We start from the raw sequence: 72,089 nt of genomic DNA on the forward strand, positions 1-72,089 counted from the left end.
GTGACACCCTACATAGTGACACCTTATTCCCTACATAGTGACACTCTATTCCCTATATAGTGACACCCTATTCCCTACATAGTGACACCTTATTCCCTACATAGTGACACTCTATACCCTATATAGTGACACCCTATATAGTGACACTCTATTCCCTATATAGTGACACTCTATTCCCCATATAGTGACACTCTATTCCCTACATAGTGACACTTTATTCCCTACATAGTGACACCTTATTCCCTACATAGTGACACCCTATTCCCTACATAGTGACACCCTACATAGTGACACCTTATTCCCTACATAGTGACACCCTATTCCCTACATAGTAACACCCTATTCCCTATATAGTGACACCCTACATAGTGACACCTTATTCCCTATATAGTGACACTCTATTCCCTATATAGTGACACCCTATTCCCTACATAGTGACACTATATTCCCTACATAGTGACACCTTATTCCCTACATAGTGACACTCTATACCCTATATAGTGACACCCTATATAGTTACACTCTATTCCCTATATAGTGACACTCTATTCCCTATATAGTGACACTCTATTCCCTACATAGTGACACTTTATTCCCTACATAGTGACACCTTATTCCCTACATAGTGACACCCTATTCCCTACATAGTGACACCCTACATAGTGACACCTTATTCCCTACATAGTGACACCCTATTCCCTACATAGTAACACCCTATTCCCTATATAGTGACACCCTACATAGTGACACCTTATTCCCTACATAGTGACACTCTATTCCCTATATAGTGACACCCTACATAGTGACACCTTATTCCCTACATAGTGACACTCTATTCCCTACATAGTGACACCTTATTCCCTACATAGTGACACTCTATTCCCTATATAGTGAAACCCTATATAGTGACACTCTATTCCATATATAGTGACACTCTATTCCTTATATAGTGACACCCTATTTCCTACATAGTGACACTCTATTCCCTATATAGTGACACCCTATTCCCTACATAGTGACACTCTATTCCCTATATAGTGACACTCTATTCCCTACATAGTGACACTTTATTCCCTACATAGTGACACCCTACATAGTGACACCTTATTCCCTACATAGTGACACTCTATTCCCTACATAGTGACACTCTATTCCCTATATAGTGACACTCTATTCCCTATATAGTGACACCCTACATAGTGACACCTCATTCCCTACATAGTGACACTCTATTCCCTACATAGTGACACTCTATTCCCTACATAGTGACACTCTATTCCCTAAATAGTGACACTCTATTCCCTAAATAGTGACACTTTATTCCCTATATAGTGACACTCTATTCCCTACATAGTGACATCCTATTCCCTATACAGGGACACCCTTTTCGCTGTAGTGACACCTTATTCCCTATATAGTGACACCTTATTCCCTATATTGTGACACCTTATTCCCTATATAGTGACACCTTATTCCCTATACAGGGACACCCTATTCACTGTAGTGACACCTTATTCCCTATATAGTGACACCTTATTCTCTATATAGTGACACCTTATTCCCTATATAGTGACACCTTATTCCCTATATAGTGACACCTTATTCCCTATATAGTGACACCTTATTCCCTATACAGGGACACCCTAATCCCTACATAGTGACACCCTATTTCCTATACAGGGACACCCTATTCTCTGTAGTGGCACACTATTCACACTATTCCCTACGTACTACCATAGGGCCTGGTCAAAAGTAGTGCACTATGTAGAGATTAGGGTTCTATTTTGAACGCACTGTAAGAAAAAGGGTTCTGAAAGGGTTCTGTCCTCATTGGAGAACGCATATCTGTTCCAGGTAGAAACCTTATTGGTTTCAGGTAGAAAAAGGGTTCTACATGAAATAGGTTCTCTTATGGGGTACAACCCTTTAGGTTCTAGATAGCACTTTTTTTTCTAATAGTGTAAGGTGCCATTTTGGATACACATTTAGAGATTTTTAGAGTCTTTCACTCTCGTACTCTGGCATCTCAGAGTGCATGCTGGGTAGGGGGGTAAGGGGTACATTGGGAATGTAGTAGAGTGACTCCTGACTGACAGTAGGCGGCGTGTGGGATGGACTATTCACCCCTGAGTCTGAATCCTGAGCCACGGAACCTTCTGTCTGCAGCATCTCTTCTTCACTATATTTAACCTCTCTTGACTGCAGAGGAAGTGAGATCACAGGAATCACAGGAAGGGTCGTGGCCTCGGGATGGTCTTTCAGCTTCAGCTCCTCAAGCTCCTGGAAGTTCTTGAGGCGGACCACTTCCTTGTGGGCGGAGCCACCGTAACACGGCAACAGCACAAAGACTTCCTTACGGAACTTAGAACTCATTCCGAAGTAGATGAGGGGGTTGTAGAAGGAGGCGGATTTAGCGAAGAGACGGGTGAAGATTAAAGTCATGTTGGGGACGTGGTAACCACAGGCAGACCACATGGAGACCACAGCATAGGGAGACCATGCCATGATGAAGGCTGTGCAGATCACTATGGAGACCTGAAGGAGAAGTGACAGAGAAGAGAGATTAAAAAAGCTACAGGACTGTTTAGCTAGCTACAGGATTGGTTCGCTAGCTACATGACTGTTTAGCTAGCTACAGGACTGTTTGGCTAGCTACAGGGCTGTTTAGCTAGCTACAGGACTGTTTAGCTAGCTACAGGACTGTTTGGCTAGCTACAGGACTGTTTAGCTAGCTACAGGACTGTTTGGCTAGCTAAAGGACTGTTTGGCTAGCTACAGGACTGTTTGGCTCGCTACAGGACTGTTTGGCTAGCTACAGGACTGTTTGGCTAGCTACAGGACTGTTTGGCTAGCTAAAGGACTGTTTGGCTAGCTACAGGACTGTTTGGCTAGCTACAGGACTGTTTGGCTAGCTACAGAACTGTTTGGCTAGCTACAGGACTGTTTAGCTAGCTACAGGACTGTTTGGCTAGCTACAGGACTGTTTGGCTAGCACAGACTGGAATATGTTTTGGGATTCATCCGATAACATTGATGAGTTTACCACATCAGTCACCGGTGTCATTAATAAATGCATCGACGACAGTACATACATACATATCCCAACCAGAAGCCATGTATTAAGGGCAACATCCGTAATGAATTTAAGGATAGAGCTGTCGCTTTCAAGGAACGGAACACTAATCTGGAGAAATCCTGCTATGACCTCCATAGAGACATCAAACAGGCAAAGTGTCGATAAAGGACTAAGATCGAATCCTACAACACCGGCTCTGACGCTCGTTGGATGTGGCAGGGCTTGCAAACTATCACGGATTGCAAAGGGAATTGCAGCTGCTAGTTGCCCAGTGATGTAAGCCTACCAGAAGAGTGAAATGTCATCAATGCTCGCCTCAAGGCAAGCAACACTGAACAATGCATGAGAGCACCAGCCATTCCGGACGACTGTGTGATCTACATTTTTCATAGCCAATGTGAGTAAGACCTTTAAACAGGTTAACATTCACAAGGCCGCAATACCAGACGGAATACCAGGACACATAGGATGTGCTGACCAGCTGGCAAATGTCTTCACTAACCTTTTCAACCTCTCCCTGACTAAGTCTGTAATACCAACATGTTTCAAGCAGACCACCATCGTCCCTGTGCCCAAAAACGCCAAGCTAACCTGTCTAAATGACTATCGTCCGGTAGCACTCACATCTGTAGCCATGAAATGCTTTAACTTGACAGGGGGCAGTATTATCACGTCCGGATGAAATGCATGCCCAAATTCAACTGCCTGCTACTCATCCCCAGAAGATAATATATGCATATTATTAGTAGATTGGATAGAAAACACTCTGAAGATTCTAAAACTATTTGAATCATGTCTGTGAGTATAACAGAACTTATTTAGCAGGCGAAACCTCGAGGACAAACAAACCATTCAGATTTCTTTTTTAGGTCACTCTCTTTTCAATGGGTTTTCATTGGGAACCCAGATTTTCCGGACCTTCTTGCAGTTCCTACCGTTTCCACTGGATGTCACCAGTCTTTAGAAATTGGTTGAGGTTTTTCCTTTGTGTAATGAAGAAGTGGCCCTGTTCAAAACGAGGGTCACTTCAAGTGTACTGTTAGATAGAGGCGCGTGACCAGAAAGCTAGCTACAGTTTGTTTTCCTCCTGTATTGAACACAGATCATTCCATCTTCAATTTTATCGATTATTTACATAAAAAAATACCTAAAGTTGTATTACAAAAGTAGTTTTAAATGTTTTAGCAAAGTTTACAGGTAACTTTTGAGATATTTTATAGTCACGTTGCGCAAGTTGGAACCTGTGTTTTTCTGGATCAAACTCGCCAAAGAAATGGACATTTTGGATATATATCGACGGAATTAATTGAACAAAAGGACCAGTTGTGATGTTTATGGGACATATTGGAGTGCCAACAGAAGAAGGTCGTCAAAGGTAAGGCATGAATTATATTTTTATTTCTGCGTTTTGTGTCGCGCCTGCAGGGTTGAAATATGCTTCTCTCTCTTTGTTTACGAAGGTGCTACCCTCAGATAATAGCATCGTTTGCTTTCGCCGAAAAGCCTTTTTGAAATCTGACATGTTGACATGTTGACTTTAATTTGGTATCTTACATGCGTGATTTCATGAAAGTTAGATTTTTATAGTAATTTATTTGAATTTGGCGCTCTGCATTTTCACTGGCTTTTGGCCAGGTGGGACGCTAGCGTCCCACATATCCCAGAGAGGTTAAAAAGCTGTTCATGACTCACATCCACTCCATTATCCCAGAAACCCTAGACCCACTCCAATTTGCATACCGCCCCAACACATCAACAGATGACGCAATCTCTATTGCACTCAACACTGCTCTTTCCCACCTGGACAAAAGGAACACCCTATGTGAGAATGCTGTTCATTAGCTACAGCTCAGCGTTCAACAGCTTAGAGCCCTCATAGCTCATCACTAAGCTCAGGAACCTTTAACTGAACACCGCCCTCTGCAACTGGATTCTGGACATCCTGACGGGCCGCCCTCAGGCGGTGAGGATAGGCAACAACACATCCACCATGCTGACCCTCAAAACTGGGGCCCCTCAAGGGTGCATGCTGAGTCCACTCCTATACTCCCTGTTCACCCATGACTGTGTGGCTGAGCACGACTCCAACACCATCATTAAGTTTGCTGACGACACCACGGTGGTAGGCCTGATCACCGACGACGACGACACAGCCTATAGGGAGGAGGTCAGTGACCTGGCAATGTGGTGCCAGGACAACAACCTCTCCCTCAACGTCGATGTCCATATCACTAAGGAATTAGGGTGGTCCACATACACCAACACAATCCTTAAAAAGGCACGACAACGCCTCTTCCCCCTTGTGATGCTGAAAAGATTTGGCACGGGCCCTCAGCTCTTCAAAAAGTTCTACAGCTGCACCATTGAGAGCATCTTGACTGGCTGCATCACTGCTTGGTATGGCAACTGCTTGGCATCTGACCATAAGGCACTACAGAGGGTCGTGTGTACGGCCCAGTACATCACTATACCAGGCGGTGTCAAAGGAAGGCCTTAAAAATGGTCAAGAACTCCAGCCACCCAAGTCATAGACTGTTCTCTCTGCTACCTCACGGCAAGCGGTACCGATGCACCATGTCTGGAACCAACAGGACCCTGAACAGCTTCTACCCTCAAGCCATAAGGCTGCTAAATAGTTGACCAAATAGCTACCCGGACGATCTGCATTGACACCGTTTTGCACATCTCTTTTGACTCATCACATTCACTTCTGCTACTGCTTATTATCTATCATATTGCTTAGTCACTTTACCCTTGCCTTTATGTACATACGTATCTACCTTAATTACCTCGTACCCCTGCACATGGACTGGGTACTGGTACCCCGTGTATATAGCCAAGTTCTCATTACTCAGTACTGGTACCCCGTGTATATAGTCAAGTTCTCATTACTCAGTACTGGTACCCCGTGTATATAGACAGGTTATCATTACTCAGTACTGGTACCCTGTGTATATAACCTAGTTCTCATTACTCAGTACTGGTACCCCGTGTATATAGTCAAGTTATCATTACTCAGTACTGGTACCCCGTGTATATAGCAGAGTTCTCATTACTCAGTACTGGTACCCCGTGTATATAGCAGAGTTCTCATTACTCAGTACTGGTACCCCGTGTATATAGCAGAGTTCTCATTACTCAGTACTGGTACCCCGTGTATATAACCTAGTTATCATTACTCAGTACTGGTACCCCGTGTATATAGACAGGTTATCATTACTCAGTACTGGTACCCCGTGTATATAGCCAAGTTATCATTACTCAGTACTGGTACCCCGTGTATATAGCCAAGTTATCATTACTCAGTACTGGTACCCCGTGTATATAGCAGAGTTCTCATTACTCAGTACTGGTACCCCGTGTATATAGCAGAGTTATCATTACTCAGTACTGGTACCCCGTGTATATAGCCAAGTTATCATTACTCAGTACTGGTACCCCGTGTATATAGTCAAGTTATCATTACTCAGTACTGGTACCCCGTGTATATAGCCAAGTTATCATTACTCAGTACTGGTACCCCGTGTATCGAGCCAAGTTCTCATTACTCAGTACTGGTACCCCGTGTATATAGCCAAGTTATCATTACTCAGTACTGGTACCCCGTGTATATAGTCAAGTTATCATTACTCAGTACTGGTACCCCGTGTATATAGTCAAGTTATCATTACTCAGTACTGGTACCCCGTGTATCGAGCCAAGTTCTCATTACTCATTGTGTATTTATTCCTTGTGTTATTATTTTTCTATTTTCTTTCTCTCCGTGTAGTTGTGAAGGGCCCCGTAAGTCAGCATTTCACTGTTAGTCTACACGTGTAGTTGTGAAGGGCCCCGTAAGTCAGCATTTCACTGTTAGTCTACACGTGTAGTTGTGAGGGGCCCGTAAGTCAGCATTTCACTGTTAGTCTACACGTGTAGTTGTGAAGGGCCCCGTAAGTCAGCATTTCACTGTTAGTCTACACGTGTAGTTGTGAGGGGCCCGTAAGTCAGCATTTCACTGTTAGTCTACACGTGTAGTTGTGAGGGGCCCGTAAGTCAGCATTTCACTGTTAGTCTACACGTGTAGTTGTGAAGGGCCCCGTAAGTCAGCATTTCACTGTTAGTCTACACGTGTAGTTGTGAAGGGCCCGTAAGTCAGCATTTCACTGTTAGTCTACACGTGTAGTTGTGAAGGGCCCGTAAGTCAGCATTTCACTGTTAGTCTACACGTGTAGTTGTGAAGGGGCCCGTAAGTCAGCATTTCACTGTTAGTCTACACGTGTAGTGGTGAGGGGCCCGTAAGTCAGCATTTCACTGTTAGTCTACACGTGTAGTTGTGAAGGGCCCGTAAGTCAGCATTTCACTGTTAGTCTACACGTGTAGTTGTGAAGGGCCCCGTAAGTCAGCATTTCACTGTTAGTCTACACGTGTAGTTGTGAAGGGCCCCGTAAGTCAGCATTTCACTGTTAGTCTACACATGTCGTTATGAAGGGCCCGTAAGTCAGCATTTCACTGTTAGTCTACACGTGTAGTTGTGAAGGGCCCCGTAAGTCAGCATTTCACTGTTAGTCTACACGTGTAGTTGTGAAGGGCCCCGTAAGTCAGCATTTCACTGTTAGTCTACGCGTGTAGTTGTGAAGGGCCCGTAAGTCAGCATTTCACTGTTAGTCTACACGTGTAGTTGTGAAGGGCCCGTAAGTCAGCATTTCACTGTTAGTCTACACGTGTAGTTGGGAAGGGCCCGTAAGTCAGCATTTCACTGTTAGTCTACACGTGTAGTTGGGAAGGGCCCCGTAAGTCAGCATTTCACTGTTAGTCTACACGTGTAGTTGTGAAGGGCCCCGTAAGTCAGCATTTCACTGTTAGTCTACACGTGTAGTTGTGAAGGGCCCCGTAAGTCAGCATTTCACTGTTAGTCTACACGTGTAGTTGGGAAGGGCCCCGTAAGTCAGCATTTCACTGTTAGTCTACACGTGTTGTTGTGAAGGGCCCGTAAGTCAGCATTTCACTGTTAGTCTACACGTGTAGTTGTGAAGGGCCCCGTAAGTCAGCATTTCACTGTTAGTCTACACGTGTAGTTGGGAAGGGCCCCGTAAGTCAGCATCCATTTCTGTTTCTGTTCTGTTGATGTAAATAGGTCTTCTAACTAAATGTTATTGATTGAACTGATTGATTGATTGATTGATTGGTTGGTTGGTTGGTTAATTGTCTCACCCTCGTGACGTCTCGTTCCACCTTCCTCTGTCTGGCTGAGAGGTATCCATCAGCAGACATGGCATTGCTGCTCACCACTGTATGGATGATGGCTATATAGGAGAACACCATGACCATGACCGGGACGAAGAAGCAGGAGATAAGGATGGACATGATGTAGGACTTGTAGATGGTGGAGTAGTTAGCCTTGGACCAGTCCACCTCACAGGTCCCGTACCCGCAGTCTGGAGGTGGAGATATGGGGATGAATGGGTTAGAGTGGTGTTTGGAGAGGTGGTCGCATGAATGAATGGATGAACGGATGGATGGATGGATGGATATATAGAGGGATGGATGGGTGGGTGGATGGATGGGTGGGTGGATGGATGGATGGATGGATGAACGGCTGGATGGATGGATGGATGAATGGATGAATACATGGATATATAGAGGGATAAATGGATGGATGGATGGATATATAGAGGGATAAATGGATGGATATACAGAGGGATAAATGGTTGGATGGATGAACAGATGGATGGATATATAGAGGGATGGATGGATATATAGAGGGATGAATGGATGGATGAATGAATACATGGATATATAGATGGATGGATGGATGAACGGATGGATGAACGGATGGATGGATATATAGAGGGATAAATGGATATATAGAGGGATAAATGGATGGATGGATGGATGGATGGATGGATGGATGTATAGAGGGATAGATGGATATATAGAGGGATGGATGGATTGATGGATGGATGGATGGATATATAGAGGGATGGATGGATGGATGGATGGATGGATGGATGGATGGATGGATGGATGGATGGATGGATGGATGGATGGATGGATGTATGTATGGATGGATGGAGGGAGGGAGGGAGGAGACACTAACCTGTGTAGCTGCCCCAGCCCAGCAGTGGAGCGACAGACCAGAACAAAGCTCCAACCCAGATGAACATTAGAGAGATGCAGATGGTGCTTAAACTGATGCAGTAGGCTGAAATGGATGGATGAATGAACACACACACACACAGGCAATGAGTGGATGGATCAACGGATTGATGACATCGGTTGATGTAAAAAGGGCTTTATATATTAATGTGATTGATTGATATAACATGGTTTGAGGCACAGTGTGTAAAACACGATAATCAACATTTCCCTATAATCCTGCAGTCACCCTCAACATTTCCCTATAATCCTGCAGTCACCCTCAACATTTCCCTATAATCCTGCAGTCACCCTCAACATTTCCCTATAATCCTGCAGTCACCCTCAACATTTCCCTATAATCCTGCAGTCACCCTCAACATTTCCCTATAATCCTGCAGTCACCCTCAACATTTCCCTATAATCCTGCAGTCATCAACATTTCCCTATAATCCTAGAGTCATCAACATTTCCCTTTAATCCTGATGTCATCAACATTTCCTATAATCCTGCAGTCACCCTCAACATTTCCCTTTATCCCTGCAGTCACCCTCAACATTTCCCTATAATCCTGCAGTCACACTCAACATTTCCCTATAATCCTGCAGTCACCCTCAACATTTCCCTATAATCCTGCAGTCACCCTCAACATTTCCCTATAATCATGCAGTCACCCTCAACATCGCCTATAATCGTGCAGTCACCCTCAACATTTCCCTTTAATCCTGCGGTCACCCTCAACATTTCCCTATAATCCTGCAGTCACCCTCAACATTTCCCTTTAATCCTGCAGTCACCCTCAACATTTGCCTTTATCCCTGCAGTCACCCTCAACATTTCCCTATAATGTGCAGTCACCCTCAACATCGTCTATAATCGTTGATGTCACCCTTAGCATTTCCCTTTAATCCTGCAGTCACCCTCAACATTTCCCTTTATCCTTGCAGTCACCCTCAACATTTCCCTATAATCCTGCAGTCACCCTCAACATTCTATAATCCTGCAGTCACCCTCAACATTTCCCTATAATCCTGCAGTCACCCTCAACATTTCCCTTTAATCCTGCAGTCACCCTCAACATTTCCCTTTAATCCTGCAGTCACCCTCAACATTTCCCTTTAATCCTGCAGTCACCCTCAACATTTCCCTTTAATCCTGCAGTCACCCTCAACATTTCCCTTTAATCCTGCGGTCACCCTCAACATTTCCCTTTAATCCTGCAGTCACCCTCAACATTTCCCTTTATCCCTGCAGTCACCCTCAACATTTCCCTATAATCCTGCAGTCACCCTCAACATTTCCTTATAATCCTGCAGTCACCCTCAACATTTCCCTATAATCATGCAGTCACCCTCAACATTTCCCTTTAATCCTGCAGTCACCCTCAACATTTCCCTATATTCCTGCAGTCACCCTCAACATTTCCCTATAATCCTGCAGTCACCCTCAACATTTCCCTTTAATCCTGCAGTCACCCTCAACATTTGCCTTTATCCCTGCAGTCACCCTCAACATTTCCCTTTAATCCTGCAGTCACCCTCAACATTTCTATAATCTGCAGTCACCCTTAGCATTTCCCTTTAATCCTGCAGTCACCCTCAACATTTCCCTTTATCCTTGCAGTCACCCTCAACATTTCCCTATAATCCTGCAGTCACCCTCAACATCGTCTATAATCGTGCGGTCACCCTTAGCATTTCCCTTTAATCCTGCAGTCACCCTCAACATTTCCCTTTAATCCTGCAGTCACCCTCAACATTTCCCTTTAATCCTGCAGTCACCCTCAACATTTCCCTATAATCATGCAGTCACCCTCAACATCGCCTATAATCGTGCAGTCACCCTCAACATTTCCCTTTAATCCTGCGGTCACCCTCAACATTTCCCTATAATCCTGCAGTCACCCTCAACATTTCCCTATAATCCTGCAGTCACCCTCAACATTTCCCTTTAATCCTGCAGTCACCCTCAACATTTCCCTATAATCCTGCAGTCACCCTCAACATTTCCCTTTATCCCTGCAGTCACCCTCAACATTTCCCTATAATCCTGCAGTCACCCTCAACATTTCCCTATAATCCTGCAGTCACCCTCAACATTTCCCTATAATCCTGCAGTCACCCTCAACATTTCCCTATAATCATGCAGTCACCCTCAACATCGCCTATAATCGTGCAGTCACCCTCAACATTTCCCTTTAATCCTGCGGTCACCCTCAACATTTCCCTATAATCCTGCAGTCACCCTCAACATTTCCCTTTAATCCTGCAGTCACCCTCAACATTTGCCTTTATCCCTGCAGTCACCCTCAACATTTCCCTATAATCGTGCAGTCACCCTCAACATCGTCTATAATCGTGCAGTCACCCTTAGCATTTCCCTTTAATCCTGCAGTCACCCTCAACATTTCCCTTTATCCTTGCAGTCACCCTCAACATTTCCCTATAATCCTGCAGTCACCCTCAACATCGTCTATAATCGTGCGGTCACCCTTAGCATTTCCCTTTAATCCTGCAGTCACCCTCAACATTTCCCTTTAATCCTGCAGTCACCCTCAACATTTCCCTTTAATCCTGCAGTCACCCTCAACATTTCCCTTTAATCCTGCAGTCACCCTCAACATTTCCCTTTAATCCTGCAGTCACCCTCAACATTTCCCTTTAATCCTGCGGTCACCCTCAACATTTCCCTTTAATCCTGCAGTCACCCTCAACATTTCCCTTTATCCCTGCAGTCACCCTCAACATTTCCCTATAATCCTGCAGTCACCCTCAACATTTCCTTATAATCCTGCAGTCACCCTCAACATTTCCCTATAATCATGCAGTCACCCTCAACATTTCCCTTTAATCCTGCAGTCACCCTCAACATTTCCCTATATTCCTGCAGTCACCCTCAACATTTCCCTATAATCCTGCAGTCACCCTCAACATTTCCCTTTAATCCTGCAGTCACCCTCAACATTTCCCTTTATCCCTGCAGTCACCCTCAACATTTCCCTATAATCGTGCAGTCACCCTCAACATTGCCTATAATCGTGCAGTCACCCTTAGCATTTCCCTTTAATCCTGCAGTCACCCTCAACATTTCCCTTTAATCCTGCAGTCACCCTCAACATTTCCCTTTAATCCTGCAGTCACCCTCAACATTTCCCTTTAATCCTGCAGTCACCCTTAGCATTTCCCTTTAATCCTGCAGTCACCCTCAACATTTCCCTTTAATCCTGCAGTCACCCTCAACATTTCCCTTTAATCCTGCAGTCACCCTCAACATTTCCCTTTAATCCCTGCAGTCACCCTCAACATTTCCCTTATAATCCTGCAGTCACCCTCAACATTTCCCTTTAATCCTGCAGTCACCCTCAACATTTCCCTTTAATCCTGCAGTCACCCTCAACATTTCCCTTTAATCCTGCAGTCACCCTCAACATTTCCCTATAATCCTGCAGTCACCCTCAACATTTCCTTATAATCCTGCAGTCACCCTCAACATTTCCCTTTAATCCTGCAGTCACCCTCAACATTTCCCTTTAATCCTGCAGTCACCCTCAACATTTCCCTATAATCCTGCAGTCACCCTCAACATTTCCCTATAATCCTGCAGTCACCCTCAACATTTCCCTTTTAATCTGCAGTCACCCTCAACATTTCCCTTAATCCTGCAGTCACCCTCAACATTTGCCTATAATCCTGCAGTCACCCTCAACATTTCCCTTTAATCCTGCAGTCACCCTCAACATTTCCCTTTAATCCCTGCAGTCACCCTCAACATTTCCCTATAATCCTGCAGTCACCCTCAACATGTCCCTTAATCGTGCAGTCACCCTTAGCATTTCCCTTTAATCCTGCAGTCACCCTCAACATTTCCCTTTAATCCTGCAGTCACCCTCAACATTTCCCTTTAATCCTGCAGTCACCCTCAACATGTCCCTTTAATCCTGCAGTCACCCTCAACATTTCCCTTTAATCCTGCAGTCACCCTTAGCATTTCCCTTTAATCCTGCAGTCACCCTCAACATTTCCCTTTAATCCTGCAGTCACCCTCAACATTTCCCTTTAATCCTGCAGTCACCCTTAGCATTTCCCTTTAATCCTGCAGTCACCCTCAACATTTCCCTTTAGTCCTGCAGTCACCCTCAACATGTCCCTTTAATCCTGCAGTCACCCTCAACATTTCCCTTTAATCCTGCAGTCACCCTTAGCATTTCCCTTTAATCCTGCAGTCACCCTCAACATTTCCCTTTAATCCTGCAGTCACCCTCAACATGTCCCTTTAATCCTGCAGTCACCCTCAACATTTCCCTATAATCCTGCAGTCACCCTCAACATTTCCCTTTATCCCTGCAGTCACCCTCAACATTTCCCTTTATCCCTGCAGTCACCCTCAACATTTCCCTTTAATCCTGCAGTCACCCTCAACATTTCCCTATAATCCTGCAGTCACCCTCAACATTTCCCTATAATCCTGCAGTCACCCTCAACATTTCCCTTTAATCCTGCAGTCACCCTCAACATTTCCCTTTAATCCTGCAGTCACCCTCAACATTTCCCTCACTGCATAGCAATTTTGACGCATCCCGGAGCTCCGGCATCAAACATGACATCACTAGTTAACACACCTGATTCAACTTGTCAATTAACACACTATTAACACCTATGGAAGTTTTACAAAATAATATGGCTAACATTGAATTTCAAAAAAGCCTGTATTGTTCTTCAAAAGATTGTGTGTAGAACCTTTGCGATTGAGAACGTTTTTTTTATAGTATCATTCTCCATAAAGGTTCTATAAAGAACCATTAAAAAGGGTTCTAAATAGCCCAAAAAGGATTGTCAACATAGCGGAACACTTTTTGTTTTTGCTATATAGAACCTTTTTTAATAGTTCTTTAGAGGAACCTTAGGAAAGTTACATACAGGTTCCATTTAGAACCTCATGAGCATGATTCTTTATAGAACCTTCAAAAAAAAGGTTCTATACAGCAGCAAAAAGGTGATCTGCTATTGGTTACAAGCCAAACAACCCTTATCTGGTGCAATATAGAACCATTTGTTTTTCTGTGTAGTCCTTGATCCTAGATCAGTGTGTCACCCTCTCTAAAAGGGCTCTGATTTCCAAATGATATTCCTCTGCAAGCACGCGACAGGAAAAGTTGGAGGGAAGCTGGCACGTTAAAGTCCTGAATTCTTTCCACCCCAGTTATGAATGTCAGACTGTGACATTTTATGAACAATGAGTCTCTTTTTTCAGGCGCCACCCGGCAAGCACTTGTAAATTACTCCCACTGAAAATAACCTTTCTTGACAAAGTACATATAGGTTTGTATTCAGTGAGCGGAGAATGAATCGATTGTTGTGATTGGTGTGCTTCCAATGACCAACAAAATTAAATCAGTCACTTATATCTGATTACAGGACATGTTGTGTGAATCCTGTATGAGGTGATATGCTTTTTAGTGCCTCAGTAAATGATGTAACACAATAGTCTAATTGAGGCCAATCTGAACGATCAATTTCAAATCATTTCAATGTGATATGACTTATGAAAGACGTTTAGCACACAATCAAATAATGACACATACAGTACTATATCCAGTCAACTGATGAACTAAAAAAACAACCCAGAATGTATTAAATTGTATACAATTGATTGATGAATAGACTACTCTACCCAAGATGTCAGCCATGTTGTATTTCTTTCGGAATAATCTCAAAACATACTGTAAAACATCCCCTCCTGTAAAACCTCCCCTCCTGTAAAACCTCTCCTCATGTAAACCTCCCCTCCTGTAAAACCTCCCCTCCTGTAAAACCTCCCCCTGTAAAACCTCTCCTCCTGTAAAACCTCTCCTCCTGTAAAACCTCCCCTCCTGTAAAACCTCTCCTCATGTAAACTTCCCCTCCTGTAAAACCTCTCTTCATGTAAAACATCCCCTCCTGTAAAACCTCTCCTCCTGTAAACCTCCCCTCCTGTAAAACCTCTCCTCCTGTAAAACCTCTCCTCCTGTAAAACCTCCCCTCCTGTAAAACCTCTCCCCATGTAAACTTCCCCTCCTGTAAAACCTCTCCTCATGTAAACTTCCCCTCCTGTAAAACCTCCCCTCCTGTAAAACCTCTCCTCCTGTAAAACCTCTCCTCCTGTAAAAACCTCCCCTTCGGAGCAATCAACCCACCATAGAGTGATAACAACAGAAGTTAACAGAAGCAGTTATTCTATTATTACCTAGTTAAGACATTCCTCACCTCAACCTCACCTCAAATTAAGTTAATTGTCAGGTCTGGTGTAGAGAATGTACTATAATAGTTATCATTAATCAAACAGTAATCTCCTTCCATAATGACAGCCCATTAACAGCGAGAACAACATATATCACGCTCTTTCTTCTCTTGTCAGATAAGACCTACTGGAATGTGACTCCCCAATTGACACCATGTTCCCTATTTAGTGCACTACTTTTGACCAGGGCTGACACCATGTACCCTATTTAGTGCACTACGTTTGACCAGGCCCTATGGACCGCACCCTAACTTCTTTCCAGAGAGACATCAGGGATTGTAACATACTTTGTTTCACGGAAACATGTCTTTCTCTGGGATATACTGTTGGAGTCGGTCCAACTGGATTCTCAGTTCATCGCTCTGACAGGAATAAACATCTCTCCGGAAGAAGAAGAAGAAGAAGAAGAAGGGTGGGGGTGTACAGTTGAAGTCGGAAGTTTACATATACTTAAGTTGGAGCCATAAAACTCGTTTTTCAGCCACTCCACAAATTTCATGTTAACAAACTATAGTTTTGGCAAGTCTGTTAGGACATCTACTTTGTGCATGACACAAGTAATCTTTCCAACAATTGTTTAGGCTACCCGAAACGTTTCACCCAAGTTAAACAATTTAAAGGCAATGCTACCAAATACTAATTGAGTGTATGTAAACTTCTGACCCACTGGGAATGTGATGAAAGAAATAAAAGCTGAAATAAATCATTCTCTCTACTATTTTTCTGACATTTCACATTCTTAAAATAAAGTGGTGATCCTAACTGACCTGACAGGGAAATTTTACTGGGATGAAATGTCAGGAATTGTGAGAAACTGAGTTTAAATGTATTTGGCTAAGGCGTATGTAAACTTCCGACTTCAACTGTATGTTTCATGATTAACGACTCATGTGATAACACACAGGAACTCAAGTCCTTTGTTCCCCCGACCTATCAAATGCTGTATTATCTCCCAATAGATTTGACTTCGATTATGGTCAAGGCCGTGTACACCCCCCCTCAAGCCGATACCCAAACGGCCCTCAAGGAACTTCCCTGGACTTTATGCAAATCTTCTCCAGGTAAATATTTCTGTAGGCGATGGCCTTGTTATGGAAGGTTTGGGAACCGCTTTCTTTTAGTTGGTTGTATAATTTAACGGCTCTTTTTGGGGATTTTGATAATTACCGGGTACCGGCCTAATTCTGCTCTGTATTATTTGGTGTTTTACGTTGTACACAGAGGATGTTTTTTTGCAGTATTCTGCATGCAGAGTCTCTATTTGGTGATGGTCCCATTTTGTGAAATCTTGGTTGGTGAGCGGACCCCAGACATCACAACCACAAAGGGTAATGGGTAATGGGTTCTATAATTGATTAAAGTATTTTTGGCCAGTTCCAGAGCAATGGTGTCTAGATGGAATTTGTATTTGTGGTCCTAGCAACTGGACCTTTTTTGAAACACCATTATTTTTGTCTTACTTAGATTTACTGTCAGGGCCCAGGTCTGACAGAACCTGTGTAGAATATCTAGGTGCTGCTGTAGGCCCTCCTTGGTTGGTGACAGAAGCACCAGATCATCAGGAAACAGTAGACATTTGACTTCAGATTCTAGTAGGGTGTTGGGTGTTCACCAATTTATTGATATATATGTTGAAGACTGGGGTTCTGCATCCTGGTCTCAACGGCCCTGTATAAAGAAATGTTTGTATTTTTGGCCAATTTTGTTGTTTGTGTTCATGGATTTTATAATGTTGGATGTTTTTCCCCCAACACCATTTTCCATCAATTTGTATAGCAGACCCAAATGCCAAATGGAGTGAAGCTTTTTTTAGACTTTGGCTTTGTTTTGGTTTGTTTGTTTGTCAATTAGGGTGTGCAGGGTGAATACATGGTCTGTTGTATGGTAATTTGTTAAAGCCAATTGGACATTTGCTCAGTACATTGTTTTCACTGAGGAAATGTACAAGTATGCTGTTAACCTGTTGCTTCTACTCGGGACGCTTGCGTCCCAACTAGAGCTCTGGAAATGCAAATGCGCTACGCTAAATGCTAATAGTATTAGTTAAAACTCAAAAGTTCATTAAAATACACATGCAGGGTATCGAATTAAAGCTACACTCGTTGTGAATCCAGGCAACAAGTCAGATTTTTAAAATGCTTTTCGGCGAAAGCATGAGAAGCTATTATCTGATAGCATGTAACACCCCAAAAGACCCACAGGGGACGTAAACAAAATAATTAGCATTTCGGCGTTACACAAACCGCACAATAAAATAGAAAACATTCATTACCTTTCACCATCTTCTTTGTTGGCACTCCTAGATGTCCCATAAACACTATTTGGGTCTTTATTTCGATTAAAACGGTCCATATAAAGCCTAGATATCGTTATATGTAGACTGTGTGATAAACGAAAAAAACATAGTTTCAAAACGTAACGTCATTTTTTAAAATTCAAAAAGTCGACGATAAACTTTCACAAAACACTTCGAAATACGTTTGTAATGCAACTTTAGGTATTAGTAAACGTTAATAAGCGATAAAATTCATCAGGAGGCGATGTAAAGATCATTAGCTGTCCGTCTGGAAAAATGTCCGGCTAGAAACTCAACGAAAATATCCGGTCCTAGACCAAAGGAGATACGGTGCCCTGCATGTGTTTGACCAAGAAAAAACTCGAAGGGAAATGACAAGACTCTAGACACCGTGTGGAAGCTGTAGGTACTGCAACCTCAGTCAATTAATTGTGGTTCACCTTTATCAATGGGTTCAAGTAGCGCATGGATATATTTTCCCATTTTCAGTGATCAGTTTTTCCTGTGCTTTTCGATGTAAATGCCGTTCTGGTAAAGCCACAGCAGTGATTTAACCAGTTTTATAAACGTCTGAGTGTTTTCTATCCACACAGACTAAGCAAATGCATATACTATATTCCTGGCATGAGTAGCAGGGCGCTGAAATGTTGCGCGATTTTTAACAGAATTTTCAAAAAAGTAGAGGGTCGACTTAAGAGGTTAATGATAATGCAGAGGAATTTCCTAAGTTTGCTGTTGATAGTTATTGGGGGCGGCAGCAGGTAGCCTAGTGGTTAGAGCGTTGGGCCAGTAACTGACAGGTTGCTGGATCAAATCACCGAGCTGGCAAGGTAAAAATCTGTCATTCTGCCCCTAAACAAGGCAGTTATTTTATTGTGTTACTTTTTATAATTTTTTACTTTAGTTTATTTGGTAAATATTTTCTAAACTCTTCTTGAACTGCACTGTTGGTTAAGGGCTTGTAAGTCAGCATTTCACAGTAAGGTCTACACTGTTGGTTAAGGGCTTGTAAGTCAGCATTTCACAGTAAGGTCTACACTGTTGGTTAAGGGCTTGTAAGTCAGCATTTCACAGTAAGGTCTACACTGTTGGTTAAGGGCTTGTAAGTCAGCATTTCACAGTAAGGTCTACACTGTTGGTTAAGGGCTTGTAAGTCAGCATTTCACAGTAAGGTCTACACTGTTGGTTAAGGGCTTGTAAGTCAGCATTTCACAGTCTACACTTGTGTTTCGCGCATGTGACAAAGTTTGATTTGATTTTAATCATAAAACGGAATTTCTGGAAAACCTGGGAATTCAGAGGAAGTTACCAGCGTTTTGTCAACCTACTCGAGATGATAGTTTAGCTGTTATAATTTACATGTTATTCTGTTATTCTGACCTTTGTTAGGCTGGCATCCCTTGATGTATCTGGTGACACTGATGACAGTCAGGGTGTTGATGCTGGCCAGGCCAAACAACAAGGTGAAGAAGCCATCAACCTATAGGAGAGGAGATAGGGGGAGGGTCAGTAAGCTATTGGTTCACATCTGATAATGACTGGCTGTCTCTGCCTGTCACTCAGTGATGACTGACAGGTTACTGGAAGCATACTTTCCTTAGGGGAGGGACCATTTAGTTTGTTTTTGCTGTAGTCTATATCAGATAATATAACACGTTGCTCTGGTCTGTATCAGATAGTATAATACTTATATTTGGTTTGTATCAGAGAATGGCTTCAGGGCCTGTACGTACTACACCGGCTCCGACGCTTGTCGGATGTGGCAGGGCTTGCAAAATATTACAGACTACAAAGGGAAGCACAGCTGCGAGCTGCCCAGTGACACGAGCCTACTAGACGAGATAAATTACTTCTACGCTCGCTTCGAGGCAAGCAACACTGAAGCATGCATGAGAGCATCAGTTGTTCCGGATGACTGTGTGATCGCACTCTCCATAGCCGATGTGAGTAAGACCTTTAAGCAGGTTAACATTCACAAGGCCGCAGAGCCAGACAGATTACCAGGACGTGTACTCCGAGCATGCGCTGACCAACTGGCAAGTGTCTTCACTGACATTTTCAACCGGTCCCTAACTGAGTCTGTAATACCAACATGTTTCAAGCAGACCACCATAGTCCCTGTGTCCAAGAACACTAAAGTAACACTAAAGTAAGCTGCCTAAATGATTACTGACCCGTAGCACTCACGTCTGTAGCCATGAAGTGCTTTGAAAGGCTCTTCATGGCTCACATCCACACCATTATCCCAGAAACCCTAGACCCACTCAAATTTGCATACCGCCTCAACAGATCCACAGATTACACAATCTCTATTGCACTCCACACTGCTCTTTCCCACCTGGACAAAATTAACACCTATGTGAGTATGCTGTTCATTGACTACAGCTCAGTGTTCAACACCATAGTGCCAACAAAGCTCATCACTATGCTAAGGATCCTGGGACTAAACACCTCCCTCTGCAACTTGTTTATAGACTTCCTGACTGAAGTGCCAGGATAACAACCTCTCCCTCAACGTGATCAAGAAAAAGGAGATGATTGTGGACTACAGGAAAAGGAGGACCGAGCACGCCCCCATTTTCATCGACAGGGCTGTAGTGGAGCCGTGCTTCTACACCTGCATTGCTTGCTATTTGTGGTTTTAGGCTGGGTTTCTGTACAGCACTTTGAGATATCAGCTGATGTACGAAGGGCTATATAAATACATATTGATTTGATTTGATTTGAGAGCTTCAAGTTCCTTGGTGTCCACATCACCAACAAACTATCATGATCCAAACACACCGAGACAATAGTGAAGAAACCTATTCCACCTCAGGAGACTGAACAAATTTGGCATGGGTCCTCAGATCCTCACAAAGTTCTACAGCTGCACCATCGAGAGCGTTGGTTGCATTACTGCCTGATTGACAACTGCTCACCTCCGACCGCAAAGCACTAGAGGGTTGTGAAGACGGCCCAGTACATCACTGGGGCCAAGCTTCCTGCCATGCAAGACCTCTATACCAGGCGGTGTCAGAGGAAGGCCCTAAAAATGTTCAAAGACTCCAGCCACCCTAGTCATAGACTGTTCTCTCTGCTACCTCACGGCAAGCAGTACTGGAGGGCCAAGTCTAGGGCCTAAAGGCTCCTTAACAGCTTCTACCCCCCAAGCCATATGACTCCTGAACAGCTAATCAAATGTCTACCCAGACGATTGCATTGTCCCCCCCCCCCCCCCTTTTACACTGCTGCTACTCTCTGTTTAATATCCATACATAGTCACTTTAATAACTCTACCTACATGTATATACAGTTTTACCTCAACTACCTCGACTAACCTGTGCTCCAGCACATTGACTCTGTACCGGTGCCCCCAGCACATTGACTCTGTACCGGTGCCCCCAGCACATTGACTCTGTACCGGTGCCCCCAGCACATTGACTCTGTACCGGTGCCCCCAGCACATTGACTCTGTACCGGTGCCCCCAGCACATTGACTCTGTACCGGTGCCCCCAGCACATTGACTCTGTACCGGTGCCCCCAGCACATTGACTCTGTACCGGTGCCCCCAGCACATTGACTCTGTACCGGTGCTTGTTATTTAACTGCTGCTCTTCAATTAATTGTTATTTTTCAAATGTTATGTTTTTATATATTTTTTTTTTCTTTATTTTTTAATAATTTTTTTTTACCTATCACTTATTGATCTTAAAACTGATTTGTTGGTTAAGGGTTTGTAAAGTGCCTCCAGCATTGACTCACGGTGTTAGGTCTGCCTCCACACCTGTTGTATTCAGCATTTCGGTGCCTCCAGTGAGGTCTACTACACCTGTTGTATTCAGCACATTGATTTCACTGTGAGGTCTACTACCGGTGCCCCCACCTGTTGTATTCAGCATTTCACTGCCCCCAACATTGGTCTACTGACTCACCTGTTGTATGCCCCCAGCATTTCACTGCCCCAGCACATTGGTCTACTACACCTGACTCTGTATTCAGCTCTTTGCCCCAGCACTGACTCTGACCGGTCCCCACTGACTCACCTGACTCTGTATTCCAGCATTTCACTGTGAAGGTCTACTACACCTGTTGTATTCAGCATTGACTCACTGTAAGGTCTGACTCTACACCATTGACTCTGTACCGGTTCAGCATTTCACTGTCCAGCAATTGGTCTACATTGACACCTGTTGTATTCTGTACCGGTGCTTGTTATTTCACTGCTCTTCAATTAATTGTTATTTTTCAAATGTTATGTTTTTATATATTTTTTTCTACTACACCTGTTGTATTCAGCATTTCACTGTAAGGTCTACTACACCTGTTGTATTCAGCATTTCACTGTGAGGTCTACTACACCTGTTGTATTCAGCATTTCACTGTTGTAGGTCTAGGTCTACACCTGTTGTATTCAGCATTTCACTGTAAGGTCTACTACACCTGTTGTATTCAGCATTTCACTGTGAGGTCTACTACACCTGTTGTATTCAGCATTTCACTGTGATGTCTACTACACCTGTTGTATTCAGCATTTCACTGTAAGGTCTACTACACCTGTTGTATTCAGCATTTCACTGTAAGGTCTACTACACCTGTTGTATTCAGCATTTCACTGTACCGTCTACACCTGTTGTATTCAGCATTTCACTGTAAGGTCTACTACACCTGTTGTATTCAGCATTTCACTGTGAGGTCTACTACACCTGTTGTATTCAGCATTTCACTGTAAGGTCTACTACACCTGTTGTATTCAGCATTTCACTGTGAGGTCTACTACACCTGTTGTATTCAGCATTTCACTGTGAGGTCTACTACACCTGTTGTATTCAGCATTTCACTTAAGGTCTACACCTGTTGTATTCAGCATTTCACTAAGGTCTACTACACCTGTTGTATTCAGCATTTCACTGTAAGGTCTACTACACCTGTTGTATTCAGCATTTCACTGTGAGGTCTACTACACCTGTTGTATTCAGCATTTCACTGTACCGTCTACACCTGTTGTATTCAGCATTTCACTGTCAGGTCTACTACACCTGTTGTATTCGGCATTTCACTGTGAGGTCTACTACACCTGTTGTATTCAGCATTTCACTGTGAGGTCTACTACACCTGTTGTATTCAGCATTTCACTGTGAGGTCTACTACACCTGTTGTATTCAGCAATTCACAGTAAGGTCTACTACACCTGTTGTATTCAGCATTTCACTGGACGGTCTACTACACCTGTTGTATTCAGCATTTCACTGTAAGGTCTACTACACCTGTTGTATTCAGCATTTCACTGTGAGGTCTACTACACCTGTTGTATTCGGCATTTCACTGTGAGGTCTACTACACCTGTTGTATTCAGCATTTCACTGTCAGGTCTACTACACCTGTTGTATTCAGCATTTCACTGTCAGGTCTACTACACCTGTTGTATTCAGCATTTCACTGTCAGGTCTACTACACCTGTTGTATTCAGCATTTCACTGTAAGGTCTACCACACCTGTTGTATTCAGCATTTCACTGTGAGGTCTACTACACCTGTTGTATTCAGCATTTCACTGTACCGTCTACACCTGTTGTATTCAGCATTTCACTGTCAGGTCTACTACACCTGTTGTATTCGGCATTTCACTGTGAGGTCTACTACACCTGTTGTATTCAGCATTTCACTGTGAGGTCTACTACACCTGTTGTATTCGGCATTTCACTGTGAGGTCTACTACACCTGTTGTATTCAGCAATTCACAGTAAGGTCTACTACACCTGTTGTATTCAGCATTTCACTGGACGGTCTACTACACCTGTTGTATTCAGCATTTCACTGTAAGGTCTACTACACCTGTTGTATTCAGCATTTCACTGTGAGGTCTACTACACCTGTTGTATTCAGCATTTCACTGTAAGGTCTACTACACCTGTTGTATTCAGCATTTCACTGTAAGGTCTACTACACCTGTTGTATTTAGCATTTCACTGTAAGGTCTATCACACCTGTTGTATTCAGCATTTCACTGTCAGGTCTACTACACCTGTTGTATTCAGCATTTCACTGTGAGGTCTACTACACCTGTTGTATTCAGCATTTCACTGCAAGGTCTACTACACCTGTTGTATTCAGCATTTCACTGTCAGGTCTACTACACCTGTTGTATTCAGCATTTCACTGTGAGGTCTACTACACCTGTTGTATTCAGCATTTCACTCTAAGGTCTACTACACCTGTTGTATTCAGCATTTCACTGTGAGGTCTACTACACCTGTTGTATTCAGCATTTCACTGTAAGGTTGTATTCAGCACTACACCTGTTGTATTCAGCATTTCACAATAAGGTCTACTACACCTGTTGTATTCAGCATTTCACTGTACAGGTCTACTGTAAGGTCTACTACACCTGTTGTATTCAGCATTTCACTGTAAGGTCTACTACACCTGTTGTATTCAGCATTTTTAAGGTCTACTACACCTGTTGTATTCAGCATTTCATGTGATAAATATGATTTGATTTCAGCATTTCATCCTGTTACTGACACATAGAGGTAAATTAGAGAGGTTCCCATGCTGTTACTACACCTGTTGTATTACTTTGATCTGCTGCAAGAGCTTCTATAATATCAGCATTACTGTCAATCAGGTCTACTTTTCCCTAACCCTTTCTGCCTGGTCTAACACCTGTTGTATTAATAACCCTATAGGCTCAGACTCAATGTTGAAACTCTTATCTTAATAAGGTCTACTAGGCTCAGACTCAATTTCAGTAGGAAGGTCTTACACCTGTTTAACCCTATAGGCTGACTACACCTGTTGTACAACAGTAGGAAACTGTTGTCTTCCTTTAAGGTCTATAGGCTCAGACTCAACAATAGATTTGAAACTCTTCCTTTAACCCTATAGGCTCAGACACAACAGTAGGAAACTCTTCCTTTAACCCTATAGGCTCAGACACAACAGTAGGACACTCTTCCTTTAACCCTATAGGCTCAGACACAATAATAGGAAACTCTTATCTTAATAACCCTATAGGCTCAGACTCAATAATAGGAAACTCTTCCTTTAACCCTATAGGCTCAGACTCAACAATAGGAAACTCTTCCTTTAACCCTATAGGCTCAGACTCAACAATAGGAAACTCTTCCTTTAACCCTATAGGCTCAGACACAACAATAGGAAACCAGTTCCTTTAACCCTATAGGCTCAGACACAACAGTAGGAAACTCTTCCTTTAACCCTATAGGCTCAGACACAACAGTAGGAAACTCTTCCTTTAACCCTATAGGCTCAGACACAACAGTAGGAAACTCTTCCTTTAACCCTATAGGCTCAGACACAACAGTAGGAAACTCTTCCTTTAACCCTATAGGCTCAGACACAACAGTAGGAAACTCTTCCTTTAACCCTATAGGCTCAGACACAACAATAGGAAACTCTTCCTTTAACCCTATAGGCTCAGACACAACAGTAGGAAACTCTTCCTTTAACCCTATAGGCTCAGACACAACAGTAGGAAACTCTTCCCTTAACCCTATAGGCTCAGACTCAACAATAGGAAACTCTTCCTTTAACCCTATAGACTCAGACTCAACAATAGGAATACCCTTCCTTTAACCCTATAGGCTCAGACACAACAGTAGGAAACTCTTCCTTTAACCCTATAGGCTCAGACTCAACAATAGGAAACTCTTCCTTTAACCCTATAGGCTCAGACTTCCTTCCTTTAACCCTATAGGCTCAGACACAACAGTAGGAAACTCTTCCTTTAACCCTATAGGCTCAGACTCAACAGTAGGAAACTCTTCCCTTAACCCTATAGGCTCAGACTCAACAATAGGAAACTCTTCCTTTAACCCTATAGGCTCAGACTCAACAATAGGAAACTCTTCCTTTAACCCTATAGACTCAGACTCAACAATAGGAAACCCCTTCCTTTAACCCTATAGGCTCAGACACAACAGTAGGAAACTCTTCCTTTAACCCTATAGGCTCAGCCACAACAGTAGGAAACTCTTCCTTTAACCCTATAGGCTCAGACTCAACAATAGGAAACTCTTCCTTTAACCCTATAGGCTCAGACTCAACAATAGTGAGAGTACTTAGCACCTCCCGACAGAGTAACTGTAGTAATTTGCAAAAACGAGTGCAAACAGATTTTTTTTATGTTTGATTACAAGAACATGTTGTCAGTCAGACGTCTACAGCGGACGGTCCTTAACACACTGAATGATGGTCAGAGGAATCCTAGATCCACATTCGGTGTGATGTGTGCAAGCCTTAACCCAGCCTGCCTCCCTTAACCCAGCCTGAAATCACTCTGCCATTTCCTGGTAGCTAATATTCCAATAGTTTTGCCTATTTTCAGTTTTTATGTGACTAAACAAGCAGGTGTAGTGTAGAGAATCATTGTACCATCTAAATCGCTGTGAAATATATTTTCCATAAGCATAAATATTGTATTTTCAGCTGTTTGTAGCTGGTGTACAAAACCGAAAGTAAAAGACGCAAAAAACTAAACTTAAGAACGAGAAGCATAGAACTAGCTCACATAGATCAGATCTATGACTGGCTATCAATGAGAGTGACAGATCTCTAAACACACATTTCTATGTGAATTTGGTCAGGTCTCCCAAAAAGTTAAATATTGCAGCTGTAACCCTGTCTGCCTCTTTTAACCCTAAAATAATGTCCAGGCTTTTCCTCCACTTCTCTTCTAGGCTTTTCCTGCACCTCCCTTCTAGGCTTTACCTGCACTTCCTTTCTAGGCTTTTCCTGCACTTCCCTTCTAGGCTTTTCCTGCACTTCCCTTCCAGGCTTTTCCTGCACTTCCCTTCTAGGCTTTACCTGCACTTCCTTTCTAGGCTTTTCCTGCACCTCCCTTCTAGGCTTTACCTGCACTTCCCTTCTAGGCTTTTCCTGCACTTCCCTTCTAGGCTTTTCCTGCACTTCCCTTCTAGGCTTTTCCTGCCCTTCCTTTCTAGGCTTTTCCTCCACTTCCCTTCTAGGCTTTTCCTGCACTTCCCTTCTAGACTTTTCCTCCACTTCCCTTCTAGGCTTTTCCTGCCCTTCACCTCCCTTCTAGGCTTTTCCTCCACTTCCCTTCTAGGCTTTTCCTGCACTTCCCTTCTAGGCTTTTCCTGCCCTTCACTTCCCCTCTAGGCTTTTCCTGCCCTTCACTTCCCTTCTAGGCTTTTCCTGCACTTCCCTTCTAGGCTTTTCCTGCCCTTCACTTCCCTTCTAGGCTTTTCCTCCACTTCCCTTCTAGGCTTTTCCTGCACTTCCCTTCTAGGCTTTTCCTGCCCTTCACTTCCCCTCTAGGCTTTTCCTGCCCTTCACTTCCCTTCTAGGCTTTTCCTCCCTTCCCTTCTAGGCTTTTCCTGCCCTTCCCTTCTAGGCTTTTCCTGCCCTTCCCTTCTAGGCTTTTCCTGCCCTTCCCTTCTAGGCTTTTCCTGCCCTTCCCTTCTAGGCTTTTCCTCCCTTCCCTTCTAGGCTTTTCCTCCCTTCCCTTCTAGGCTTTTCCTGCCCTTCCCTTCTAGGCTTTTCCTACACTTCCCTTCCAGGCTTTTCCTCCACTTCCCTTCTAGGCTTTTCCTCCACTTCCCTTCTAGGCTTTACCTGCACTTCCCTTCTAGGCTTTTCCTGCACTTCCCTTCTAGGCTTTTCCTGCACTTCCCTTCCAGGCTTTTCCTCCACTTCCCTTCTAGGCTTTTCCTACACTTCCCTTCCAGGCTTTTCTTCCACTTCCCTTCTAGGCTTTTCCTACACTTCCCTTCCAGGCTTTTCCTGCCCTTCCCTTCTAGGCTTTTCCTACACTTCCCTTCTAGGCTTTTCCTGTACTTCCCTTCCAGGCTTTTCCTCCACTTCCCTTCTAGGCTTTTCCTACACTTCCCTTCCAGGCTTTTCCTGCCCTTCCCTTCCCTTCTAGGCCTTTCCTGCACTTCCCTTCTAGGCTTTTCCTACACTTCCCTTCTAGGCTTTTCCTAATGCCAGTATACCTTAACTCTAACCCAGCCTTAGGCTGGTGAAACCAACTGACTAATGTGTTTACAGAGAAACAGAATGTGATCCGTAAGTCAGAAAAGGTAGAACGAGGCAAACCAAGCCTGCCCGGAGCCAATATCTCTGTAGACTTATGGTTGATCAAGGAATCATTTGCGACTATTGTCTACTATTGGAACTCTGCTTTAGGGCCATTTGTGCAATAAGTATCCTCCGTACCAAAGTAATTCCTGTACCTCAACCTGGGTCAGACATCTAGGCCTACAGTATCATACTGTACAGTTGCATCCTCTCTGCCTATGTCCTCCACGGTCAATTCCATTTCAAATCAGTCATTTCAGGAGGTAATCTATAAATTGGAATTTCAGAAATGGAATTGACCCCAAACTTGAAGTCCTCTCTCTAATAGCTCCAAAGGGTCTCGCCACGTCCCCATCCTGACGGAGCCACTCAGAGACGGGTGGAATGTCCCATGTGTACCTGTTCTGTTCATGTCCCGTCACGCTCTCTGATGCAGTAATCTGCTAATACTTCTGTTCATGTCCCTTCACGCTCTCTGATGCAGTAATCTGCTAATACTTCTCACATGCCTGTCTCGCTCTCTCTCTCTCTCTCTCTCTCTCTCCCTCTCTCTCTCTCTCTCTCTCTCTCTCTCTCTCTCTCTCTCTCTCCTCTCTCTCTCTCTCTCTCTCCCTCTCTCTCTCTCTCTCTCTCTCTCCCTCCTCTCCCTCTCTCTCCCTCTCTCTCTCCCTCCCTTCCGTCTCTACTTTACTTTCCTCTACATCTCTCTAAAGACACAAGAGAGGGGAATGCTTCCTATCCCAATATTGTTCTCTCCTCCCATTAAAAACCTGAGATAACAGCAATGGCTGAGAGGTGAGATCATTAAGTAAGGCTGTTTTCTAGAACAAAGGTGTGGAAGCCTCCCTTCCCCCTTCCTTCTGCTCATGAACCTAATTATAACACATAGCTACAGGCCTGGTTATATCTCTATATCTCCGCTTCTGAGCTTAGACTCTCTCATAACGGTAGGGAGACTGAGTCTGGATCCAAAATGGCGCCTGTATTCCCTGTATGCTGAACTACTATGTACCCTATGTGAGCCCTGGTGAAATGTCGTTCTCCACACAGGTCATTTCAGACACAGCCTGTGACTGGCACTGGGGCAGTTATTGTTACACCAATGTTGTTGTAGGTCCTAAATCCACAGAGGGTCCTCTCACAGAGTAGCTAGCAGGATATCAGGCCTTGACCACGGGCTAACCTTCACGAAGGTAAATAAGCAGTCAGAAATTCCTAAAGTACCAACCAAGTATGACGTTTATTTCAGTCGCCAGTTAAAACTCTCAGGGTTTTATAGTTTTATATTTCAAGCAGATTTGGCTCCGGCTATACCGATGCAGTAGGAAATCAAATAGTTAACGTTGCATCAAAAGGTTGAGATATTAAGTTTGCTTTGCGTTCGTTATTTCAGGCTGAGAGACGTATTTGAAAATAGCCTGGTCCCAGATCTATTTGTGCTCTCTTGACAACTCTAACGGGCGTGGTCACCAACAGATCTGGGACCAGGCAGATCTGTATTTCATACTGAAGACACAAATTAGTATTTTGAAGGCTTTCTTTCTCATGGATTCACAGCAGTTATTTTCCAACACTGATCTGAGGTAAAGGAATCCTGTAATTCCAGTTTTGTTCACTCTACAGACACGACACCAACATTGTCTGTACTTGCCTCAACATATTATATTGCCTAATGGTTTTTCAGATGGAATCCCCAAATTCCTAACTGGTCTCAGATCTGTTTGTGCTGTTGCAACAACCACCGGTTGTTGACAAAACAAACAGATCTGGGACCAGGCTTCCAGATTCCAATGGGTATGTGGTTGTTGACAGATGGTACAGGAACCCTGGCTCCACGGTCCACAGCCATAATCTGATTACAGATTAACCTCCTACCCACATGAATACTAGTCCTAGTCTTAATCCCCCTTCTCACTCTGTTTCCACTTACCACTCCTTCACTGCATTCATCTAGATTGATCCAAGACATTAGAATATTGACCCCCTTCACTCTGGATTGGTCCAAGACATTAGAATATTGACCCCCTTCACTCTGGATTGGTCCAAGACATTAGAATATTGACCCTCTTCACTCTGGATTGGTCCAAGACATTAGGAAAGATCCTCTCTTCACTCTGGATTGGTCCAAGACATTAGGAAAGATCCTCTCTTCACTCTGGATTGGTCCAAGACATTAGGAAAGGGCCTCCCTTCACTCTGGATTGGTCCAAGACATTAGGAAATGGACCTCCTTCACTCTGGATTCTGGATTGGTCCAAGACATTAGGAAAGGGCCTCCCTTCACTCTGGATTGGTCCAAGACATTGGGAAATGGACCTCCTTCACTCTGGATTGGTCCAAGACATTAGGAAATGGACCTCCTTCACTCTGGATTGGTCCAAGACATTAGGAAAGGGCCTCCCTTCACTCTGGATTGGTCCAAGACATTGGGAAATGGACCTCCTTCACTCTGGATTGGTCCAAGACATTAGGAAATGGACCTCCTTCACTCTGGATTGGTCCAAGACATTAGGAAATGGACCTCCTTCACTCTGGATTGGTCCAAGACATTAGGAAATGGACCTCCTTCACTCTGGATTGGTCCAAGACATTAGGAAATGGACCTCCTTCACTCTGGATTGGTCCAAGACATTAGGAAATGGACCTCCTTCACTCTGGATTGGTCCAAGACATTAGGAAATGGATCCTCTCTTCACTCTGGATTGGTCCAAGATATTAGGAAAGGGCCTCCCTTCACTCTGGATTGGTCCAAGACATTAGGAAAGATCCTCTCTTCACTCTGGATTGGTCCAAGACATTAGGAAAGATCCTCTCTTCACTCTGGATTGGTCCAAGACATTAGGAAAGATCCTCTCTTCACTCTGGATTGGTCCAAGACATTAGGAAAGGGCCTCCCTTCACTCTGGCTCTTTCCATGTGAGCCCTAGTCTAGCTCAGCCTAGGACTAATTTGGACTCTTCTGGAAAGAGGAATCTAAAATAGCACAGGTTCTATACTCTAGACTCCAAGCCCCCCTCAATCATGGGTCTAAAACCATCATGAGTATCTTGACCAATATAGAATAAATCATTTATCGTTGAAAGGTACTTTGGCGCCTTATACAATCCGAAGAGCATGAGATCAAATTTGAAAAGACATCGCATTGTTACTAATCTCAACAATATGACTTTCATTATTTTAGGTCTGCTTTATTGGATTTTATAGGTAAACATAGTTCAAATGAGGACTGAGGTACATGTTTTACAATTTATGGTCATTTTGTAATGTCCAAACATGAATATTGAGTTCCATTGAAATGAATGCGTTTTAAAGTGGTGTATAGTGCAAAGTCCCTCTTAAATGATCCATGTCCCTCCACCATGTTTCTCACATTTTGAGAGAATACTCTACATATACAAAAGTATGTCGACACCCCATCAAATTAGGGGATTTGGCTAATTCAGACACACCCATGTGGTTCAGTACATAGGTATAGAGGCAGGTGGGTCGGGGGGGGCTAATACCTACACACACACACACACACACACACACACACACACACACACACACACACACACCACACACACACACACACACGGTATCCCCAAAGCAATACCATTATAACAGCAACGGTGCGTTGTCAGAATGTGAAGAGACATGAGGTTGCGTGCAGACATGGCGCCCTTTGAATTTCGCAAAAATGTTATCGTCAATGTCCTGCACGGTGCATAGTAAATGAGAGGGTAACAGCTAAGCCAGCAGCCTATAGGTCATAGTAAATGAGAGGGTAACAGCTAAGCCAGCAGCCTATAGGTCATAGTAAATGAGAGAGTAACAGCTAAGCCAGCAGCCTATAGGTCATAGTAAATGAGAGAGTAACAGCTAAGCCAGCAGCCTATAGGTCATAGTAAATGAGAGAGTAACAGCTAAGCCAGCAGCCTATAGGTCATAGTAAATGAGAGAGTAACAGCTAAGCCAGCAGCCTATAGGGCATAGTAAATGAGAGAGTAACAGCTAAGCCAGGTCATAGTAAATGAGAGAGTAACAGCTAAGCCAGCAGCCTATAGGTCATAGTAAATGAGAGAGTAACAGCTAAGCCAGGTCATAGTAAATGAGAGAGTAACAGCTAAGCCAGCAGCCTATAGGTCATAGTAAATGAGAGAGTAACAGCTAAGCCAGCAGCCTATAGGTCATAGTAAATGAGAGAGTAACAGCTAAGCCAGCAGCCTATAGGTCATAGTAAATGAGAGAGTAACAGCTAAGCCAGCAGCCTATAGGTCATAGTAAAGGCTAAGCATAGTAAATGAGAGGGTAACAGCTAAGCCAGCAGCCTATAGGTCATAGTAAATGAGAGGGTAACAGCTAAGCCAGCAGCCTATAGGTCATAGTAAATGAGAGGGTAACAGCTAAGCCAGCAGCCTAGTAAATGAGAGGGCATAGTAAATGAGAGGGTAACAGCTAAGCCAGCAGCCTATAGGTCATAGTAAATGAGAGAGTAACAGCTAAGCCAGCAGCCATAGGTCATAGTAAATGAGAGGTAAGCAGTAAGCCAGGTCATAGTAAAGAGAGCCCAGCAGCCTATAGGTCATAGTAAATGAGAGAGTAACAGCTAAGCCAGCCTATAGGTCATAGTAAATGAGAGAGTAACAGCTAAGCCAGCAGCCTATAGGTCATAGTAAATGAGAGAGTAACAGCTAAGCCAGCAGCCTATAGGTCATAGTAAATGAGAGGGCATAGTAACAGCTAACAGCTAAGCCAGCAGCCTATAGGTCATAGTAAATGAGAGTAACAGTAAGCCAGCAGCCTATAGGTCATAGTAAATGAGAGAGTAAGCCAGCAGCCTATAGGTCATAGTAAATGAGCAGCCTATAGGTCATAGTAACAGCTAAGCTAAGCCAGGTCATAGTAAATGAGAGGGTAACAGCTAAGCCAGGTCATAGTAAATGAGAGAGTAACAGCTAAGCCAGCAGCCTATAGGTCATAGTAAATGAGAGAGTAACAGCTAAGCCAGCAGCCTATAGGTCATAGTAAATGAGAGAGTAACAGCTAAGCCAGCAGCCTATAGGTCATAGTAAATGAGAGGGTAACAGCTAAGCCAGCAGCCTATAGGTCATAGTAAATGAGAGAGTAACAGCTAAGCCAGCAGCCTATAGGTCATAGTAAATGAGAGAGTAACAGCTAAGCCAGCAGCCTATAGGTCATAGTAAATGAGAGGGTAACAGCTAAGCCAGGTCATAGTAAATGAGAGAGTAACAGCTAAGCCAGCAGCCTATAGGTCATAGTAAATGAGAGGGTAACAGCTAAGCCAGCAGCCTATAGGTCATAGTAAATGAGAGGGTAACAGCTAAGCCAGGTCATAGTAAATGAGAGAGTAACAGCTAAGCCAGCAGCCTATAGGTCATAGTAAATGAGAGGGTAACAGCTAAGCCAGCAGCCTATAGGGCATAGTAAATGAGAGAGTAACAGCCCAGCCAGCAGCCTATAGGTCATAGTAAATGAGAGAGTAACAGCTAAGCCAGCAGCCTATAGGGCATAGTAAATGAGAGAGTAACAGCTAAGCCAGCAGCCTATAGGTCATAGTAAATGAGAGGGTAACAGCTAAGCCAGCAGCCTATAGGTCATAGTAAATGAGAGAGTAACAGCTAAGCCAGGTCATAGTAAATGAGAGGGTAACAGCTAAGCCAGCAGCCTATAGGTCATAGTAAATGAGAGGGTAACAGCTAAGCCAGCAGCCTATAGGTCATAGTAAATGAGAGGGTAACAGCTAAGCCAGCAGCCTATAGGTCATAGTAAATGAGAGAGTAACAGCTAAGCCAGCAGCCTATAGGGCATAGTAAATGAGAGAGTAACAGCTAAGCCAGCAGCCTATAGGTCAAAACAAAATGTAAACTTACAAAGTTGTGTGTAACGGCATGGTGTTTAGTATACGCTAAACTTATAGGCCTGTGCTTATTATCTTGTGACTGTAGGTCACGGATAGCGTGGGAAATGATTGCGTGTCCTGTCGGGTTGCCCCCCTGTCATGGACCTTGCCACTGAGCAGGGGGGCCTGGGGTTTGGTTAAAGCCCCCTCTAAGACAGTAATTTTAGGTTCCATTATTATAACCTAACGGCCTCTGTAAAGGGGACCAGTGGTAGCCTAAATGAGCATATATTCAAACAGTGCCTCAGATTAGCTTTGTTTACACAATTTTGTATTTAACTAGGCAAGTCAGGTAAGAACAAATTCTTATTTACAATGACGGACTACCCCCGGCCAAACCCAAACCCGGACGACGCTGGGCCAATTGTGCGCCGCCCTGTGGGGCTCCCAATCACGGCCGGTTGTGATACAGCCTGGAATCGAACCAGAGTCTGTAGTGACGCCTCTAAGCACTGGAGCTGCAGTGAGTTTCACCTTCTCCTACAGACACTGCGCCCTCAGCCGTTGAATAGCCCTATAATTGACTTTCACTTGCCCACTAAAACGTACCATTAGCCTACAAGTTAGGGTACTCAATCTAGTGAGCTGCTCGCGGGTTTATAACGGGCTGTAAAATAGAGGCGTTGTAGTGAATTTGACATGGGACATGCACACGCATAGCCCCCGGGCTCAAGGATCCCAAAATAATTAGTTTTATTGGGTGTGCTGTCGTAGCCGACAAGCCTATAGTCGTTAGAAGGATAGCTGCCTTAATAAGGGGCAAATACTACTGTTAGTAAATCACCACGGATACAGTCGTTAATAGTTACCTTTCTGAAAGGTTGTTGCCTAGGCTACGCAGCATTCAGTGACAGTGGCAAGAATGCTCCATGGTCTTTAGAAGAGTTTATTCCTACAGTCTGAAATTGCCAGGGGGAAACTCTCTCTCTCTCTCTGTGTGTGTGTGTGTGTGTGTGTGTGTGTGTGTGTGTGTGTGTGTGTGTGTGTGTGTGTGTGTGTGTGTGTGTGTGTGTGTGTGTGTGTGTCAACAGGCAGTTAACCCACTGTTCCCTGGTTGGCCGTCATTGAAAATAAGAATTTGTTCTTAACTGGCTCGACTAGTTAAATAAAGATAAAATAAATGATGTAAAAGAGAAAGGATTTCCTTCTTACCTGCACACACACACACACACACACACACACACACACACACACACTCTTACCTAAAGCCAATTCTAAAGTACAGTTTTCACCAGGTCATCTAACTGAGGCGTTTCACAGCAACAGGAAACCATGCTTAACCAAATCCCCTTGCTGAAATCTTAAAACATAACTGAGACTTTATTCTCAATATTACATTTCGAGTTCATTCTAGAAATATCGGCACTTTATTCTAGAAAAATTCACACTTTTTCACACGATTTAATTTCAACTTTATTTTCTAGTTATTGCCACTTTATTCTGGAAATATTGTCGCTTTAAAAAAAAAAAATACTATCATGCAAACAACAATAATAATGCAAGTACCACCGACCACCAGCAGTTTGATGTTTCTCTTCACTTGGCCCTAATACTCTTCCGTACATTTAGGATAGGGACGTCCCAAAGATCCCGAATAGCAACAACCAACCAACTATTCAACCAAGCAACCAATCAACCAATATTTATCTCTTAACCTGGCAGGTCCAGATCCAGGTGATCCAAAGCCGTCATCTCTGAAGAGGTTAAAGATGTCCAAAATCCCTCTGGAGTACCGAACATGGAGATGCTAGCGTCCGAGATAGCCAGGTTCAACGTGAGGAAGTCTGTAGGCAGCAGGGAGGCCCTCTGTCTGTACAGCACCAATACCACGAGACTGTTGCCTAACAACGACAGCCAACCTGGAGAAGAGATGAGACACACAAATTCACTGAAACATTTCACCAACAGGATAGAAATTCAGATATAGGACTACTTAAGCAATTAAAAAAAAAAAAAATCTGATAATTGTTTTCAGGGGAAAAGCTCTGGTGCACATAAAACTAATTTGAATAATTATCTCAGTAGCAACTTCAAAAATCTTTTTTTCTCAGCATGGCTTCCAATAACACCTGTTATTTTAAGTCTCTATTTACAGATTAAGAGGTCTTGCTCCTCCCGGCATGGCATTTAAGGTGTTACGGGATCAATGGTCAACAGTCCAAAGCATTCCACTCATACCCGATCATGAGCCACACAGCCGTGGGGTTACACGTCCCCTAGAGAGGTGGAGAGAGGGCTACAAAGGTCCTTGACCAGTTGACTTAGGTGAGAGACAATCCCCTTTATTTTTGACCAAATTTGTATACGTTTGTTTTTTTATTTTTCTTGATGGGGGGACGACATGCAGAATGCACAAATTAATATAATTTAATAGTTCGCTCACATCACAGAGACGACAAAACATAACAACACATTGAGAATGTAAAGAGAGACAAAAATATAACAGAAGCAAGCCTCCACCCATTCAACATGTCTCCCCTAACCCCACCCATCCAACATGTCTCCCCTAACCCCACCCATCCAACATGTCTCCCTAACCCCACCCATTCAACATGTCTCCCCTAACCCCACCCATCCAACATGTCTCCCCTAACCCCACCCATCCAACATGTCTCCCTAACTCCACCCATTCAACATGTCTCCCCAAACCCCACCCATCAACATGTCTCCCCTAACCCCACCCATTCAACATGTCTCCCCTAACCCCACCCATTCAACAACACCCCACCCATTCAACATGTCTCCCCATTCAAACCCCACCCATTCAACATGTCTCCCTAACCCCACCCATCCAACATGTCTCCTTAACCCCACCCATCCAACACCTAACCCCACCCCCAACACCCCACCCATCCAACATGTCTCCCTAACCCCACCCATCCAACATGTCTCCCCATCCACCCATCCAACATGTCTCCCTAACCCCACCCATCCAACATGTCTCCCCTAACCCCACCCATCCAACATGTCTCCCCTAACCCCACCCATCCAACATGTCTCCCTAACCCCACCCATCCAACATGTCTCCCATCCAGCCCCAACATGTCTCCCCTAACCCCACCCATCAACATGTCTCCCCTAACCCCACCCATCCAACATGTCTCCCTAACCCCACCCATTCAACATGTCTCCCTAACCCCACCCATTCAACATGTCTCCCCATAACCCCACCCATTCAACATGTCTCCCCTAACCCCACCCATCCAACATGTCTCCAGCCCCAACCTCCCTAACCCCACCCATCCAACATGTCTCCCCATCCAGCCCCCAACCTCCCTAACCCCACCCATCCCTAACCCCACCCATCCAACATGTCTCCCTCCAGCCCCAACCTCCCTAACCCCACCCATCCAACATGTCTCCATCCAGCCCCAACCTCCCTAACCCCACCCATTCCAACATGTCTCCCTCCAGCCCCCAACCCTCCACTAACCCCACCCATCCAACATGTCTCCCTCCAGCCCCAACCTCCCTAACCCCACCCATCCAACATGTCTCCATCCAGCCCCAACCTCCCCTAACCCCACCCCCAACATCTCCATCCAACAACTCCCTAACCCCACCCATCCAACATGTCTCCCTAACACCACCCATCCAACATGTCTCTCCAGCCCCAACCTCCCACCCATCCAACATGTCTCCATCCAGCCCCAACCTCCCCTAACCCCACCCATCCAACATGTCTCCCTAACCCCACCCATCAACATGTCTCCCTAACCCCACCCATCCAACATGTCTCCCCTAACCCCACCCATCCAACATGTCTCCATCCAGCCCCAACCTCCCTAACCCCACCCATCCAACATGTCTCCCCAAACCCCACCCATCCAACATGTCTCCCATAACCCCAACCTCCCTAACCCCACCCATCCAACATGTCTCCCTAACCCCACCCATCCAACATGTCTCCCTAACCCCCCATCCAACATGTCTCCCCTAACCCCACCCATCCAACATGTCTCCCCTAACCCCACCCATCCAACATGTCTCCATCCAGCCCCAACCTCACCCTAACTAACCCCACCCATCCAACATGTCCAACATGTCTCCCCTAACCCCACCCATCCAACATGTCTCCCCTAACCCCACCCATCCAACATGTCTCCCCTAACCCCACCCATCCAACATGTCTCCCCTAACCCCACCCATCCAACATGTCTCCCTAACCCCACCCATTCAACATGTCTCCCCTAACCCCACCCATCCAACATGTCTCCCCTAACCCCACCCATCCAACATGTCTCCCCTAACCCCACCCATCCAACATGTCTCCCCTAACCCCACCCATCATGTCTCCATCCATGTCTCCCTAACCCCACCCATTCAACATGTCTCCCTAACCCCACCCATCCAACATGTCTCCCCTAACCCCACCCATTCAACATGTCTCCCTAACCCCACACCCATCCAACATGTCTCCATCCAGCCCCAACCTCCCTACCCCCACCCATTCCCTAACCCCACCCATCCAACATGTCTCCCTCCAGCCCAACCCCACCCAACCTCCCAACACCCTCCACTAACCCCACCCATCCAACATGTCTCCTCCAGCCCCAACCTCCCTAACACCACCCATCCAACATGTCTCCATCCAGCCCCAACCTCCCTAACCCCACCCATCCACCCCACCCATCCAACACGTCTCCCTCCAGCCCAGCCCAACCCAACCTCCCTAACCCCACCCATCCAACATGTCTCCATCCAGCCCCAACCTCCCTAACCCCACCCATCCAACATGTCTCCTCCAGCCCCAACCTCCCTAACACCCATCCAACATGTCTCCAGCCACAAACCCCTAACCCCACCCATCCAACATGTAACACCACCCATCCAACATGTCTCCATCCAGCCCCAACCTCCCCTAACCCCACCCATCCAACATGTCTCCCCTAACCCCACCCATCCAACATGTCTAACCCCACCCTAACCCCACCCATCCAACATGTCTCCCTAACCCCACCCATCCAACATGTCTCCATCCAGCCCCAACCTCCCTAACCCCACCCATCCAACATGTCTCCCCTAACCCCACCCATCAACATGTCTCCCTAACCCCACCCATCCAACATGTCTCCATCCAGCCCCAATGTCTCCTCCCCTACCCCCAACCTCCCCTACCCACCCCACCCATCCAACATGTCTGCCCCAACCCCCACCCACCCATCCAACATGTCTCCATCCCTAACCCCACCCATCCAACATGTAACCCCACCCATCCAACATGTCCCCTAACCCCACCCATCCAACATGTCTCCATCCAGCCCCAACCTCCCTAACTCCACCCATCCACTAACCCCACCCATCCAACATGTCTCTCCAGCCCCTAACCTCCCTAACTCCACCCATCCAACATGTCTCCATCCAGCCCCAACCTCCCTAACTCCACCCACCCAACCCCACCCATCCAAAATGTCAACATGTGTCTCCCCAAAGACCCAGACCTCCCTTGATAGCACCAACATAATGTTATATCTTCCCTAACCCCACCCATCCAACATGTCTCCCCTAACCCCAACCTCCCCTAACCCCACCCATCCAACATGTCTCCCTAACCCCACCCATCCAACATGTCTCCCTAACCCCACCCATTCAACATGTCTCCCTAACCCCACCCATCCAACATGTCTCCATCCAGCCCCAAAACCCCACCCACCCCAACATGTCTCCCTAACCCCACCCATCCAACATGTCTCCAGCCCCAACCTCCCTAACCCCACCCATCCAACATGTCTCCATCCAGCCCCAACCTCCCTAACCCCACCCCCTAACCCCACCCATCCATTCCCTAACCCCCCACCCATCAAACATGTCTCCCTCCAGCCCCAACCTCCACTAACCCCACCCATCCAACATGTCTCCATCCAGCCCCAACCTCCCTAACCCCACCCATCCAACATGTCTCCATCCAGCCCCAACCTCCCTAACCCCACCCATCCAACATGTCTCCCTCCAGCCCCAAACCTCAGCCCTAACCCCACCCATCCAACATGTCTCCACCTCCCTAACCCCAGCCCCAAATGTCTCCCTCCCCCCAAACCCCTAACCCCACCCATCCAACATGTCTCCATCCAGCCCCAACCTCCCTAACCCCACCCATTCAACATGTCTCCCTAACCCCACCCATTCCAACATGTCTCCCCTAACCCCACCCATCCAACATGTCTCCCCTAACCCCACCCATCCAACATGTATCCCTTAACCCCACCCATCCAACATGTCTCCCCTAACCCCACCCATCCAACATGTCTCCCCTAACCCCACCCATCCAACATGTCTCCCAAACCCCACCCATCCAACATGTCTCCCTAACCCCACCCATTCAACATGTCTCCCCTAACCCCAGCCCCAATTCAACATGTCTCCCATAACCCCACCCATTCAACATGTCTCCCCTAACCCCACCCATTCAACATGTCTCCCTAATACCCCCAACACCCATTCAACATGTCTCCCCTAACCCCACCCATCCAACATGTCTCCATCCAGCCCCAACCTCCAACATGTCCCTAACCCCCCACCCATTCCCTAACCCCACCCATCCAACATGTCTCCCCCTCCAGCCCAGTCCAACCTCCCTAACCCCACCCATCCACTCCCCTAACCCCACCCATCCAACATGTCTCCCTCCAGCCCCAACCTCCCCTAACACCACCCATCCAACATGTCTCCCTCCAGCCCCAACCTCCCCTAACCCCACCCATCCAACATGTCTCCATCCAGCCCCAACCTCCCTAACCCCACCCATTCCCTAACCCCACCCATCCAACACGTCTCTCCCTCCAGCCCAGCCCAACCCAACCTTCCACTAACCCCACCCATCCAACATGTCTCCCTCCAGCCCCAACCTCCCTAACCCCACCCATCCAACATGTCTCCATCCAGCCCCAACCTCCCTAACCCCACCCATTCCCAACATATCTCCATCCAGCCCCAACCTCCACTAACCCCACCCATCCAACATGTCTCCCTCCAGCCCCCCTAACCCCACCCATCCAACATGTCTCCATCCAGCCCACCCCAACCCAACCTCCACTAACCCCACCCATCCAACATGTCTCCCTCCAGCCCCAACCTCCCTAACCCCACCCATCCAACATGTAACCTCCATCAACATGCCCCAACATGTCTCCCTAACCCCACCCATCCAACATATCTCCATCCAGCCCCAACCTCCCTAACCCCACCCATCCAACATGTCTCCCTAACCCCACCCATCCAACATGTCTCCATCCAGCCCCAACCTCCCTAACCCCACCCATCCAACATGTCTCCCTCCAGCCCCAACCTCCCTAACCCCACCCATCCAACATGTCTCCCCTAACCCCACCCATCCAACATGTCTCCCCTAACCCCACCCATCCAACATATCTCCATCCAGCCCAGCCCCCCTAACCCCCACCCATCCAACATGTCTCCCTAACCCCACCCATCCAACATGTCTCCCTAACTCCACCCATCCAACATGTCTCCCCTAACCCCACCCATCCAACATGTCTCCATCCAGCCCCAACCTCCCTAACCCCACCCATCCAACATGTCTCCCTAACCCCACCCATTCAACATGTCTCCCCTAACCCCACCCATCCAACATGTCTCCATCCAGCCCCAACCTCCCTAACCCCACCCATCCAACATGTCTCCCTCCAGCCCCAACCTCCCTAACTCCACCCATCCAACATGTCTCCCCAAACCCCACCCATCCAACATGTCTCCCTAACCCCACCCATCCAAAATGTCTGTTTTTATAGATTGTTTAACATGTCTCCCCAATAATACAGACCTCAATTGTTCCCTATCCAATTCTCTCATAATGTTATATCTTCCACTGTCTCCCTAACCCCACCCATCCAACATGTCTCCAGCCCCAACCTCCCCTAACCCCACCCATCCAACATCCAACATGTCTCTCCCAAACCCCACCCATCCAACATGTCTCCCCTAACCCCACCCATCCAACATGTCTCCCCTAACCCCAACCTCCCTAACCCCACCCATCCAACATGTCTCCCTAACCCCACCCATCCAACATGTCTCCCCTCCAGCCCCAACCCCACCCATCCAACATGTCCTCCAGCCCCAACCTCCCTAACCCCACCCATTCCAACATGTCTCCCCTAACCTCCCTAACCCATCCAACATGTCTCTCCCTAACCCCACCCATCCAACATGTCTCCATCCAGCCCCAACCTCCCTAACCCCACCCATCCAACATGTCTCCCCAAACTCCCACCCACCCCCAACATGTCTCCCCTAACCCCACCCATCCAACATGTCCAGCCCCAACCTCCCTAACCCCACCCATCCAACATGTCTCCATCCAGCCCCAACCTCCCCTAACCCCACCCATTCCCTAACCCCCCACCCATCAAACACATGTCTCCCTCCAGCCCAGCCCAACCCAACCCATCCCTAACCCCACCCATCCAACATGTCTCCATCCAGCCCCAACCTCCCTAACCCCACCCATCCAACATGTCTCCCATCCAGCCCCAACCTCCCCCCCACCCATCCCTAACCCCACCCATCCAACATGTCTCCATCCAGCCCCAACCTCCCTAACCCCACCCATTCAACATGTCTCCATCCAGCCCCAACCTCCCCTAACCCCACCCATTCAACATGTACAGAGACAATAATATTTTTCCAGACCTCAATTGTTCCCCACCCATTCTTCAACAGTTAGTTATGTCTCCCCTAACCCCACCCATCCAACATGTCTCCCCAAACCCCACCCATCCAACATGTCTCCCCTAACCCCACCCATTCAACATGTCTCCCTAACCCCACCCATTCAACATGTCTCCCTAACCCCACCCATTCAACATGTCTCCCATAACCCCACCCATTCAACATGTCTCCCCTAACCCCACCCATCATTCAACATGTCCAACTCCATCCAGCCCCAACCTCCCTAACCCCACCCATTCCCTAACCCCACCCATCCAACACGTCTCCCTCCAGCCCAGCCCAACCTCCCTAACCCCACCCCTAACCCCACCCATCCACTAAACCTCCCCCCCACCCATCCAACATGTCTCCCTCCAGCCCCAACCTCCCTAACACCACCCATCCAACATAACCCCACCCATCCAACATATCTCCTCCAGCCCCAACCTCCCTAACCCCACCCATCCAACATGTCTCCATCCAGCCCCAACCTCCCTAACACCCATCCCCATTCCCTAACCCCACCCATCCAACATGTCTCCCTCCACCCATCCATGCTCCAACCCAACCTCCACTAACCCCACCCATCCAACATGTCTCCCTCCAGCCCCAACCTCCCTAACCCCACCCATCCAACATGTCTCCCCTCCAGCCCATCCAACATGTCTCCCTAACCCCACCCATCCAACATATCTCCATCCAGCCCCAACCTCCCTAACCCCACCCATCCAACATGTCTCCCCTAAACCCCACCCATCCAACATGTCTCCATCCAGCCCCAACCTCCCTAACCCCACCCATCCAACATGTCTCCCTCCAGCCCCAACCTCCCTAACCCCACCCATCCAACATGTCTCCACTAACCCCACCCATCCAACATGTCTCCATCCAGCCCCAACCTCCCATAACCCCACCCATCCCAACATGTCTCCCCTAACCCCACCCATCCAACATGTCTCCATCCAGCCCCAACCTCCCCTAACCCCACCCATCCAACATGTCTCCCTAACCCCACCCATCCAACATGTCTCTCCAGCCCCAACCTCCCCTAACCCCACCCATCCAACATGTCTCCCTCCAGCCCCAACCTCCCCTAACCCCACCCATCCAACATGTCTTTTTAACCCCACCCATCCAACATGTCTCCCTCAATTGTTCCTTGAACCCCACCCATCCAACATGTCTCCCATCAACAGTCTCCCCAAACCCCAGCCCAACCCAACCTCCCCCATTCAACTCCACCCATCCATGTCTCCCCTAACCATTCAACCACCCATCCAACATGTAACCCCACCCTCCATGTCTCCAGCCCCAACCTCCCTAACACCACCCATCCAACATGTCTCCATCCAGCCCAACCCAACCTCCCTAACCCCACCCATCCACTAACCCCACCATCAACAACATGTCTAACACCACCCAGCCAACATGTCTCCCCAGCCCCAACCCACCCATCCCCTCCAACCCCACCCATCCAAAATGTCAGCCCCAACCTCCCTTTTTATAGATTGTTTATCTCCAACATGTGTTGGGCTTATCCTTAACCCATCCATCCCAACCTCCCTAAACCCCAATAACATTTTAAATCCAGACCTCAATTGTTCCTTAACTAGCACCATTCATGTCTCCCCTAACCCCACCCATCCAAATGTTATACCTTCCAGTTAGTTACTGTATCCAACATGTCTACTCCACCCATCCCTAATCTACTGGTTAAATTGAGATGGCTGCCATCTTAGAGTCAACATGTTATTTTCTGTGGCGCTGCCTGCCAGCTGTAACCATCTCTGACATTGAGATATTCAAGGAGCTATCATCGTTAAATAACATGTTCTTTAAAATGAATTTTGTAACTTTGTCCCAGAAGCATTTAACTGCAGGGCCACTCCCACATCATGTGAAGGAATGTGCCTACCTGATTTAGGGGATACAGTGAATAGTTGGGACTTGGGGCCAATTTCATCATAAAACGATTCCTTGGTGTTAAATACACTCTGTGAACAAACTTAAAATGCATAAGTCTCTTGGGATATATCTCTTTTAGCTTGGCACATCTAGACACTTGGATTTTTGCCCATTCTTCAAGGCAAAACTGCTCCAGCTCCTTCAAGTTCAATGGATTCCGCTGGTGTGCAGCAATCTTTATTAAGTAATTCCACAGATTCTCAATTGGATTGAGGTCTGGGCATTTAAATGTTTCCCCTTAAACCGCTCAAGTGTTGCTTGAACAGTATGCTTAGGGTCACTGTCCTGCTGGAAGGTGAACCTCTGTCCCAGTCTCAAATCTCTGGAAGACTGAAACAGGTTTCCCTCAACAATTTCCCTGTATTTAGCACCATCCATCCATCTGACCAGTTTCCCTGCCAATTAAATATATCCACACAGCATGATGTTGCCACCACCATGCTTCACTTGGGGATGGGGTTCTTGGGGTGATGGGAGGTGTTGGGTTTGTGCCAGACATAATGTTTTTTTTTTGCCAAAAAGCTCAATTTTAGTCTCATCTGACTAGAGTACCTTCTTCCATATGTTTGGGTAGTCTCCCACATGCCTTTCCGTGAACACCAAATGTGTTCGCTTGTTTTTATCTTTAAGCAATGTTTTTTTTCTGGCCACTCTTCCGAAAAACCCAGCTCTGTGGAGTGTACGGCTTAAAGTGGTCCTATGGACACATACTCCAATCTCCTCTGTGGAGCTTTGCAGCTCCTTCAGGTTTATCTTTGGTCTCTTTGTTGCCTCTCTGATTAATGCCCTCCTTACCTGGTCTGTGAGTTTTGGTTGGCAGCCCTCTCTTGGCAGGTTTGTTGTGGTGCCATATTCTTTCCATGTTTTAATAATGGATTTAATGGTGCTCTGTGAGATGTTCAAAGTTTCTGATATTTTTTTATAACCCATCCCTGATCTGTACGTCTCCACAGCTTTGTCCCTGACCGGTTTGAAGAGCTCATTGGTCTTCATGGTGCCGCTTGCTTGGTGGTGCCCCTTGCTGAGTGGTGTTGCAGACTCTGTGGCCTTTCAGAACAGGTGTATATATACTGAGATCATGTGACACTTAGTTAAATAAAGTCCACCTGTGTGCAATCTAATTATGTGACACTTAAATAAAGTCCACTAGCTACTTGAATTTATTTTAGCCAGACCTGTGTGCAATCTAACTAATTATGTGAAGGTAATTGGTTGCACCAGGTCTTATTTAGGGGCTGCAATGAAAAGAGTGGCACACACTTGGTTACATTATCCGTATCCAATTTTTTCATTTTTTTTTAAACAAGTTATTTTTTCCATTTCACGTCAGCCAATTTGGACTATTGTGTATGTTCATTACATGAAATCCAAATAAATAAACTACAGTAATGCAAAATAAATACAAAAAACACAGAGGGGATGAATACTTTTGCAAGTCACTGTATGTAAATATGATATTTCTATTTATACATTTTTTATACATTTGCAAAAACAAATTAAACAACTGTTTTTACTTTGTCATTATAGTGTGTTGTGTGTAGTTTGATGAGGATAAAACATAAATCTATTTTAGAATAAGGCAGTAATGTCGACAAAATGTGGAAAAAGTCAAGTGGTCTGAATACTTTCTGAACACTCTGTATCAGTGAGATATACTCCTTGACTCAGTAGCCTGGTTCACATTAGGCATACCGGTAGCTCAGAAGATTGGGCTGTGGTATGATTGCCACTTGTACAACAGCTACTTGGTTATATCAGCCATTAGCCAGATGAGTGGCCGGTGGATTCAAGATGACTGTTCTTGTCCTTGAGCTATCAAAATGGAGCACTTCATTCACTATTTCCTGCATCTCATTGGCATAGGACTACATTTAAATAAACTTCACAATTACTTAACAATAGTTCCTGCGTTTGCATCCAAAATAAGATCTGAAAAAACATCTTGAAAATATATATATTTTTTGATATAATTTCAAAGTAGGCTACATACAAACTGAACTGCAACATCCAAATACAAACAGACCATTTTGATTCTGTTTAAACATATAATGTCATTCAGTGTTGATTTCTATATGTAAACAACATGGTTTACATTAGGATATTGAAAATGTGTATTATCTGAAACGTACAGTACATACATACTTTCTATCTCAATAGCATTCAACCACACAATAATAATAATAATACATTTAATTTGCATAGCCCTTTTCATTACAGAGTTAACTCAATGCTAAAGCATTGTCCGCTAACTACATACAACACCCACCTACCTATCAGCAACAGGTAAACTCCGATGACAGTCTCTCCCTGTTCCGACAGAGGAGGCTCCTTGTATAGCTGACTCAGGTTGTTATTCCTCCACGGAATGTTAGCTATCTTCATTGGATGTCTCAGTGGTGCTAGCTGTTCCATCTTCTCAGCGTTCTAAATGTTCCAAATTCCAAAGGCCTGAATCCCTGTCAATTCCGAAGGAGCTTCTCTTCCCTTCTCTCAAGTCTTCATTCACTGAGATACTGCCTCGTGTGCCAAACGGAAACTCCTGATCCCTGCTTCCGCGTAAAGCCAGCTTAGAAATAAACACCAATGCCCTAAAGTTAGCCTACAGTACAACTCATTACAGACCAATTGATAACGAGTAGCCATGCCTGGTAATCCAATTTTTGTCTTAAGGACAAAACAGATGGAGATTTTGGAGTGGAATCCCAACCAATACGGGAAAAACTCAAGTAAGCCACTTCACTAGTACGAATGTAATTTGTTTAATTTATTTTAGCTTAAACTTATTTCTTTAAGCAGCCTACAAAATCTTCCCCAGCCAAAATAACAATTTATAATTCCAACAAGCCAATAACCAATTCATTAGCTTACTATGTAGACCAAGGTCTACGTGTCCCACTGTAGAGATATAAAACAGGTCTGGTTTTCTTTAAGCAATTATCAACTGTAATTAATTAGGTATTCTAGGTAAGCATAATATTAGGTGTAGGTTTAACCTAACACTATGACAAGTGATCATTGACACTCCTCAATAAACAGGTGCACATCAGCCTGGGCTGTCTGGTCTTTCACACCAGCCTGGGCTGTCTGTTCTTTCACACCAGCCTGGGCTGTCTGGTCTTCCACACCAGTCTGGTCTTTCACATCAGCCTGGCCTGTCTGGTCTTTCACATCAGCCTGGGCTGTCTGGTCTTTCACACCAGCCTGGCCTGTCTGGTCTTTCACATCAGCCTGGCCTGTCTGGTCTTTCACACCAGCCAGCGGTAGATTCACACTGCGGTAGATTCACACTGCGGTAGATTCACACGGCGGTAGATTCACACTGCGGTAGATTCACACCGGACAGGCGGGAGACTCTGGCGGCTCCGGAGTGAAGGGCGATTCTGGCATCGCCTGGCTGACTGACGGCTCTGGCAGATCCTGGCTGACTGATGGCTCTGGCAGCTCCTGGCTGGCTGGCGGCTCTGGCAGCTCCTGGCTGGCTGGCTGGCAGGTCCTGGCTGACTGACGGTTCTGGCAGCTCCTGGCCTGGCTGGCTCCTGGCTGGCTGGCGGCTCTGGCAGCTCCTGGCTGGCTGGCGGCTCTGGCAGGTCCTGGCTGACTGACGGCTCTGGCAGCTCCTGGCTGACTGACGGCTCAGGACAGACTGGCGGCTCTAGCAGCTCCGGACAGACGGGAGACTCTAGCAGCTCAGAACAGACAGGAGACTCTAGCAGCTCAGGACAGATGGGAGACTCTAGCAGCTCAAGACAGACAGGAGACGCTAGCAGCTCAGGACAGATGGGAGACGCTAGTAGCTGAGGACAGACGGGAGACGCTAGCAGCTCAGGACAGACGGGAGACTCTGGCAGCTCAGGACAGACGGGAGACTCTGGCAGCGCTGGAGAGGCGGGAGACCGTGTAGGCAGAAAACGGAGAGACAGCCTGGTGCGGGGGGCTGCCACCGGAGGGCTGGTGCGTGGAGGTGGCACTGGATAGACCGGGCCGTGCAGGCGCACTGGAGCTCTTGAGCACCGAGCCTGCCCAACCTTACCCGGTAGAATGGTCCCGGTCGCCCTGCCAGTGCGGCGAGGTGGAATAGACCGCACTGGGCTGTGCTGGCGAACCGGGGACACCATGCGTAAGGCTGGTGCCATGTACGCTGGCCCAAGGAGACGCACTGGAGACCAGATGCATAGAGTCGGCTTCATGGCACCTGGCTCGATGCCCACTCTAGCCCGGTCAATACGAGGAGCTGGAACGTACCGCACCGGGCTATGCACCCGCACTGGGGACACCGTGCGCTCCACAGCATAACACGGTGCCTGCACGGTCTCTCTCGCTCTCCGGTAAGCACAGGAAGTTGGCGCAGGTCTCCTACCTGCTTCGCCACACTCCCTGTGTGCCCCTCGGGCTTCCAGCCACGCCTCCTCATACCGTTGCCTCTCTGCCTTCGCTGCCTCCAGCTCTGCTTTGGGGCGGCGATATTCCCCTGGGAGAAGGAGAGAATGGACAAGAATGAGTGGTTGCAAGTTCAAATCCCCGAGCTGACAAGGTACAAAATCTGTCGTTCTCTCCCGTCTAGAATTTCCTCCCAAGTCCATGAGTCCTGTGTCTTCGGCCGCTGTTGCTGCTGCCCATTACCACGCCGCTTGGTCCTCTGTTGGTGGGTGTTTCTGTAACGGCAGATTTCCTCCTTCGTCTGAAGAGGAGTAAGGATCGGACCAAGATGCGGCGTGGTAAGTGTTCATGACGATTTTAATAAGAAAAGCACTGAACACTGTGAAATACAAAAACAATAAACTAATATGTTTAATGACCAAACCGAAACAGTACCGACAAACACACACACGGAAACAAACACCCACAAACCAACAGTGAAACCCACGCTACCTAAATATGGTTCTCAATCAGGGACAACGATAAACAGCTGCCTCTGATTGAGAACCATACCAGGCCAAACAGAAATAGAAAAACATAGAAACACAAACATAGACTGCCCACCCCAACTCACGCCCTGACCATACTAGATAAAGACAAAACAAAGGAAATAAAGGTCAGAACGTGACACCTGTGAGGGAAAACAGCTCATTGATGAGAGCGGTCGAAGGAGAATATCAAGAATTGTGCAATTCAACAGGCGGGCCACAAACAGGCAAATAACGGCGCAGTACAACAGTGGTGTGCAGAACGGAAGCTCGGAAAGGACAACTTGCCAGTCCTTGTCACGAATGGGCAGCCAATCACCACTCTCGTTTCATTCCTATCATCTAAAAACAAGAAGAAGAGGCACCAGATTCATACATCATCAGAGTACACATCTGAACTTTGTACACTGGAAAACACTTGGTTTGTTATTTTTGATCGAAACAAAACCACTATTCATTAAATACGAATACCGAAATTTCTTGTCCCGCAATCCCTATTAACAGACAAGGTGAAGCCTGCTTGACAGAGATGCTAAGCTGCTAGCCATTAAGCTAACGTAGTTAGTCACAGATGAGTTTAGCAATGGAGCCCTCTTCATCTGGAGAGTTAAATGAATGGTTCCAGCGCTGTAGGAGTTTACTTTGCTTTGTTTCGGGACAAACTGGATCACTCAGAGATCCTATGAGGTAATAGTTTGCATGCCGAGGATTATAGGATTCCTTGATTACGCAGGTCGCCGGGCCTACGTAAGAAACTGGGGAAGACGCAGAGTTGAATGTTTACATTTTCTATGCCGTTGGCTAGATGGCTTTTGAGCTTGTTGGATGCATCTCTGGCTTATCGTTTGTTGATATATCAGACTGACCGGTGTCGCCTTGAGCTCCCCCATTGATATATCAGACTGACCGGTGTCGCCTTGAGCTCCCCCATTGATATATCAGACTGACCGGTGTCGCCTTGAGCTCCCCCATCTGATAGTGGAGTCGAAGGAGCACAGCGAGAGAGGCAAGGTAATCAATGATAGTCGCATGTCACGAGCCGTGGAAGCCGAAGAATGCGGCCTCCCATAAAGCAGTCTACACTCCCAACGAGAGGCCCGGATACAAACAACAAAGAGTTTAGCCATCCTGGAGCCTGATATTCCTTTGTCTCTGGGGGAGCCTGTGTCCGCGGCCGCAGTGCCTACAACTACGATTTCGAAGTCGACGTCGGCTACCTTTCGTCCCTGCTATGGATCGAGTAGAGCTTCTCCATCTGTCAGAGGCCTGTGTCAGGCGCCGGGAACAATGGGCTCAAGTTATCCTGACTCTCGCCCATCCATAAAGGGTTCCCCGAATCCTGTGAAGCATGGGAGTAGGCTGATTTCCACTTCCTTCTTGCCAGCCGTGATTTTGGGCAGCTCCATGGTAAGAAATGTGACCATTCCTGGTGCAAAAACAATGTCCTTTCCCAGAGCTCGAGTAAATTACATTACCAAGCTGCTCCCGAATGTACTACACCATGACATGGACATCGATTCTATTGTAGTCCATGTGGGTTTTAATGACATTATGAAGGGCAGCTCTGAACAGTTGAAACTTGATTTTTAAAGAGCTGATTGACTCTCTGCTAGACACTAATAAAAGACCCATCATTTCTGGCCCTGTGCTCTCTCTGAATCGTCACATTGAACGCTTTAGAAGGATTATTTACTCTTCACAACGTGATTATTGCAGCTCAATGGGTGTAATTTTTGCTGCTGCTGACCAGGTGCTGACCCTTCATGGCTACAGGAGGGTCCGACCCGGTACCAGATGGGTGTACCTAATAAACTGGCCACTGAGAGTGTCTTTCAGAAAACAAAATCTGAAAGACACAAACATTTGAAGTATAAACCCCCTTCACAGTTCTAATCAAATACCAGTTAGAATATCAAACAAGACAAGACAGATACCATACAGTAATGAATCATGGGTATTACACTCAACGTCAACAAAACAATGGAGATGATCGTGGACTTCAGTTAGAAAATCAAACAAGACAAGACAGATACCATACAATAATGAATCATGGGTATTACACTCAACGTCAACAAAACAAAGGAGATGATCGTGGCCTTCAGGAAAAAGCAGAGGGAGGGAGCACCCCTCCACATTGACGGGACAGTAGAGGAGAGGGTAGCAAGTTTTAAATTCCTCGGTGTCCACATCACAGACAAACTGAAATGGTCCAACCACACAGACAGCGTGGTGAGGAAGGCGGTGCAGCGCCTCTTCAACCTCAGGAGGCTGAAGAAATTCGGCTTGTCAACCAAAAACACTCACAAACTTCTACAGATGCACAATCGAGAGCATTCTGTCGGGCTGTATCACCGCCTGGTACGGCAACTGCTCCGCCCACAACCGTAAGGCTATCCAGAGGGTAGTGAGGTCTGCACAACGCATCACCGGGGGCAAACTACCTGCCCTCCAGGACACCTACACCACCCGATGTCACAGGAAGGCCAAAAAGATCATCAAGGACAACAACCACCCGAGCCACTGCCTGTTCACCCCGCTATCTTCCAGATGGCGAGGTCAGTACAGGTGCATCAAAGCAGGGACCGAGAGACTGAAAAACATCTCAAGGCCATCAGACTGTTAAACTTCTTATGGATCAAATCCCGTTAGCGGCAACATCCGGTGAAATGGCAGAATCCAAATTAAATTATTAGAAATATTTAACTTTCATACAATCACAAGTGTAATACATAAAAAAAATAAAGCTTGACTTCTTGTTAATCAGATTTCAAAAAGGCTTTACGGCGAAAGCAAACCCATACGATTATCTGAGGACAGCACCCCATCAAACAAACACATGACAATCATATTTCAACCCGCCAGGCGCGACACAAAAGTCAGAAATAGCGATAAAATAAATCACTTACCTTTGAAGATCCTCTTCTGTTGGCACTCCAAAAGGTCCCAGAAACATCACAAATGGTCCTTTTGTTCGATTAATTCCGTCGTTTGATCCCCAAAATGTCCATTTATTTGGCGCGTTTGATTCAGAAAAACACCGGTTCCAACTCGCCCAACATGACTACAAAATATCTAATAAATGACCTGCACTCTTGGTCCAAACATTTCAAATAACTTTCCTAATTCAACTTTAGGTATTTTAAAACGTAAATAATTGATAAAATTTAAGACGGACTATACCGTGTTCAATAGCTGATCAAATGAAAGTGGAGCGAGCTTCAGGTCACGCGCCCCAAACAAAACAGTCCACCTGGTTCGAGCCTCAGAAAGGAAAGGGCTACTTCTTCATTACTCAAATGAAAAACATCAACCAATTTCTAAAGACATCTAGTGGAAGCCGTAGGAGCTGCACACATATATTTGCAGACAAATTCATTGGCTTCAGGAATGTTCTGTTCAATACCTTTAAATCAAATCAAATCAAATTAGATTGGTCACATACACATGGTTAGCAGATGTTAATGCCAGTGTAGAGAAATTCTTGTGCTTCTAGTTCCGACCGTGCAGTAAATTCATGGGGACTACAGATGAAATGTAGCCGGCTGGCCAATTCTGCCATGACACGTTGATCAATGGGGCGGCAGGGTAGCCTAGTGGTTAGAGCGTTGGACTAGAAGAAGGAGTGAAGAAGGAGAAAAGAAGGAGACAAGAATGAGTGAAGAAAGAGTGAAGGAGAGAAGGAGAGAATAAGGAGACAAGAAGGAGAGAAGAAGGAGAAAAGAAGGAGACAAGAATGAGTGGTTGCAAGTTCAAATCCCCGAGCTGACAAGGTACAAAATCTGTCGTTCTGCCCTTGAACAGGCAGTTAACCCACTGTTCCTAGGCCGTCATTGAAAATAAGAATTTGTTCTTAACTGACTTGCCTAGTAAAATAAAAATAAAAATAAAAAAGAAGGTGCCTGTCAAATAAAATACACACAAATCTGTTTCAAGCAAATCTGTTTCACTTGATACCTTTTCTTTGGAATTCGAGATTGAATTCCTGTCGTTGTTCCAGAGGCTTCAGGGAAGCGTCATGTTTGCCAGGATAAAGTCTTCTACAAACAGACACCCTTCATTAGTTGTGTCGATTTATAACAGAAAAAACAATAAAGTGGTAGAAGTAGGCCTCATATAAAAGACTGTTTGGGGAAAGAGACATTTTGAATTTCTCCATAAGTGTTTGGAATCAAACTTTGATTCAATTTATCAGAAAAAACAATAAAGTTAGAAGTAGGCCTCCTTTTTGTTTGGGGAAAGAGACCTTCTTGCTTCCTAAGTGTTTGGAATCAAACTTTGATTCAATGTCTCATACTTTTCTCCTTTTTCTCTCCTTCTTGCTTCCTTCTTCTCTCCTTCATTCTTTCTTGTCTCCTTCTTGTCTACTTCCTGTCTCCTCCTTCTCTACTTCCCTTTTTCTTTCGTCTCCTTCTTGTCTTCTTCTAGTCTCTTTCTTGTCTCCTTCTTCTCTACTTCTTCACTCCTTCTCTCCTTCTTGTCTCCTTCTCTCCTTCACTCTTTCTTGTCTCCTTCTTGTTTCCATCTTGTTTCCTTCTCTCTTTCACTCTTTCTTGTCTCCTTCTTGATGACTCCTTCTCTCCTTCCCATCTCCTTCTTGTCTCCTTCTTCTCTCCTCCTCTCCTTCATGTCTCCTTCCTCTCTCCTTCTTCTCTCCTTCACTATTTCTTGTCTCCTTCTTGTCTCCTTCTCTCCTCCTTCTCTTATTATTGTCTCCTTGTCTCCTTCTTCTCTCCTTCACTCTTTCTTGTCTCCTTCACTCTTTCTTGTCTCCTTCTTGTCTCCGTCTTCACTCCTTCTTCTCTCCTTCTCTCCTTCTTGTCTCCTTCTTCTCTCCTTCTCTCCTTCACTCTTTCTTCACTCATTCTTGTCTCCTTCTTTTCTCCTTCTTCTCTCCTTCTTTTCTCCTTCTTCACTCCTTCTTCTCTCCTTCTTCTCTCCTTCACTCTTTCTTCACTCTTTCTCTCCTTTCACTCTTTTCTTGTCTCTTTCTTCTTGTCTTTCTTGTCTCCTTCTTTCTCTCCTTCTTCTCTCCTTCTTGTCTCCTTCCTTCTCTTTCTTGTCTCCTTCTTGTCCTCCTTCTCATCTAATTCTTATTCTCTCCTTCTTCTTCTTCTTCTCCTTCTCTCCTTCTTGTCTTGTCTCTTTCCCTCATTCTTGTCTTCTTTTCTCCTTCTCTCCTTCTTGTCTCCTTCTTCTCTCCTCCTTCTCATCTAATTCTTATTCTCTCCTTCTTCTCTCCTTCTTCTCTCCTTCTCTCCTTCTTGTCTCCCTATTCTCTCCTTCTCTCCTTCACTCTTTCTTCACTCATTCTTGTCTCCTTCTTTTCTCCTTCTTCACTCCTTCTTCTCTCCTTCACTCTTTCTTGTCTCCTTCTTCTCTCCTTCTTCTCTCCTTCACTCTTTCTTCTCTACTTCTTCTCTTCTTGTCTCTTTCTTGTTTCCTTCTTCATTCCTTCAGTCTTTCTTGTCTCCTTCTTGTCTCATTGTCTCCTCCTTCTCTCCTTCTTGCCTCCTTCTTTCTTTCACTTTGTCTTTTTGTTCTCTCCTTCTCTCCTTCTTGTCTACTTCACTCTTTCTTGTCTTCTTCTTGTCTCCTTCTTTCCTTCCTGTCTCCTTCTAGTCTCCTTCTTGTCTCCTTCTCTCCTTCACTCTTTCTTGTCTCCTTCTCTCCTTCTCTCCTTCTTGTCTCCTACTTGTCTCCTTGTCTTCTTCTTCTCTCCTTCACTCATTATTTTCTCCTTCTTGTCTCCTTCTTGTCTCCTTCTCTCCTTCTTGTCTCCTTGTCTCTTTCTTCTCTCCTTCTTCCCTCAATGGACAATGTGCCTGTCAAATAAAATACACACAAATCTGTTCAATTTCATTTGATTCCTTTTCTTTGGAATTCGAGATTGAATTCCTGTCGTTGTTCCAGAGGCTTCAGGGAAGCGTCATGTTTGCCAGGATAAAGTCTTCTACAAACAGACGCAGGGCACGACACCCTTCATTAAGTTATGTTGATTTATAACAGAAAAAACAATAAAGTGGTAGAAGCAGGCCTCATATAAAAGACTGTTTGGGGAAAGAGACATTTAGAATTTCTCCATGAGTGTTTGGAATCAAACTTTGATTCACGTTCCTTCTTCTCTCCTTGTCTCCTTGTCTTCTTCTTCTCTCCTTCTCTCCTTCTTGTCTCCTTGTCTTCTTCTTCTCTCCATGCAGCACACACACTTACAGTCCCACACCTCTTCTCCACATCCTCCCTCACTCCCCCTCTCCCATACTACTTCCATCGACAGTGAGAGGCTGTGTGGTAACACACCTCCTGTTGGGGTAACCAGAGCCCCCCCGGCTTGCCCCCCACCCCCCGCTCTGCCCTGAGATCACAGTATACACCTTGTTTCCCTGTTCCCTGCTCCAGCCGTGTGTGTGTGTGTGTGTGTGTGTGTGTGTGTGTGTGTGTGTGTGTGTGTGTGTGTGTGTGTGTGTGTGTGTGTGTGTGTGTGTGTGTGTGTGTGTGTGTGTGTGTGTGTTACAGAGTGACTAGCTCCCCTGGTCTCGGGATGTGGAGGGAAAGGAAGGTCTCTTTCTGCCAGCCTTGGCTCTTCCAGATTCCACATCAAAACCTTCCTCTAAACCCTTCAACCCTGTAGAGAGACTGCCTCTTTCTTACACACACTCTGCCTGGAGAGAGAGCTGTAGCAGAGAGAAGTGACCCTGTGACCCTAACTGTCACCCATCCAGAAGTAGCTAACACTGCTCACAGTCATCCCTGGGCCCTGCCTTCACCCCATTACCCTCACTCAGCCCCAGAGTCCTGCTGCAACCTTTCAGGACTGCAGGGTCCCTGTGTATTTGTGTGTTGTGTTGTGTGGTGTGGTTGAACTGCATAATGTGATAATGGTTGTGGGAGAAACAACACACAGCACAGCAGCCTGTCTATATGTTAACCAGTCTAGATGCTAACCAGCCTGGATGTTAACCAGTCTGGATGTTACCAGTCTAGATGTTAACCAGTCTAGATGTTAACCAGCCTGGATGTTAACCAGTCTGGATGTTACCAGTCTAAATGTTAACCAGTCTAGATGCTAACCAGCCTGGATGTTAACCAGTCTAGATGCTAACCAGTCTAAATGTTAACCAGTCTAGATGCTAACCAGCCTGGATGTTAACCAGTCTAGATGCTAACCAGTCTAGATGTTAACCAGTCTGGATGTTAACCAGTCTAGAAGTTAACCAGTCTGGATGTTAACCAGTCTGATGTTAACCAGTCTAGATGTTAACCAGTCTGGATATTAACCAGTCTAGATGCTAACCAGCCTGGATGTTAACCAGTCTAGATGCTAACCAGCCTAGATGTTAACCAGCCTGGATGTTAACCAGTCTAGATGTTGACCAGTCTGGATGATCAGCTGTCCGTCCTGTCTCCCTGTAGCGCTGTCTTAGGCATCTCACAGTACGGACATTGCAATTTATTGCCCTGACCCCATCTGCAGTCCTCATGCCTCCTTGCAGCATTAAGGCACATTGGTGTAGGTAAATAAATAAAAAAAAAAAACAGTATAAAAAAGTATGGGGAAGGTAGGTGAAAATGGGTGGGCTGTTACCAATAACTAAAGCTGTTCACGCAGATGAGCAGGGACCCTGGGCATCTTTCTTTTGGTGTTTTTCAGAGTCAGTTGAAAGGCCTCTTTAGTGTCCTACGTTTTCATGACTGTGACCTTAATTGCCTACCGTCTGTAAGCTGTTAGTGTCTTAATGACTGTTCCACAGGTGCATGTTCATTAATTGTTAAGACTAGCAATCCCGTATCCGGGAGCGTAATCATAGCCTCAAGTGCATTACCATAACGCAACTTTTCCTATTCATGAAAATCGCAAATGAAATTAAATAAATATATTCAAACACTTAGCCTTTTGTTAACAAGACTGTCATCTCAGATTTTCAAAATATGCAAAAAATAAATAAATAAATACAGCCAACGCTAGACAAGCATTTGTGTAAGTTTATCATGGCATAATGCTATGCTAGGCTCTGCTGGCAGCAGCAGGCAACATTTTCACAAACATAAGAAAAGCAACCAAATTAAATAATTTACCTTTGAAGAACTTCAGAGCTGTTGGCGAGGTTGGAGTAGCCAGGCGGAAGGCATGGCCAGCCGTTGAGAAGTGCTTATTGAAGCTTTCGATCGTGGATTTATCGGTGCTTTCACTGCTGTATCTGTTCTTGGTTCTGCATTTTTGCCTGCAGGAGACTCCCAGTTAGATAGCAAATGTTCCGATTAGAAAGGCCTGCTCACAGAAGTGTTTTTTTTCCTAAAATAATATTTTTGTAGGCGAAAAAGCTCCCGTTTGTTCATCCTGCTTGGTTGAGAAATCGACCGGAAAATACTTCAACTATAACTGTTTGGGTATGGACCTGGAAAGTATGACAACTTTTTTTCAAAATTTGCTCCATAATATCGACAGAAACACGGCAAACGTTGTTTAGGATCCATCCTCAAGGTGTTTTTAACATATGTATTCGATAATATATCCATTGGTTTCTCATAAGAAGCGATTTGAAAAATGGCTACCTCAGTATTTTACGCAAGATTTTCTCCGGGAGACACCATGTGACCATTCGCTATATATGGTCCCTTACAGCCATTCTCCAATGGAAATGCCTAAAAAGACGTCACAATGCTGTAGACACCTTGGGGAAAACGTGGAAAACGTAAGCTCATTCGTAGCTCATTCACAGCCATATAAAGAGTCATTGGCATGAGGCGGATTCAAAAAATGCGGCACTTCCTGATTGGATTTTTATCTGGGTTTCGCCTGTAACATCAGTTCTGTGGCACTCACAGACAATATCTTTGCAGTTTTGGAAACGTCAGAGTGTTTTCTTTCCAAAGCAGTCAATTATATGCATAGTCGAGCATCTTTTCGTGACAAAATATCTTGTTGAAAACGGGAACGTTTTTCATCCAAAAATTTAAATAGCGCCCCCTATATCCAAGAATGGTTCATTGAACAAGCATGGGAAACAGTGTTTCAACCCTTTTACAATGAAGATCTGTGAAAAGGGACGTTTCTTTTTATGCTGAGTTTATATTTCGAATGCATATAAGTAATTTCAAGCCTTATCCATACAATTTTGTTGAATAGAAAATACATCATATAACATCTTTATATGTTCATATTTTCATCATATTTGTTTACTGGAGCTTGTGTCCTCAAAGGTTACTACACATTTTTACAATTAATTGGTTTTAATATTATCTAAGATTAGCAAATGACTAATCTCATGAATTTTGTTTCTGAGAGTACATGCAGTGACATGAAAAAGTATTTGTCCCCTTTCTGAGATTTTCTGTTTTATTTTATTTTTTATACTGAATGTTATCAGATCTTCAACCAACATATAATGTTAGATAAACGGAACCAGAGATTACAAATAACAAGATAAAATGGAGACATATTTGAGTTATTTAATGAAGTTATAAATATATATATATATATAGTAATTAAGTTATCCAACACCCATTTTCCCCTGTGTGAAAAAGTAATTGCTCCCTTACTCTCAGTAACTGGTTGTGCCACATTTAACTGTAACGACTCCAACCAACCACTTCCTGTAGTTGTTGATCAGTCTCTCACGTCGCTGTGGAGGAATTTTGGTCCACTCTTCCATACAAAACTGCTGTAACTCAGTGACATTTGTGGGTTTTCAAGCATGAACTGCTCGTTTCAAATCCTGCCACAACATCTCAATTGGGATTAGGTTTGGACTTTGACTAGGCCATTCTAAAACTTCAAATTTGTTGCTTTTTATACATTTTCATGTAGCCTTAATTCTACAGGATAATGTCAGGCCATCTGTCTGTGAGCTGAAGCTGAACCGCAGCTGGGTCATGCAGCAAGACAATGATCCAAAAACACACAATCCTCTGATACAGAGCAGAATTCATCGTTCCTTCTATTAAGGCAAGTCGTCCAAGTCCTGAGGCGGCAAAACATCCTTAAAACCACCACACTACCATCCACCATGCTTGTGTTTGGTTTTCGCCAGACATAATGGGATCCATCTCATCCAAAAAGTTATACTTTTGACTCATCTATCCATATAACATTCCTCCAAGAGTCTCGATGATCATACAGGTGCTTCCAGGTGCTTTTGGACGCCAGCGAGCGAGGTCCATACAGAAATGGTTTGTCGAGATGTGTGGAAGAACTTGACTGGCCTGCACAGAACACTGACCTCATCGCCATCGAAAAACTTTGGGATGAATTGTACACCCGACTGCCAGCCAGGCGTAATCGCCCAACATCAGTGCCCAAACCTCACTAATGCTCTTGTGGCTGAATGGAGTTCCTACATCTAGTGGAAAGCCTTCCCAGAAGAATGGAGGCTGTTATAGCAGCAATGTTCCAACATCTAGTGGAAAGCCTTCCCAGAAGAATGGAGTCCTCGCAGCAATGTTCCTACATCTAGTGGAAAGCCTTCCCAGAAGAATGGAGGCTGTTATAGCAGCAATGTTCCAAAATCTAGTGGAAAGCCTTCCCAGAAGAGTGGAGGCTGTTATAGCAGCAATGTTCCAACATCTAGTGGAAAGCCTTCCCAGAAGAATGGAGGCTGTTATAGCAGCAATGTTCCTACATCTAGTGGAAAGCCTTCCCAGAAGAATGGAGTCCTCGCAGCAATGTTCCTACATCTAGTGGAAAGCCTTCCCAGAAGAATGGAGGCTGTTATAGCAGCAATGTTCCAAAATCTAGTGGAAAGCCTTCCCAGAAGAGTGGAGGCTGTTATAGCAGCAATGTTCCAACATCTAGTGGAACGCCTTCCCAGAAGAATGGAGGCTGTTTTAGCAGCAATGTTCCTACATCTAGTGGAAAGCCTTCCCAGAAGAATGGAAGCAAGTCCCTGCAGCAATGTCCCAACATCTAGTGGAAAGCCTTCCCAGAAGAATGGAGGCTGTTATAGCAGCAATGTTCCTACATCTAGTGCAAAGCTTTCCCAGAAGAGTGGAGGCTGTTATAGCAGCAATGTTCCAACATCTAGTGGAAAGCCTTCCCAGAAGAGTGGAGGCTGTTATAGCAGCAAAAGGGGGACCAACTCCATATTAATGCCCATGATTTTGGAATGAGATTTTCGACGAGCAGATGACCACCTACACGTTCTAGGGAGTTTTTCCTAGCCACCGTGCTTCTACACCTGCATTGCTTGCTGTTTGGGGTTTTAGGCTGGGTTTCTGTACAGCACTTTGTGAAATCAGCTGATGTAAGAAAGGCTTTATGAATACATTTGATTTGATTTTGATTTAGTGTTTAAAAACTAAATCTGGTATTAATTTTTTTAGGCTTCCTCTTGGACATTTGTTAAGCATGTACTAGAAACTCTCTCACATTTTTGCTAATTATCTGGCTATAAGATATATTGGGGAAAACCTTCAAACATACACTGTCACAAAGACAGTAAATAAAATAAAATCGTATTCGTCACATACACATACTAAGCAAATTAAATTAAGGGTGTAAGGAAATGCTTGTGCTCCAACAGTGTAGTAGTATATACAGTGCCATCGGAACGTATTCAAACCCCCTGACTTTTTCCACATTTTATTATGTTACAGCCTGATTCTAAAATGGATTCAATTGTTTTTTTCCCCTCATCAATCTACACACAATACCCCATAATGACAAAGCAAAAACAGGTTTTAAGAAATGTTTGCTAAGTTATTAAAAATAAAAAACTGAAATATCACATTTACTTGTGATCCTGAGGTCCTGAGCGCTCTGGGGCAGGTTTTCATCAAGGATCTCTCTGTACTTTGCTCCGTTCATCTTTCCCTCGATCCTGACTAGCCTCCCAGTCCCTGCCGCTGAATAACATCCACACAGCTTGATGCTGCCACCACCATGCTTCAACGTAGGGATGGTGCCAGGTTTCCTCCAGATGTGACGCTTGGCATTCAGGCCAAAGATTTCAATCTTGGTTTCATCAGACCAGTGAATCTGGCCACTCTGCCATAAAGGCCTGATTTGTGTAGTGCTGCAGAGATGGTATCAGAACTCAGGATAAGACCCAGGTGCAGACAACTAGAGTCACAGATGTTTATTGACACAAACAGGGCGAAGGTAAAAGACAGGTCAAAGGCAGGCAGAGGTCCGTAATCCAGGGCAGATACAGAATGGCAGGCAGGCTCGAGGTCAGGATAGGCAGAGGTTCTTAAAAGGGTCTGAGTCAGGCAGGTACAGAACGGCAGGCAGGCTCAGGGTCAGGGCAGGCAGAATGGTCGGAACCGGGAAGGACTAGGAAACAGAACTTGAGAAAGCAGGGAGACAGGAAAACACGCTGGTAAGACCTGACAAGACAAGACAAACTGGCAACAGACAAACAGAGAACACAAGTATAAATACACTGGGGATAATGGAGAAGATGGGCGACACCTGGAGGGGGTGGAGACAAGCACAAAGACAGGTGAAACAGATCAGGGTGTGACAGATGGTTGTCCTTCTGGAAGTTTCTCCCATCTCCACAGAGAAACTGTGGGAGCTCTGTTCGGGAATGACCATCTTTGGGACCTTACATAGACAGGTGTGTGCCTTTCCAAATCATGTCCAATCAATTGAATTTACCACAGGTGGACTCCAATCAAGTTGTATAAACATCTCAAGGATGATCATTGAAACAGGATGCACCTGAGTTCAATTTCCAATCTCATAGCGAAAGGTCTGAATACTTGTTTTTAATAAATTTGCAAAACATTTCTAAAACCGGTTTATGCTTTATCATTATGTGTATTGTGTGTAGATTTATGAGGAAAAACTATGATTTAATAATGAGTAATGTAAAAACCTAAATAGATGAAATCACTGCCTTTAACATGGCCATTCTAATTAAAAATATAACAGACGACCTTGAAAGAGGGAAAGCCCTCCATCTCTTGCTGTGGGGTAAAACAAAACACTAGAAAAAAAATGACCATTCATCCATGTACAACACACAGTACCTCCTCAGTACAATCCTGGTTAGGTCAGGGTGTGACTTAGGGTGGGCAAATCTATGTGTTCTATTTCTTTGTTGGCCAGGTACGGTTCCCAATCAGAGGCAGCTGTCTATCGTTGTCTCTGATTGGGGATCATACTTAGGCAGCCCTTTTTCCCACCTTCAGTTGTGGAGTCTTGTTTTTTGTTAGTTGCTACAATGTTGCGCTACAATACTGTAGAGTCTGCTAAATGACTCACTACTGTAAGTATCTCTGGATCAGAGAGTCTTAGTTGCTACAATGTTGCGCTACAATACTGTAGAGTCTGCTAAATGACTCACTACTGTAAGTATCTCTGGATCAGAGAGTCTTAGTTGCTACAATGTTGCGCTACAATTCTGTAGAGTCTGCTAAATGACTCACTACTGTAAGTATCTCTGGATCAGAGAGTCTTAGTTGCTACAATGTTGCGCTACAATACTGTAGAGTCTGCTAAATGACTCACTACTGTAAGTATCTCTGGATCAGAGAGTCTTAGTTGCTACAATGTTGCGCTACAATACTTTACGTGTCGTTTATCTTGTTTAATTATTTTATTTAAATCAATTCAAAATGTACGCCTACCACGCTGCACCTTGGTCTAATTCCAACAACGGACGTAACACCCCGTCAGGATAATATGTTGAAGAAGTTCAATACTTTGTTCAGGAAGTTCCCCTGGAGAGAGAAACCTCCTAGAGTCAGCTGCTCAAAATTATCATTGGACAGAAATAGAGGAGGCCTGGGCCTTCCTGATATTCAGAAATACTGTTTGGTGTTTTAATGCAAGGTACCATTTCAAATTGGCTTAAAACAAGGATACTAAAATCCCACTCCTTGGGTGATCAAAGAACAAGAGGTCTGTGTTGCAATCTGAAATACTGGGAAGGGATAAATAATCCCATCATAAAATGATGTGACATTACCTTTAGTTTACATAAAACGTTTAGCTTTGTTCCAATACAATCAGCCCAAGCACCTCTTTGGCCAAATCAGGGTTTGTTGAATGATGGAAAACCTTTAGTAAATAGAGACTGGAAAGCTAAAATCGTGGACTCATTTATGTTTGATGATAACAACTCTGAAATTAATTCAATTTACCCAATAAAGATTTCCAACTCTACTTACAAATAATTCATTTTGTAAACATGAGGGGAGAGAAGATCTCCCCTCCAAACTGAAATAGAAAACAAACTCTTTAAAATGTTTAGGCTCCAAAGACACATAGCTAGTCAACCTTAGAAAACGCTTAATAACTCCTGATATTTTGTATACCAGGGTGTACAATTGTTCTGGGAGAATTACTTGGATGTCCACCTATGTAAAAATATATACAAAGTGTACAATTCTGTTAGGAGTAAATGTATCCAATTTAAATGTCTGACCCCGAGGAAATTTAAACTCACACTGTAGTGGGGGCAATAGACCATTTATACATAGAATCTGGAAATGCCTTTAAATGAATCTGATACTGATCCATGATATTGAAATCAGTTGCAGTCATTAACCAGAATATCAGTCCCCTTTGGACCCAGTGATATCTGTATTGAATCATCTTGGAAACTTCCAAGGAGATTAAACAACCAAAGAAGTTGATCTCCCTTGCGTGTATCAAATCAAATCAAATCAAATTAAATTGTATTTGTCACATACACATGGTTAGCAGATGTTAATGCGAGTGTAGCGAAATGCTTGTGCTTCTAGTTCCGACAATGCAGTAATAACCAACAAGTAATTTTAACTAACAATTCCAAAACTACTGTCTTATACACAGTGTAAGGGGATAAAGAATATGTACATAAGGATATATGAATGAGTGATGGTACAGAGCAGCATACAGTAGATGGTATCGAGTACAGTATATACATATGAGATGAGTATGTAAACAAAGTGGCATAGTTAAAGTGGCTAGTGATACATGTATTACATAATGATGCAGTAGATGATATAGAGTACAGTATATATGTATACATATGAGATGAATAATGTAGGGTAAGTAACATTATATAAGGTAGCATTGTTTAAAGTGGCTAGTGATATATTTACATCATTTCCCATCAATTCCCATTATTAAAGTGGAGTTGGGTCAGTGTCAATGACAGTGTGTTGGCAGCAGCCACTCAATGTTAGTGGTGGCTGTTTAACAGTCTGATGGCCTTGAGATAGAAGCTGTTTTTCAGTCTCTCGGTCCCAGCTTTGATGCACCTGTACTGACCTCGCCTTCTGGATGATAGCGGGGTGAACAGGCAGTGGCTCGGGTGGTTGATGTCCTTGATGATCTTTATGGCCTTCCTGTAACATCGGGTGGTGTAGGTGTCCTGGAGGGCAGGTAGTTTGCCCCCGGTGATGCGTTGTGCAGACCTCACTACCCTCTGGAGAGCCTTACGGTTGAGGGCGGAGCAGTTGCCGTACCAGGCGGTGATACAGCCCGCCAGGATGCTCTCGATTGTGCATCTGTAGAAGTTTGTGAGTGCTTTTGGTGACAAGCCGAATTTCTTCAGCCTCCTGAGGTTGAAGAGGCGCTGCTGCGCCTTCTTCACGATGCTGTCTGTGTGAGTGGACCAATTCAGTTCGTCTGTGATGTGTATGCCGAGGAACTTAAAACTTGCTACCCTCTCCACTACTGTTCCATCGATGTGGATAGGGGGGTGTTCCCTCTGCTGTTTCCTGAAGTCCACAAACATCTCCTTAGTTTTGTTGACGTTGAGTGTGAGGTTATTTTCCTGACACCACACTCCGAGGGCCCTCACCTCCTCCCTGTAGGCCGTCTCGTCGTTGTTGGTAATCAAGCCTACCACTGTTGTGTCGTCCGCAAACTTGATGATTGAGTTGGAGGCGTGCGTGGCCACGCAGTCGTGGGTGAACAGGGAGTACAGGAGAGGGCTCAGAACGCACCCTTGTGGGGCCCCGTGTTGAGGATCAGCGGGGAGGAGATGTTGTTGCCTACCCTCACCACCTGGGGGCGGCCCGTCAGGAAGTCCAGTACCCAGTTGCACAGGGCGGGGTCGAGACCCAGGGTCTCGAGCTTGATGACGAGCTTGGAGGGTACTATGGTGTTGAATGCCGAGCTGTAGTCGATGAACAGCATTCTCACATAGGTATTCCTCTTGTCCAGATGGGTTAGGTGGTTGAGATTGCATCGTCTGTGGACCTATTTGGGCGGTAAGCAAATTGGAGTGGGTCTAGGGTGTCAGCTAGGGTGGAGGTGATATGGTCCTTGACTAGTCTCTTAAAGCACTTCATGATAACGGAAGTGAGTGCTACGGGGCGGTAGTCGTTTAGCTCAGTTACCTTCGCTTTCTTGGGAACAGGAACAATGGTGGCCCTCTTGAAGCATGTGGGAACAGCAGACTGGTATAGGGATTGATTGAATATGTCCGTAAACACACCGGCCAGCTGGTCTGCGCATGCTCTGAGGGCGCGGCTGGGGATGCCGTCTGGGCCTGCAGCCTTGCGAGGGTTAACACGTTTAAATGTCTTACTCACCTCGGCTGCAGTGAAGGAGAGACCGCATGTTTTCGTTGCAGGCCGTGTCAGTGGCACTGTATTGTCCTCAAAGCGGGCAAAAAAGTTATTTAGTCTGCCTGGGAGCAAGACATCCTGGTCCGTGACTGGGCTGGGTTTCTTCTTGTAGTCCGTGATTGACTGTAGACCCTGCCACATGCCTCTTGTGTCTGAGCCGTTGAATTGGGATTCTACTTTGTCTCTGTACTGACGCTTAGCTTGTTTGATAGCCTTGCGGAGGGAATAGCTGCACTGTTTGTATTCGGTCATGTTACCAGACACCTTGCCCTGATTAAAAGCAGTGGTTCGCGCTTTCAGTTTCACGCGAATGCTGCCATCAATCCACGGTTTCTGGTTAGGGAATGTTTTAATCGTTGCTATGGGAACGACATCTTCAACGCACGTTCTAATGAACTCGCACACCGAATCAGCGTATTCGTCAATATTGTTATCTGACGCAATACGAAACATGTCCCAGTCCACGTGATGGAAGCAGTCTTGGAGTGTGGAGTCAGCTTGGTCTGACCAGCGTTGGACAGACCTCAGCGTGGGAGCCTCTTGTTTAATGTATGTGTGTGTGTGTGCTTAAAAAGCCTTCTTGCCTTGAATTTGAAGAACAATGGTATTGTGTTAGTGGAAATGTGGATCAGAATGTACAATGACACACTGACGTTGGAAAAACTGTAATGTAATTAATTCACCTGGTAATGAGATGTGGGTTTATTCACCTGGTAATGAAATGTGGGTTTATTCACGCGGTAATGAGATGTGGTTTTATTCACGTGATAATGAGATGTGGGTTTATTCACCTGGGTTCTACAGACTTCCATTGTGTCTGTGCAGCTAACAGGTAAGCTAACAGGTAGGCTAACAGGTAGGCTAACAGGTAGACTAACAGGTAAACTAACAGGTAGGCTAACAGTTAAGCTAACATGTAGGCTAACAGGTGAACTAACAGGTAAACTAACAGGTAAGCTTACAGGTAGGCTAAAAGGTAGGCTAAAAGGTAGGCTTACAGGTAAACTAACAGGTAGGCTAACAGGTAGGCTTACAGGTAGGCTTACAGGTAAACTAACAGGTAGGCTAACAGGTAGGCTAACAGGTAGGCTAACAGGTAGGCTAACAGGTAGGCTAACAGGTAAACTAACAGGTAAGCTTACAGGTAAACTAACAGGTAGGCTAAAAGGTAAACTAACAGGTAAGCTTACAGGTAGGCTAACAGGTAAACTAACAGGTAGGCTAACAGGTAGGCTACCATGTAGGCTAACAGGTAAACTAACAGGCCAGAAGGTAAATTCACCTTGATCTCTGATCTCTCACTGAGCAAACATGGCCAGGAGTTCAGCAGCTCGCTATTGACAACCAATAACTATCTGTGAGAGTAAACACTAGACAGCTTGTGAATGAAAGTCAACCATCTGTACTATAATCCTCCTGGTCAGGACAGTCATCGGTACTGTAATCCTCCTGGTCAGGACAGTCATCGGTACTGTAATCCTCCTGGTCAGGACAGTCCTCTGTACTGTAATCCTCCTGGTCAGGACAGTCAGTTATCGGTACTGTAATCCTCCTGGTCAGGACAGTCCTCTGTACTGTAATCCTCCTGGTCAGGACAGTCAGTCATCGGTACTGTAATCCTCCTGGTCAGGACAGTCCTCTGTACTGTAAACCTCCTGGTCAGGACAGTCAGTCATCGGTACTGTAATCCTCCTGGTCAGGACAGTCCTCTGTACTGTAATCCTCCTGGTCAGGACAGTCAGTCATCGGTACTGTAATCCTCCTGGTCAGGACAGTCAGTCATCTGTACTGTAATCCTCCTGGTCAGGACAGTCCTCGGTACTGTAATCCTCCTGGTCAGGACAGTCATCGGTACTATAATCCTCCTGGTCAGGACAGTCATCGGTACTGTAATCCTCCTGGTCAGGTCAGTCATCGTTACTGTAATGCTCCTGGTCAGGACAGTCAGTCCTCTGTACTGTAATCCTCCTGGTCAGGACAGTCATCGGTACTGTAATCCTCCTGGTCAGGACAGTCAGTCATCGGTACTGTAATCCTCCTGGTCAGGACAGTCAGTCATCGGTACTGTAATCCTCCTGGTCAGGACAGTCAGTCATCGGTACTGTAATCCTCCTGGTCAGGACAATCAGTCATCGGTACTGTAATCCTGGTCAGGACAATCAGTCATCGGTACTGTATTCCTCCTGGTCAGGACAGTCAGTCATCGGTACTGTAATCCTCCTGGTCAGGACAGTCATCGGTACTGTAATCCTCCTGGTCAGGACAGTCAGTCATCGGTACTGTAATCCTCCTGGTCAGGACAGTCATCAGTACTGTAATCCTCCTGGTCAGGACAGTCATCGGTACTATAATCCTCCTGGTCAGGACAGTCAGTGATCGGTACTGTAATCCTCCTGGTCAGGACAGTCAGTGATCGGTACTGTAATCCTCCTGGTCAGGACAGTCATCGGTACTGTAATCCTCCTGGTCAGGACAGTCAGTCATCGGTACTGTAATCCTCCTGGTCAGGACAGTCAGTCATCGGTACTGTAATCCTCCTGGTCAGGACAGTCATCGGTACTGTAATCCTCCTGGTCAGGACAGTCATCGGTACTATAATCCTCCTGGTCAGGACAGTCAGTGATCGGTACTGTAATCCTCCTGGTCAGGACAGTCAGTGATCGGTACTGTAATCCTCCTGGTCAGGACAGTCATCGGTACTGTAATCCTCCTGGTCAGGACAGTCATCGGTACTGTAATCCTCCTGGTCAGGACAGTCATCGGTACTTTAATGGACGTTAAACGTTCAGGCAGCTGCACAGACACAATGGAAGTCTATGGAACCCAGTTAAATTGTGTACAAGAGCATTTTTAAACTCTCTAAATGGTTAAATGATTGAGAAATAGATGTCATTGTTGCAATCGTTTTTCGTGTGGGCAACATACTGTACACCAGGGTTTCCCAACTGGTGGGTCGCGTGCCGAATTTGGCTCACCAAGTATTCTAAGCAAAAACAATAGAGTTCATTGTTGGACATAATAGATTCTAAAAACACCAGTTATTTTAATTTGAGTAAATCTGTTCCCAAGTCTTCCCATGCAAAATAGAGAGACACGTGATGGTACACATATGTAAGCAAGGTATAGGTATTGCGGTCAATTTGCAGTCTACACATGTTGAATTATTTAGCCACATAAAAGTATTTTATAATCTGCCAATTTTCCTAAACTGTGGACAGTTTGTGTTACTACCTTACCAAAGCTTGCATTTTCACATCATACAATTGAGTGGAATTGCACATAATTCTTTACTCAGATTGGTGATACAGATTGGTAATACAGCGGCTTGCGGATGTATTTATCCTGCTTGGCATTTTTCCAATTTTGTTGCCTTACAACCTGGAATTAAAATTGATTCAAATTGATTTTGGGAGGGAGGGTTGTATAATTTGATTTACACAGCAAGCCTACCACTTTAAAGATGCTAAATATTTTTTATTGTGAAACAAATAAGAAATTAGACAAAAAAATCATTGAACTTGAGCGTGCATAACTATTCAGCATATTTTGTAGAGCCACCTTTTGCAGCAATTACAGCTGCAAGTCTCTTGGGGTATGTCTCTATCAGCTTGGCACATCTATCCACTGGGATTTTTGCCCATTTTTCAAGGCAAAACTGCTCCAGCTCCTTCAAGTTGGATGGGTTCCTGCTGGTGTACAACGAGTCATACCACATATTCTCAATTGGATTGAGGTCTGGGCTTTGACTTGGCCATTCCAAGAAATGTAAATGTTTCGCCTTAAACCACTCGAGTGTTGGTTTAGCAGTATGCTAGAGTCATTGTTCTGCTGGAAGGTGAACCTCCATCCCAGTCTCAAATCTCTGGAGGACTGAAACAGGTTTCCCTACAAGAATTTCCCTGTATTTAGCATCATCCATCATTCCTTCAATTCTGACCAGTTTCTCAGTCCCTGCCGATGAAAAACATCCCCACAGCATGATGCTGCCACTACCCTGCTTCACTGTGGGGATGTGGTTCTCAGGGTGATGAGAGGTGTTGAGTTTGTGCCAGACATACTGTTTGCCAACAGGCATGTGGGAGACTCCCCAAACATATGGTAGAAGGTACTCTGGATTGAGGAGTCTCCCACATGCCTTTTGGCGAACACCAAACATGTTGGCTTATTTTTTTCTTTAAGCAACTCTTAAGTAAAGCCCAGCTCTGTGGAGTGTACGGCTTAAAGTGGTCCTATGGACAGATATTAATCTTCGATGTTGAGCTTTGCAGCTCCTTCAAGCTTATCTTTGGTCTCTTTTTTGCCTCTCTGATTAATGCCCTTCTTGACTGGTCCGTGAGTTTTGTTGGGCAGCCCTCTCTTGGCAGGTTTGTTGTTGTGCCTATATTCTTTCCATTTTTTAATAATGGATTTAATGGTGCTCTGTGGGATGTTCAAAGTTTCGGATATATATTTTTTTATAACCCAACCCTGATCTGTACTTCTCCACAACCTTGTCCCTGACCTGTTCGGACAGCTCCTGGGTCTTCATGGTGCCATTTGCTTGGTGGGGCCCCTTGCTTAGTGGTGTTGCAGACTCTGGGGCCTTTCAGAACAGGTGTATATATATACTGAGATCATGTGACACTTAGATTGCACACAGGTGGGCTTTATTTAACTAATTATGTGACTTCTGAAGGTAACTGGTTGCCCCAGATCTTATTTAGGGGCTTCATAGCAAAGGGGGTGAATACATATGCATGTGCCACTTTTCTGATTTAAATTGTTCACTTTTTTTTAAACAAGTAATTTTTTTCATTTCACTTCACCAATTTGGACAATTTTGTGTATGTTCATTACATGAAATTCAAATAAACATCCATTACAGGTTGTAATGCAACAAAATAGGAAAAACGCCAAAGAGGATGAATACTTTTGCACGGCGCTGTATCACTCAAATGAGAGCAAAACCCTTTTTCTTAGTAGCCGTCTACCATAAACATACTCATCTACCATAAACATACTCATCTACAGTAAACATTCTCATCTACAGTAAACATTCTCATTTATCGTAAACATTCTCATCTACCGTAAACATTCTCATCTACAGTAAACATTCTCATTTATCGTAAACATTGTCATCTACCGTAAACATTCTCATCTACAGTAAACATTCTCATCTACAGTAAACATTCTCATCTACAGTAAACATTGTCATCTACAGTAAACATTGTCATTGTCATCTACAGTAAACATACTCATCTACAGTAAACATTCTCATCTACAGTAAACATACTCATCTACAGTAAACATTCTCATTTATCGTAAACATTGTCATCTACAGTAAACATTTTCATCTACCGTAAACATTGTCATCTACTGTAAACATTGTCATCTACAGTAAACATTGTCATCTACTGTAAACATTGTCATCTACTGTAAACATTGTCATCTACAGTAAACATTGTCATCTACAGTAAACATTGTCATCTACTGTAAACATTGTCATCTACAGTAAACATTGTCATCTACAGTAAACATTGTCATCTACAGTAAACATTCTCAATTATCGTAAACATTGTCATCTACAGTAAACATTCTCAATTATCGTAAACATTCTAATTTATCGTAAACATTGTCATCTACTGTAAACATTGTCATCTACAGTAAACATTGTCATCTACTGTAAACATTGTCATCTACAGTAAACATTGTCATCTACTGTAAACATTGTCATCTACAGTAAACATTGTCATCTACAGTAAACATTCTCATCTACAGTAAACATTCTCATCTACAGTAAACATTGTCATTTACAGTAAACATTCTCATCTACTGTAAACATTCTCATCTACAGTAAACATTGTCATCTACAGTAAACATTCTCATCTACAGTAAACATTCTCATCTACTGTAAACATTCTCATCTACTGTAAACATTGTCATCTACAGTAAACATACTCATCTACCGTAAACATTCTCATATACAGTAAACATACTCATCTACAGTAAACATTCTCATCTACAGTAAACATTGTAATTTACAGTAAACATTCTCATCTACTGTAAACATTGTCATCTACAGTAAACATACTCATCTACTGTAAACATTATCATTTATCGTAAACATTCTCATCTACAGTAAACATTCTCATTTATCGTAAACATTCTCATTTATCGTAAACATTCTCTTTTACCGTAAACATTCTCTTTTACAGTAAACATTCTCATCTACAGTAAACATTCTCATCTACAGTAAACATTCTCATCTACCGTAAACATTCTCATCTACAGTAAACATTGTCATCTACTGTAAACATTGTCATCTACAGTAAACATTCTCATCTACTGTAAACATTC

General features: G+C 44.9%; 1 pseudogene; it reads right to left on the reverse strand.

Moving 5' to 3' along the window:
- Nucleotides 1-1,995: 1,995 nt before the first annotated feature.
- LOC115121558 (visual pigment-like receptor peropsin) lies at nucleotides 1,996-46,852 on the reverse strand (annotated as a pseudogene).
- Between the last annotated feature and the right edge of the window lie 25,237 nt (nucleotides 46,853-72,089).

The sequence above is a fragment of the Oncorhynchus nerka genome, linkage group LG23 (genome assembly GCF_034236695.1).
Source record: "Oncorhynchus nerka isolate Pitt River linkage group LG23, Oner_Uvic_2.0, whole genome shotgun sequence".
Classification (NCBI taxonomy): Eukaryota; Metazoa; Chordata; class Actinopteri; order Salmoniformes; family Salmonidae; genus Oncorhynchus; species Oncorhynchus nerka.